The 51,272-nt window shown below is 49.3% G+C and overlaps 1 protein-coding gene across 1 annotated transcript; it reads left to right on the top strand.

Moving 5' to 3' along the window:
- Positions 1-5,992: 5,992 nt before the first annotated feature.
- TMEM255B (transmembrane protein 255B) lies at positions 5,993-47,379 on the top strand (the record flags this gene model as incomplete). The annotated part of the gene is made up of 9 exons (XM_081084650.1): positions 5,993-6,047; positions 13,928-14,070; positions 15,848-15,910; positions 30,813-30,902; positions 35,033-35,113; positions 38,269-38,354; positions 39,851-40,010; positions 42,508-42,651; positions 46,641-47,379. 9 exons carry the CDS (start codon positions 5,993-5,995, stop codon positions 46,806-46,808), a joined length of 990 nt encoding a protein of 329 aa, XP_080940776.1. The 3' UTR covers positions 46,809-47,379.
- Positions 47,380-51,272: the final 3,893 nt, after the last annotated feature.

The raw sequence follows: 51,272 nt of genomic DNA, 5'->3' as shown, positions 1-51,272 counted from the left end.
AAACATGGGTTACACACCCCAAACTTCTCATTTACTCCTTTATTGGGTTATTTACTATATTCTCATAGCTAGTTTATTTTTTCTTATTTACTGTCTTTGTAGATTTGCTTACCTGAGTTTTGTAGATATAATTACCTACCATGAGCTGAGCCTTAGAAAGGCTGAGCACTGGGGAGAATCTGTAATAGTGTCAACAATAAAAAAAAAAAGAAAAAGAAAAGAAAGGCTGGGCACACCTCCTTTTATCTCACAGCAGGGTCCATCCCCTCGGTGAGGGTTCGGACACACAGTGGGCCTCAGTGGAAAACAGAACACAGATCACAGGCGTTATGCCAGCTGACAGGACAGGTTTGAAGGAAAAAACCCTCAATTTGAAGACATCAAATTAACAAATGAAAAAGATAGACACTGAGCAATGCCCAGGCAATTTAAAATGAAGGTAAGAAGGCTTGATTTGATTGTATAAAAATCAAACCTCAGTTCCCCAGTTACAGTAGAAAAATGTTCTTCCACGTTCAACCTTCTTACTTGTGAGATCAGTGGGCTGAGGGATACAGGTTATTAAGGGCCAATGCATGGTGTGGGGTTTGCTGGAAACACGTGTGGAGCACTGCAGCCTGGCTTCAGACCCTAACCCTAACTCCTCCGCCTCTTCACCCCCCTCCCTGCCAGGCCTGGGTGGGAGTGCTCATGGTCCCGGTTCCTGTCCTGTCCCCGAGGTTCTGGGGAAGCACCTGTCCTTGGGGCACCTGTCCTTCCTGCGCACAGTATTCAATCTGCGCTGTAGGTAAGGGGGATGGGTCTGCACGGGCATGGTTCTCTCCTTCCCACAGGGCAACCACCAGGCTGCTGAGACGTGCCCTTGGCAGGTTGTTTGGCTACAACAGGAGACACTGGTCAAGCCTGTGGCTGCAAATCCAAGACCAGGAAGGCGCTCCTGCTCCGAGGAGTCATGGGAGGTAGGGGAGCAAAAGAAGCTTGCAACGTGAGACGTCTGGGACAGTGGAACCTTCCTGCTTGGGCTCATTAGAGCGATCCGGATCCGGGAGATCATGGTTACAAGGCCTTCTAGCAAAGCCCGAGAGTGTTTTTAATTTAAAAAATTTATGTCTCTGAGAACATCTCCTGTCTCGTCTTTGCTGCCTCACCCTCCTCATCTGCGTGGACGGACCGGCAGGGGCCACCTGTCATTTCCCTCGTTGCTTGTCTGCATTATTCATCCCCTGAGCGTCATCTCAGGGTTATTCGGTTACAGGAAGGAGTCATGTTCTGTTCTCTGCCCTCCACTAACCCTTGAGAGCCCAGGGTCGGGCTGTGTACACACATGCTTCTGTGATGATTCGCACCTGCACAGGGCCAAGTGGCCCGTGGCTCTGGAACAAACCGGACGAACCAAACTACGCCTATGGCTGACAAAGGTGGCTTTGTGGTTAATTCCTCTCTCGGGAGAGCCCATGTCCTTGTTGTGAGAGCCAGTTGACCCCCATCTGCTCAAATAAACGGCTTTTCTCATCAGTCAGACTGAAGTGACGGCTCTTCCAACGAGTTCTCCCGCTGGTGGGGCCGAGGAGGTGAGGTTGCAGGTGGGAGAGGGCTGATGTGCCCAGCATGTGGCCCGACCTGGCAGGGAGCAGGTGCTAAGTGGTGTTTGGGAATCAAGTGTATTCAGTCTTCCTTCGATGTATTTTTACTGAGTGCCTGCCATGAGCGGGACATGGTTTTAAGCAGGGGACAAAAGGGCGCAAGTCCTGTTCTTGGTGAATTTATTTTCATAATAGAACTGAGTGTTGTGGCCATCCCTGCCCACTCCCACCCCTCACACCTGCTTTATCCAAAGGAGGCAAAGCTTTTAGTTCTTAACGCCCCTGGAAAGGCCCTTCCCTGGCTCTCTGTCCTGGCCAGTTTCGGCCTTGGCAGTGGCAGGGGCAACCAGAGAGGGTCTGTGTGCACCCCCTTCTTGGGTAGCTCGATCCTACTTTTTTAAATCACCCTGAGTTCTAAATTCTCTTGTCCTTCCTCCCCCACTTCAAGCTGGAGCCTGTGACATTCATGGCTGCAGGGAGGGAGGCCTGTAGCAGGGTGGACAGGCAAAGTCTCTGCAGGGCTTTCCATCTGTGGCTTCTCAAAAGCCTAAACCCAGACACGCGAGGGCCGTGACAGAGGGATAGGGGAGAGGTCAGTCAGTGCCCAGAGCGGTCAGTGCCCTGCTTCCCAGGCCAGCCTTTCTGCAGTAGGACTGGGCATGGGCACAGGGTCACCCAGACCCCACCCTCTCACCTGGCAGGGAGGACGCAGAGGCATGCTGGCCACCGCCACCTGAGCTCAGTGGCAGACAGGGGGCAATTGGTGACATAACCCTGCCTAGGCTAGAACTTGGGGCCAACCTGGTATGTGTGTGTGCATGTGCGTGTGCATGTGTGTGTGTGTGTGTGTGTGTGTGCGCGTGCGCTGACATGATTGTGTGGGGCCCACAAAGACAATGGGCTGACCCAGGATCCAGGAAGATTAGTCTGGGGTGGAGCTAGCCTCTCCCATCAGCTCTTCCATGCTGGACGGGTCTCCAGGGACATGAGCAGGTCACGCTGGCCTTCATGTGGGGAAAAGTATGCCACCAGGTATGAGCAGGATGCAAGGAGACCTATGGCCCAGAATTGTGAGACTTAATGGCGATTTTCCACCTCTCTGACTTAGCTCTGCTCTGGAGTTTCTGAAACTCTGCCCCCCACCCTTCCCCAGCTCCATCCTCCAGGCCTGAAACAAACACCGCCTCTTCCTGGAACTGCTTATCCTCCACTTCTCTCTCTTAGCACCCTATCTGTCCTGAACGTGGTGGTTCCCAGTCCTGGCTGATCACGGACCCGCTCAGGAACCTCAAGTGTTCCTCACCTCCAGAGCTCTGGCTGAAGTGTCCTGAGCACCCGGCCAGTGGGAGGCAAGGTTGAGGGTCATTGTGTGGTCACCAGAAAGGCCTTGACCTCTACACGTGCAGGGCCATCCCCAGCGGGATTCTGGTAGTGCTCTCATAAGGTAATTGCACTCACAGATACTATCATCACCGTCTGCATTATAGTATAACTAGTGGCCCGGTGCACAAATTTGTGCACATTGAAAGGAAATTAATTAGAAGAAATATTTTAATATCGTTATTTGCCCTTTATAATAGAAGTGTCAACTAAATTCATGATCAACAATAACAGATGGAAAAACACGCGTGCGATTGGCGCCAGTGAGAGCTTTATATGTATGGAGCATGCATGACTCAACTTAGCCTTTTATAGATACAGAATAAACTTGCTTAATTAGACCTGCTTTCTGATTTAGCTAAACTTTTTCCAGCCCGGTGAAGCACCCCAACTCCTCTTTCAGGTAATTGTCAGCAACATAGCAGTAAATATCAACACAAAGCAGATTATTATTGTAGATCACGCAGGGAGAACAAAGGGTAAAATATTTAACTGCAGCAGTGTTTGACTATATTCTGCACAGTGACAAAACCTGAAGTCATTTTCAAGGTCCACCACTTCTTACTTCTTTTCAGTTGGGTCAAGTTTCTAAGCTTTCTAAATTTCTGTTTTCTGGCTAATGAAAAGAAAATAGGATTCCACCAAGTCTCCTCTCTACCTGCTCCAGGACTTCTGTGAGGATCAAATGAGATGAGGCGTGAGAAAACACTTCACAGACTTTTGGTTAAAGTGTGAAATGTTTGCACCTGGCTATAAAGCAAGTCGTGTTCCTGGGCTGAAGAAACTGCAAGGAGGCTAGTCGCCAGGGAGAGGAAGCCGGGCGTTGCTATGTGAAATCATTACCTGGATGGACACTTAGCATATTAGCCTTTTATATACACTGAGTGGCCAGATTATTATGACCAGCCAGATTATTATGATCACCCCATCAGTACTTCATTGACACTTCCAAAAATACTGAATATTGAAAACTTCCTAAGCAAATACTCTCAAGGTTTTATTATTATTATTATTTGCATAACTAATTCACTTCATTGTACTGATGGGCTGGTCATAATAATCTGGCCACTCAGTGTATATAGATTATATATATATATAGATAGTACATTGTTTCCCCCCATTTCTCACTTTTATTTGTGAATTTCTTAAAGGGCATGTCTATATGATTCATCTTTGCAGCTCTTTTAGTATCTTACACATAGAGGAAGTGCAGTAAATATATGTTGATTGCATAAATAAAAAATTAAACTAAATGTCTGTAGTCAGGTAAATAAATACATGCTTTCCCATTCGTAAGATATAATTATGCTTTGAAATTGTAGTGGCCTGTTTTGTGTCTTGTTTCTGCCATTGACCAGCTACTTGACTTTGGAAAAATTATTTAAATTCTCGTTGCCTCAGTTTCTTCATCTGTGAAATGGGTATAATACTGTATGGACAAAAGAAGGCAGCATCTGAACAGTGGCGATCACAGTGCGAGGCATATAGTAGGTGCTCAAGGGTAGGCACAGGGTAGTCCCGCCCTCATTCCTATTGGACTAGCACCTCCGGGTGGGAGCCTCTGAGGAGACTGTTGTTTCTGGGGCCGGCTGGGGCCTGTGTTCATGTAAGGGCAGTCAAGGTGGGACACTGTAGGATATTTTAAACGTTTACTCTAAGCAGGAGGAATTTGGTATTAGGGAGGACAGCATACATCTATCATAACTGTCTTAATAGGTTATTTCATGTCAATAATAATTTGTTCAGTCCCTCTGATTATCCTCAGACTAGTATAAGACAGATTTCCTCATCTTCTCATAATTGCCTTTGTAAGAGCTAAATTACATTACATTTTAAAAATAACCTGATCCCAGACTCTTGCTTTTTGCAGAGTTCAGTTTACTACAGGCCTCCTGTGTCGGCCCAAGGCAGTATGCTATACCAGCTGTCAACTGGCATAACTGGCATCAGCGCACCTCACACACTTGGGGCAGGGAGGGGTTCTCAGGAGAAAATTCTAACTAACGTCCCTCCCGATAATTAAACATGCAGGCTTTGTAGGAATTCTGGATCTGCGCTTGGTCTCACCGGTTAACCTCCTGGACCCTCAGTTTCCTCATGGGTGAAAGGGGAGTGATACTGAGATTGTTGGAGGATGACGGATGTAGGTGAGGCGGGCCACTGGACTTCTGGGCGTGCTGACACCTGCCACGACCGACCCCTTAGAACTGCCCTTTTTGAGATTCTTGGCTCGTTAGCCCAACATGCATTTTCAAAATCTTGCTCCTTCACGTTTGCATCTAAAATTTGCTGTGACAAATGTATTAGTTGGAAAAGGAGATCATTCCTGGCGATACTCACACACATGCTAAAAACGTATTTTCAGTAAGCCTTTGGAACTTGGGATGAGCCCCTCCAGCCTCTGGAACAGGCTGTGCGCAGGCTGGCGGGTGTGAGCTGGGTCGGACTGACTGCCTGAGGCGCGCTGACCGGCTGCGTGGCCTTGGGCTACTGACCTTACTTACCTTGAGACTCAGTTTCTTCATCTTAAAATGTTACCAGTTATTCAGTTCAGACAAGTGGGCGTCTCCATGACAACCACTCACTTCTGAGTTTACTTCTGGCCCCGGTGGTGGGCACACAGGCCGGAGATCCAGAGTGTCCTCCACCCTGGGCCTGTCTCCCGCTCCTGGCGTCCTAGCTGGAGGGTCTGATTTCTGAGAAAGCTGGAGGAGGCTGGAGGCTGGGGGCGGGGAGGAGGAGGGAGAGAGGGGGAGAGGAGGGAGACGGGGGTGGGGGAGGTGGAGGGGGTGAGTGGGGAAAGGGGGAAGGATGGGGGTGGGGGGAGGGGGAGTGATGGGCAGCGGAGGAGGGCAGAGAGGAGGGGACCGAGAAGGGGGCGGAGAGCAGGTGGGAAGGGAGCCCGCAGACGCGGACAGAGAGAAGGGCGGCGCTCAGGGCGGCAGAGCCTTCAGCCGCCGCGCAGCACCTGGCCTGTCGCTGTTGCACCGGGAGAGCCACCCTCGCGCCGCGCCCAGGAGCAGCCGGGGATGCAGCCGCCCGCGCTGCCGCTGCCCGGGCCCCTGGCCCTGCTGGACACGACAGGTGAGCGCGGCCCGCGCATCCTCGCAGGCTCCCCGCGGGTCCCCGCCCGCCCTCCGCCTCCTGGAGCCTGGGACCCCGGCCCTGGCACAGGCCCTTCTTCATTCATAGTTCTTCTCCCCCGCCTTTCTGTACGTCTCTCCCTGTCTCTTTCCTACTGTCTGTCATTAGGAACAATGGACCACGGTATGTATGAATGGGGCAACCCACACTCCCCCCTTTCCGTCTCTCCCTATTTCAGTCTCTAAAATTTCTTCACGTTCCTTTCAAGGAGCCAGTTAGCTTCTTCTTGCTTGAAAGCCACCGAGGCACAGTTTTTTTTCTCTCCATTCCCATGCGCCCCTCCACAGACTTCAGCCCCACAAATTCTCGGAATCTCTAATCCTTTGATTTCTGGAATCAAGACCCATGCAGCCTGGAAGCCAGGCGTGAGCGGGAAAACAGGACACCTGTTGCACGTTACAAGTTGGGGAACTGGCCTAGGTTCTCTCCTGGGAAGTGGCCAATATGGGGTCATGTTGGGTGTGTTTTCCTGAAGGGGAGAGGGCAGAGAAGATTTTGAAAATAAGGGAAGAAGTTGCACAGTAAGGGATGTGCTGACAGCTGCAGTGAGGGGCCACAGGCGCTCTCCCCGGGCCCTGCCCCGGCTTCAGAAACGATCCCGTTGAAAACTATGGGTTTTAAACCTCAGAACCCTGTTTGGAGTATCGTTGGAAAGTCTCTTTTTAAAAACCAGATTAGAAATGCTGTTTGATTTTTAAATAATAATCAAGGACTCTGGCTTCTTCTTCAAAGAAACAGTTCTATCTCCCCCCACTCTCTAAAGCAAAATGCTCTATTGCAAAACTTATTTACAAGCGTTTCCATCCTCCAGGAAATGAGTTAGTTACTAATAACTTTGTGTTATTAACTAGTTATTACTGTATTATTATACTAGAATGACTTGGTGGTTTAAAATAGCATTTGCCTTTTTTTTTTTCTTGTGAGGAGGGATTACAAATTTAAAAAAACACTAGGAGTTGGTCTTTTATGTCAAAACACAAAACCTTAGTGTAGTTGGATGGGATTATGGGTATTTTCTTTCTTACATTTTTGTGTTCACCACCTTGGGCACATGTTACATTAAAATCAGAAAAAAAGGGAGACTGATGGCTGGGGCTATGTCATTCTGCCTTGGTCTACTTTCCCAGGGACTGTCACTTTACCTCCACAACTGGGACTCCCCCCATGATTAAAAGAACCCATTGTTCTTTCGGGGAGGCCTGGGCCCTGCCAGCAGGTAGGCCATGACTTTGACCCCCTCCCCAAGTCTTTATGAAATCCCCCTTCCCTTCCTGGCTTTACTAAGTGGAGAAAATGCTGAGTGATGGAGACAGAATCTGCCCCCCCCCCCCGCCCGCCCTGCCCCCCATCCTTTCACTTCTTCAAGACAAGACCGGGTTGTCACAGGAGCTGTGGTTTAGCAACTCTGGCCAAGGCTGGGCATAGGGACAGGTAGGGGCAAGAGAACTGGAGGGACTCACGGGGAGTGACAAAGTGATATTCTGAGATATTCTAGATAGGACGCACAGGGGGACAGACTGGAGTTTGGAAAAACAGTGAGCAAGACAGGTGAGATGTAGCTGTTGGCCCATTGAGCTTCACACGTCAGACTCCCCCCCTCAACTCCCCCCTGGAGAAACACTGGTTCAGAACAAGTGTTATGCCATCTTAACATTAACACTACCATGGTTAATATATTTATGAGTGCCATGATTAATATATTCATTGCATTCATAGAAACATCGATAGACCTTTCACATATATTCTCTCACTGGATCCTTATAACAGTCTTAAGAGGTGGGCAAAGTAGGTAGTTATTATTACTTCAATGTCACAGATCAGGAAACTGAAGTTCATTCATTCATCCAACACGAGGAAACGCGCTATCTCCCAGTGTGAGCTCGCTCTGGAGTCCAGCGCGCAACAAGACAGACACAGGCCCTGCTCTCACGGAGTTCTCTTTCGGCTGGGTGCAGAGAGGATGGCTGGCTGCCTAAGATCACACAGCTGGTCTGAGCAGATCCTGAACAGGTTAGACACAGTCCATGGAAGCTGTCACCACAGGCACACACCTAATAGTAGGTATTTTAGTTCACAGGCACTGTCTTAAGAGCGCTTTAATGGTAGCAATGCACATAATAATAGTCTTGCTAATGGGGTAGGGGAATCTAGGGAACAATTCAGGTAATTCTAGTTGTCTTTCTCCAATTCAGAATCTCCTTTCTCTCCAAAACCTGCATATGTCTCATGGTAATTATAAGGCAATATTAACCTATTAATATTTTGATTCTTATTTTTTTTTTGCGCTATCCTATATTTATAAAGAATAAGGTCAAGATTCTTCTTTTTGTTATCTCTGTTGTACCTGGAGTCACATGTGACAGCAGGTGTGAATAGAAGAAGATCGTTCAGAACCATTTGTCCCTGGCTTCCCACGTGAATTATGCTGGCTCTCTTTCCCGGCCTTCTATGAACCTGGGAACCTATGATAGAAATGCTGGCAAAAAGGGGTGGCTTACACCTTCTGCTTTTTATCGTGCAGCCGTTTCAGAGGAAGAGCCCAGCTTGGGAAAAAGGGGTGAAATGGTAAAGTTATATTGAAAATGATTCATCGGAAGATTTTCACGAGCTCAGAGATGTGTTTAACGTTTTACTCCGTGATCAGAAGTCAGAATGTCACTAACAAATTTGACAAGGGCTGACCACATGCTGCTAGCTTAGTGGATCTGATCCTTGTTCATCATGCCAGCATCCCCGAGGGGATGAATAAGAAACAGAATCACAAGCTTGAAGAACCAGGATATCGTCCAGGGGCTTCTGCAGGCAGACTCCTAAGGGAGCTAAGAGATGAGGCACAGAGAAGGTTATAACTGTGGTTTGAAGTAAGTGCTGAGGCACCTCGCTAATTATGTTGGGCATAACAGACATGCAATGCACTTAATTAAGAAAACTAGCAAAACAAAATCCTTTGAGGAGGAGGGCATTTGTCTGATAATTTCCTCAAATACTTAGCCCCATAAAATTCAGTTTACAAGTCCTATGGATCTTAAATCCCATTTTAACAATCAAAACATTGAAATGGGAAACTAAGGGGAAAAAATAGTCAAGGAAGAGTAGCTGAAGAGAAAATTGCACCGATTAAAAGCAATCAGCTTTGGCTCTGTTCACAGATATGTGGAGGCTGGGAAGGGTAACACAGGAATCAGGAGAGATTAATCCTCTGATCTTCATTGAATGAGACGAAGAGAGTTAGAGAAAAGCCGAAGTTGCTACCCAGTTACTAGGTAGTATTGTTATCATTAATATGATTATTTTATGAACATCCACAAGAACAATTACATTAACTTCCAAAATGTAGAAGATATATTTCTAACTTTTAAAAAAATATGTTTTTATTGATTTTTAGAGAGAGAGAGGAAGGGAGAGGGATAGAGAGATAGAAACATCAATGAGGGAGAAATACCATCGATTGGCTGCCTCTTGCACCCCCCATCCCTGCCACCACTATTGGGGACGGAGCCTGCAACCTGGGCATGTGCTCTGACCAGGAATCAAATCGGCGACCTCTTGGTTCCTGGGTCAACACTCAACTGCTGAGCCACACCAGTGGGCATATATATTTTTAACTTTTGTGTTCTTTTTTTTTAAAAATGTTCCCATCTTTGTAAAATTAATAAACCAAAGCAGAATTTCACCCCTGGGGAGGTCTCTTTCTTTTGTTTTACTCTATTGGCCACTTGTTCTCAAAGTGGCGTTGCCATTTCAGGCCACAGACACCCTCATCTGCTGCCATCATTCCCGGAACTGCCCATCTGACTCTCAGGCACACTGCCTTGTACAGGTAGCCTTGGTTTCAGGCTTTAAACAAATGCAAGAAAAAAAGGTCATTCTGTCTGCATGCACCCTTCTTTGCAAGTAAGATGCTATATGTGTTAGTCAAGGGGAAGTCCACTATAGGGAACTCCCAGAGCAGATGCAAATGCAGTGTCCCAAAGACATCGAGTGTCTGCTTGCACTTGTGACTGTGTTTTCCCCTGGAACACTCCCACACATGCGTCGCCCTCAATAATTCTATGTTTGTAATGAAAACTACTAGAAAACAACAATGAAAACAACAATTTAACAACAATCAGATAAAGCTATATATACTTCTCTTGCTTGTAAAAGAAAGATTCTGTGGAGTTACAGAGAATTCTTTCCAAAGCTTGTACAAGGACTACAGGTTTATCTTCTGCTTTGTAAAGTCAAATTTTCTTCAAAACTTTTACTTTGTCCTTAAAAATATTTTGCTTCCTTGCCCTAAAATCCCCCTTGTAGAAATTCATCCTAAAAAGGTGTTTATCATATTGTGTTTTTCTTTTTTAAAACTATATTTCATTTTTTGGAGCAGTTTTAGATTTACAGCAAAATTGAGGGAAAGATACAGAGAATTCCCATACACCCCCTGTTCCCTCATATGCACAGCCTCCCCCGTTATCAACATTTGTTACAATCAATGAGCCAGCATCGACATATCATTATCACCCAGAATCCATAGTGTCCATTAGGGTTCACTCTTGGTGTTGTACATTCTACAGGTTTGGACAAATTTATAACGACACGTATAATATCCTTCAGAACAGTTTCACTGCCCTCAAATCCCCTGTGCTCCGCATTGTGTTTTAATAATTACAAGTTAGAAACAACCCAAATAATTAACCTAACCTAACCTAGGGATAATTGACATATCCATTTAGTGGAATACACATTATAAATAAACATTATGTTTAGAAAAGTGTTTTAAAAGCTGGACAAATTCTTACAGTTTATTAGGTTAAAAAACACAACTTTTTATTTTATTTTTTAAATTAAATTTATTGGGGTGACATTGGTTAATACGTTCACATAGGTTTCAGGTGTGGGTTTCTATGTTATAAGATCTGTGTATTGCACCGTGTGCCCACCACCCAAAGTCAGATCTTCTCCCGTCATCATATACTAGGACTTCCTTCCCCCGCATCCCCTTCCCTCTGGCAACCACCGCACTGCTGTCTGTGTTCACGAGTTTCAGTTTTATATCCCACATATGCGTTAAATCATATGCTTCTTAGCTGTTTCTGACTGACTTATTTCACTTAGCATAGTGTTCTCAAGGTCCATCCATGTTGTTGCAAATGGCAGTAATTTTGAAAACATTTTGATCCCAAATTAAGAAAGACCATAAGGCTATATGCCTACTTGTCAATTTTGGGTGATAAGATTACTGTGAATTTTTTTTTTTTTGGGGGGGGGTATTTTCCTGTACTTTATAACTGTTCTACAATAAATAACTATTGCTTTTATGAACAGGATAAAAACCATGCTTTTTAAATAGAAAACTTACATTATTTCTTTCTCTTGTAAAAATGTCATTATCACTTTGGTTATAATTTCCAGCCCCAATTAGGGTTGGTTTTTAATTCACAAATATAATGAGAGGTGTTGGAAAGAGAAATTCCTGAAGTCACTGAAAAAGTTACATGTGAGAAAAAAAAGAAGAAGTGTGAAATCGAGGAAGACAAGTGGGGAGAAAAATCCAAGAATGCTGGATCTGGAGGGGCCTTGGATTTCCTATTCAGGGCTGGCAAATGTGCCCCAGCTCCTTCCTCCCATGCTCAGGGCAGACATAATTAATCAATCAAGACACCTCTCAGATACCCCGGCAAACCTCAATTTGAGTTGGAACTTCCTCGCCATCCACAAAACTGCAGCAGGTACAGGAAGTGACTTGCTTCTGCTGACACAGCAAGCAGGGCCCATCCTCTTGATAAGAGTACAGCTGTGGGCATCAGGCCACATGGGTTGTCGTTTGGCCAGTGCCCTCAGGACAGAGTGCCTTGGGAGGGATGGTGGGCCTCGAGGTGGCTGGTATGACTGGACAGAAAGTAGGGAATGTCACTCTAGAATATGTGCGGAGTTTAGAAACATTGGGAGATGTTGCAGAACCCGTGTTGGAGTGATGTGCCTGGTGGCGTGGCCGTGGGCAGTCAGCATCATCTCCCACATCATCTCTGTGCTCCTGTGTGTCTACTCATGCATCCACTCATAGGTCCACTCATACAACCACTTATGCATTCGCTCTTGGGTCCATACTCATCCCTCAATGCTCATTCAGCAAAAACTCTGCAGAGGCTACTGTGGTGGGCCCGGGAGCCCACTGCCAGGGCATGTCCGAGAGGCCTAAATGAGAGGTGTGGCATGTGGCTGGCCCCGGGGGGCTGTGATCACGACAACTTCGTTGCTTTATCTGTGCTCTTGTTGAGAGCTGCACAGCGCCTTCGTCAGCCGGCCACCGCTCTTAAGGAAGGCTCTGCCCTTTACGGCGTGGCCGGGCTGCCCAGCTGGTCCATCCTCAAGGCGGAGCCTTTGGAAAAGGTTTTATAGAGTCCATCCTTGTTCCTCTGTAGTTTACTCTCAACGCAGCAAGCACAGGGCTGCTCAAAATTCTGCAACAGTTGGCTCCCCCAGGTACAGCTGGCTCTAGCAAGTAAAGCCAGGGAGCAGGTACAAGAGTCCTCCCTGTGGATGTAGATAAACCTGCATCTTTAGGGAGCCAGAGAGAGGAGCGCATAACAGAAGGAACTGTGGAGCCTGAAGGCTGGGATTTAAATCCTAAATATCTACGTCTGAGTCTAAAGAGTCTGGGCCAGGGCTTGCAGAGCAGAGCCTTGCAGGCAACATTAGGGCAGGGCCACTGTGCAGAGGGGAGCCCCCTCATGACTCCACCCCGCCATGCATGCCCAGGTCCTGGGTGCTGCGCCTGGGCCCAGACCGTCAGCTCTCTGGTGGTTTATTTTCTTAGTGAATGAATTGATCTCATCCCCTCCAGGCTGAAGGTAATAGGTGGTTTAGGATGAGATTCTTGGGAGAAGTGTCTTCCCAAGGGTCTGGAGGGAGTGGGCTGTGCTGAGGGCTGTGTGGAGTCTGAGAGGGGTGCTGGTGAAGGGATGGGGGGTCTTGCATGAGGTTCCCTTTAGCCCCTGGACTGAAGTGTCCTTCCTAAGATATATACCCTTGCTAGGTCAGTGTACTCAGTTGAGCCAAGTTTTTCTGAGTTTTCACATCGATTTATAGTTTTGTGCAATCTATTTCTGAGTATGTAACAATCCTGTTCTGGGGTGTTCCAACCTTGACTTGACATTAAGCTTTACTGTTAGGAGTGCAGAAGTGCAAATCTCTGGAGGCAAACCTAGAGCCAGGGCTGGGGACCATCCGGCCCGCGGGCTGTATAAGGCCCGAGAAATCATTTGGCCTGGCCCTGCCAAGGCATTAGGGGTGAGTTAATTAAATGTTTGACCAAATAGAGCAGGCTCATTTTTAAGTTGATAATTTTGTATGGGCTGCAAATGATGTTATAAGTATCCAAATGGCCCTTGGCAGAGAAAAGTTTTCCCAGCTCTGCTTTAGAGTATGAACAATGTCTGCATGTCTGCCATTCAGGGGGTCATCTGAGCTAGTAGTTGCAGTGAGATACTGAGTGGTTTTCCCCATTAAACACATGTGTGTGTGCGCGCGCGCACACACACACACACACACACACACGATTTACATTTGGCGTCAGAAGAAACACCATGTGTTTCTTTCATTCCCTGTTTTGTGGGGTCATAGGGATTGAGATGGTTAAGCTTCAGTGAACCTGAGGTGGGCACTGACGAAGGAGAGAGCAGTTAGCATGGGCCCCTGGCTCCGGGACAGAGAGATCTCCCAGAGCCTGTGGGGCTCAGAGACAAGGGCCACGCAGACACCAAATGCGCTCATGTTTGCTAGGACCCCCATCAGAGCCTGCCCCGTACTAACAGCTTCCTCATTTGTCCTCCTCCCAGAAGGGTTTGGGAGAAGAAAGAAGACTTCCCTTTGGTTTGTGGGGTCTCTGCTTGTGGTGTCTGTCTTCATCCTGACCATCGGCCTCGCTGCCACCACCAGGACGGAGAATGTGACCGTGGGGGGCTACTACCCAGGGATCATTGTGAGTGACGGGGCCCAGGGGTCTGAGGGAGGGGCACTGGGCACCACAGATGTCTGTGTGGTGGGGACACACTTTGCTCCAGCTCCCCAGAGCTGGAGGTTTAGGGCATGGAAACTTGTTTTGGTGGTTATTGTTGGCAGAATGATGACCTCCGAGGTATCTGGGTCCTACTGCTTGGGACCTGTGACTGTGGTGGGCTCCCCAGCAACGGGGGGTCCAGGGTGTGGACGATGATCCTGCATCTGGCCAGTGTTAGCACAGGGTCCTTAGAAGTGGGGGAGGGTGCAGGAGGGGCCTCAGCCGTGTGATGGGAGAAGTTGATGATGGACAAAGGGCCACGAGCCACGGAGTGAACAGCTCTGGACACAGGAAAGGCCTGGCCCAGATTCTCCCCCAGAGCCTCCAGAGGCAACCAGCTCCGTGACACCTAGATTTTAGCCCCATGAGACCAAGTTGACTGAACTAGTTCTCAGAAAATGGGCATGTAGCTTTAAAAGATACCTGCCAAGAAGCCTTGATTGATGATTACAACTGGTTCTCAGGAGCTTCTAGGACCCTCCCCCCATCTCCCTCTCTTCTTCCCCAAGGTTACCTGTTTGTCTGCTCACCTGAGTCTAAAGCTTATCTCTGAGTGGTGTCAGCCACGTCCACAGGTGACAGGTAACCCTTCTTCTGAAATACCCATGGTTCTAGTTTCCTAATATCTTACCAGAGGAGTCCCTCTCTGACTATGGGACTTGAGACAGGCCCTGGAGAAACATCAGGTGGGCCTCTCACCTGATGCCCAGATGCAGAAGATGAGTCATGAGTGGTCTGGGCTACCATAAAGAGGTTGTCCTCCATGAGGGGGAAAGGGGACACACAATGCTATCTTTTCCTGTAATCTCTTCCTGACCTAAGAGTTAAAATGTTTGAATATAGAAGATGAGATGGATCCAGTGATCCCACTTCTAGGAATATATCCCAAGAAATCAGAAACACCAATCAGAAAGAATATATGCACCCCCATGTTCATTGCAGCGCAATGAACTAAGATTTGGATAAAGCCAAAGTGCCCACCAACAGATGAGTGGATAAAAAAACCTGTGGTACATCTACACAATGGTATGCTACACAGCTGTAAAAAAAGGAAGAACTCTTACCATTTGCAACATCATGGATGGACCTGGAGAGCATTATGCTAAGTGAAATAAGCCAGTCAGAGAAAGACAAGTATCACATGATCTCACTCATATGTGGAATCTAATGAATAAAATAAACTGATGAACAAAATAGAACCAGAGACATAGGAGCATGGAACAGACTGTCGAACCTCAGAAGGAAGGCAGGGGAGGGTGGGTGGGTGGGTGGGAAGAGATCAACCAAAGAACTTGTATGCATATATGCATAACCCATGGACACTGACAATATGGTGGTGAAGGCCTGGGGTGTGGAACGGGGGCGGGCTAGAAGAGGTCCATGGGGGGCAAAGGGGGGAACATATGTAATACTTTCAACAATAAAGATTTAAAAAAGAAGAAGAAGGGATGGGTCATGACTCAGAAGTTTCTATTCCAATCACCGGCTTCCATTGAGCCTGAGGAGTCCACCCAAAGGTACATGGACCATCTGCCACTTGGTGGTCAGAACTTGGAGAGGCGGGAGTGGCCTGCCTTGGGCCTTTGGTGAGATGCTTTAAGGGCGGCAGTCTCCTATGCATTCTTTACTGTTAGAAGTCAGCATCAAGCCACCAGCGTGCTAACTGGGTGCTTTTTCCTTGTTTTTTCTTTGCTTTCAGCTGGGCTTCGGGTCTTTCTTAGGAATTATTGGCATCAACCTGGTGGAGAATCGAAGGCAAATGGTAAGAGAGTACATTGTTACTTTCAAATGGCAATACTTCATCTTTTTTTTTTTTTTTTTAAAGCCAAATAGTATGGAACTGTTTTCTTAACTTCCTTTTTGAGGTTGTTTATTGCAAGTATATAAAAATACAATTGGTTTTTCTATTTAGTCTTGTATCTGTGAGACCTAATACATGTTGAACTCATTTATTAGGTCTCATAGTTTTTATTTTTAGTGGATTCCTTGGAATTTTCCATCTATAAGATTAGATCACCTGCACATTAGATAGTTTTGCTTCTTTTTTTCCACAGTCTGGATACTGGAAGTTCATTTCTATGGTTTAGTAAAAGAAATGTGGGCCTTGGAATGGAAGGATGAAAACCTGGAATTGACAGCAGCTGCCAAAGCAGTGTGGGGTCCAGCTCCCCAATTAGCTTCCCTGAACACGCGGCAAGTTAGGGCCCCCGGCTCCGCAGAGCACAGCCTTCTGATTGGCGCTGTCTGCGATGCCTCCACAGACTCATTTCTGTCTTTTCAAGGAACGCTTCTTCCAAGGCTAACTTTGAATGATAAACACATATTTCACTGTCTAACACTTAATTTAATGGTTGTGAAAGCCGAAACCTGTGTCCATCACCATTAGTGGCGTGCTCTCGGGAAACTTACTTGGCAGACTTGAACCTCAGTGCCCGCATTCTCAGGGGTGCCTGGAGCATCTGAGCTAATGCACGGGAGGATATCTAGCACACGCTGGCCCATGGCAGGGTTCAGAGACTAGTAACCATTGTTGAATGCTGTGTTTAAGCACATAGGTTAGTCAGAGCAAGTTGTTTCAAAGAGAGACAATAGCAGGCTGAGAAAATGTCAGCCCGAGAGAAAATGCTTGTATTTCATTTGCTCCTAAATATGAAGAATGCTTTATTTTTCTTGATTAATTTTAATTTTTACTACAGAAAAATTTAAACAGATCCCAAACTAGACAGACTGGTAGAAGGAACTCCTCTGTACTCATCTCCCAACTTCATCAACTGTTGACTCAGGGCCAGTCTTGCATCGGCTCCCACCCATTTCTTCCCTTCTCATGTTATTTTGAAACTAATCCCAGACATGGTCTCATTTCATCTATAATGATATCATTACGTGGTATCATTTCACTCTGTTCAATCTAATCATTAGAAGTGGCTTCACCATTATCTCTGCCCATTATTATGTTAGTCTCCAGTGATATCTAAAGAATGCTCCAAACTGAGTCAGCTTTTGATACTTTTCCATTGATGAATGAGTTATTACTTTGGAGTCACCGAAACAGACACATGAATCATTGGTTTCACTAATAGCCCTGTAGCTTAGCATGGTCCCAAAGGCAGAGATGGAGAAGTTAAAGGCCTAAAAGTTTGTTAGCTGCTGATCTCCTCCCCACCATATGTGCATGCATACACATACATGCACACGCACATGCACATGCACACATGCACATGCACATGCACACACACAGGAATCTTCCTGGATTATAGTTTAAAAGCCACTGAACTAGAAGAACCAATAAGGACTAATAAGTAACTTATAGATGAAAAACATTTCCTGCGAAGGGTGAGGGCATCAGCCTTTGTCTGTCTGGTCTGGAGATACCATTTTTTCTCTTCTGCTGGGTGTTGTGTGAGAGAGCCTCCTGTTGTCTCCCTCTCCACTCCTCTGCTTTTGGTCTGTTGGGAGGGGCTGAAGGACAAGGGACCCTGAGGGATACCTTCCCCCTGAAGATGCTGCCACCTACACCTTCCAGAAGTTTGGTTAACTTTGGGAGAGAGGGGGTAGGGGGATTTGGGGTGAGGAGGGTGAATGGAGAAGCCACCGGAGTTGCCCACCTTTCCTGCCATCTGGCCACCTGGGGTGTGTGTGTGACAGAAACTAGATCTGGTTATAAGAAAACAGGTCAAGTTCCAGTATGTAAGCACCCGGGTGTTGGGGCTTTTGAGTGTGTGTACCTGCTACTGAGGAGGCTCAGCACCCTGATTACATAAGAACTGTTCCTTTGGTGGCACCTGCCTTCTCCACGGACCACCAGGAGAAGCAAAGTTGGACCTCTGCCCTGCCACTTGCTGGGGTGACAGCCAGCCTCCATTCCACCCACACGGTCTTGGCCTCTGGACCCTGGTCCTTCTGTTCCTTCTAGTTTGAAGGATCCAGCCACTGGGGCTGTGGGCCATCCTGTCCCAGCATGTGGGGCTGGCTGCGCAACTCAGAACATGTTTCGCTGCACTAACCTGGAGCTGTCCACGCTGCGCTGCGAGTGTGTGCCGGGATGCGGCTCTCTGGCCAGTGGCTCCCTGGCAGCCTGTTCTTTTCTTTTTTTTTCTGTTCCTGCAAAAAGCTTTATTATTTCATTTGGTTCAAGGCATGGGAGAGGGCTCCAGGGTGGTTAAAAGAATGACTAATAGTTTCGGGAAGAGGCTCAGGTAAAAGCCAGGGATACCAGGGCGATGCAGAGGGGCCTCTGAAAGGCCCCTGGGCTCCAAAGGCTCCTGGTGGGGCTCAAGGGCGAGCCTTTCGAAGAGACACTCGCCCAGCCCAGCCCGGGGGCCGGCAGCCTGCGGAGGTGAGTCAGGTGTCGCCCATCTTCTTGATCGGTTTCACCTCCGCATCCAGGAAGTGGCTCTCCAGGAAGTCACAGACCCGAAGGTCTGCACAGGTAGAACCCAGGGCCTGCAGCTCCACCAGGGCCTGGTTCCCGTTCCTCTCCAAGGCCAGGGCGGCCTCCATGGCGTCCTGAGTTTTGGCCCACTCATCTTGGGAAGGTTTCAGCACGTCCTGGAAGAGAATGCGGCCGCCACGCTTGTTTTGCAACTTTAAGAGATGCTCAGCGCCCTCGTGCTTCTTCTCTGCCAACTCGCAGAAGAAGTGGCCCCCGCCCTCGAGAGCCACATCGTCAGGGTTGTAGTAGTAGCCCAGAGAGAGGTAGGTGCAGGTGCAGGTTGGCCAGGCCGTTGACCGGAGCCTCCATCTTGGTGGAATAATTCTGACGAATTTGGAAGCTCATGGCTGTTAAGCGTAAGGAGTTAAGGTAGGAAAAACCCGGTGTGTTGGCTGGTCCTGGAGGTGGTTTTGAAGGTGGTGACTGGATGAGATGCAGGAGAGTGGTCGGAGGCTAGAAGAAGGGGCGTCCCTGGGTCTGTTCCGTCTAAACACTGTTGAAGCAAGAGACAGATCTGGGACCGCCGAGGGCACTGCCAGCCTGTTCTTTTCTTGGTCTCCCCTTAACCGCGAGCTCCTCTGAAGCAATGTTGTCCTGAAGTCCCACTCAGAAGCAGCGAAGGTGGATGGTGGGTGTGAGAGAGCGCCTCGCTCTGTACTCCTCTGGTCCTGGGGGCAAACATCTCAGGACGCAGTGATTAGGTCTGTCGTGGCCACATGGGGAGAATTTACGTAGGGCCAGGCACTCTGGATCTCTGTCTGTGCAGCCATGAGCTCACAAAAATGCTCTGTTTGAAAGAAATGCCAGAACTTTTATATTTACTGCTCTGTAAGCCATGTCCGTGGGAGGCCTGTTGGGAAAAATTAATCAATTTCCGGGTGGATCCAAATATCTGCCTGTTAAGAAAGGGCCCTGGGAATTTGCTGATGGAAAGCCACAACCAGGTCTGTTTTTGCTGCCACTCCACCAGGAATACCATGCAACTACAGCCTTGGTGTGTGCATGGGCATCTCTGGAGGGAAAATGAAATTATTGATTCCACCTCAAAGCTACTTTAACTGTCACCCCAGCAATAACCATCAATAACTGTCAATAACCATCAATATTGTGTAGCGGGCACTTGTTACTTCACAAGCGTTCCCCGAACATGGATGGTTGTCATCCATCCATTTCTTTCTTCAACCCACACTTACCAAGCGCACTCCATGTGCAAGGTGTCATGTTAGGTACCAAGCGGGGAATCATCTCACAGACCTTAGGCTTATGCCCAGAGCACCAGAGGGCACCATGGGAGGGCTGTGAGGGAGAGCAGAGAAGAGGTGGTTGAGTTTGAGAAGGGCCCAGAAGGTTCCATTCCAAAGCTGGGAGGAGAAGGCGGAGCTGCTGGTGGATAAAGGCTGAAATGAGACCAGGAGAATCAATGGCACCATGGCCCTGTCGGAAAGTCAATGTGGAGTTAACTCTGTCTGAACTCATCTCTCAAGCTCTTTGATCGCGTGATGTGCCGTGAGTGTTCTTTCACCATATACGATGGAGGGGCTCCCTCCCCAATCCCAGGAGGGTTTCATGACCCCACTGGCATCTTTTCCTGTATATCATCTCCTCCTCTGCGATCTTGACCCCGTTATTTCTTCAAATGTCAGCTGAAATCCTCCTTTGCTCCATTCTCTATCTCCCTTCACCTGTTTTTCTCTGTGATTATAGACAAGATCCTGCTGCAGGCAACTGATCATCGAAAAGATGTCACCTCTATGTCCTATAAGAATAATACTTAGTAGATTTGATAAGAACAAATTATCCCAAGGAACATATAGGAGTGTTTGGTCTCCTCTCAGGTAATGAAAACCCTCCATCTTATTCTACAAGACAGGTTCTATCTTTGACATGTGTGTCTGTTCAGAAGAGGGGGAGGGAGGGTGGGGAAGACAAGAGGAGGGCCACTTTCAGCCTCCTTTCACCTTAAGCAGAGCAGAGCCGAGCCTTTGCTTTATTCCTGTTAGGATTTTTACCTACAGGCTCAGGTCACCAAAGCCACCTCCTGGGAGAGCCTGGAGAGGTCAGGGGGCATTCCAGACTGTCCTCCTCCTCGTCTCTGGGTGCTGAGGGAAGGAATAAACTCTTAATGAGTGCCACTCCTTGCCAAGCTCCTGCTAGCGGAGCTGTCTTCCTCTCTTGTCTCTCCCTCTCTGTGTCTGTCTGTCTCTGTCTCTTTCTACCTGTCTGGAATGCTCTATCCTCCACCCCCACCTTCTTCTACTTAATTAACTCCAGTTCCTCCTTCATATCTCAGCAAAGCTCCCCTAACCTCCGGGATTCATACCTTTATGACATTTATCCGTCCTAGCACTTACCTGTTTATAATGACATGTTCCCTGAGAGGCCAATCTAGTGTTCTCACCGCCACACACCTTTGCTTAGTGAATGAATGACTCTTTGGAAGACATGAACTTTAGGTGGAAGTGGTTGCAGAGCTTTTGTCTGCAAAGAACATAAACTCCAGCCTTAACTGGCAGAGACTGTGAGGATTTGTATCCCTCCAGGACGTCCAGAGTGGGTGGTTTTATGGTCGGCTGACTCGATGGCTCAGTGTGTCCTGAGGCCCCACTCCCACGGGGTTGTCACCCTCCTGATAGAGCAGCATCCAGAGGAAGGAAGCAGATGGTGTCTTCCTTTGAAAACTTTCTCCGAGTCCTTGACAGACTTTTCCTTTTATCTCATTGGCCAGGTTCACGCTCATTTCTAAACCAACCCCTGTCATGGGATTATCTCACTAATAACAGGTTCACTGAGGAGCTGGGTGGGGTCATTCCCCAGAGGGAGGTGACTTATGTGGACATGAGGGGCCTGAATAAAATCAATGTTAGTTAGCAGGAAAGAAAGGAGGGGTGGATGCTGGACTGATAGCCAGCAGGATTCCCTACAGAGATCTGTCTTCTTTGAACTGGAAAGTCCAATTTCAGGCAATGCATTATGTCACCTGTGTGTCTGAAAAGATACATCTCATTTCAACATGTAGTCATTGAGAGCTTACTAGGTACCACAAGGGACACGGTTTCTGCCCCAAAGTTTTAAGTTGTGATGCAGTCCATTTTATCTATTTTTTCTTTTACTGCTCAGGCTTTTGTGAAATCTAAGAATTCATCACCACATTGAGGTCATGAAGATTTACCCTTATGCCTTCTTTGAATAGTTTTATAGTTTTAGCTCATTGATCAATTTTTAGTTAATTTTTGCATATGGTATAAGGTAAGAGTCTAGCTTCATTCTTTTGCATGTGGGTATCTAGTTATTCCAGTACTATGGGGAGCTGATACAGTGTTTTGGACAGGTTCAAGCCTTGGACTAATGAGAGGGCACAGTCCTCTCATTGCCACTTGCGAATCCCAGCTTGGAGGGCAGAGCCCTTCCAGCACAGTTATAGCCAACAGCTGTAGTTGTAAACTTGAACCTATGATCCGAACATGTGGCCCCACATGCCTGAGTGACGTGGGCTTGATAGAGTTCAGGTGCGTGTAGTTGAGTAGGATGGAAACCCGAGAGAATATTGTAAACATCTTGATCACACCCTTACTTTGCCTCGTGGCATCTGCTATAAAATAAAGATACGGCTTGTGGGCATCGGTGCTGTCTCTCAGAGAAGCAGCGTCCCACGGAGACCCAGCTTTCATTCTCTTGTCTGGCTTTTGTAAGCCTTTCAGCCGCCCCCACTTAGGTTCACCCTTGGCCGTGCTGGTGTGGCACCCAGTACCATTTTCTCAAGAGACTGTTCTTTTACCCCATTCAATGAACTTGGCACCCTTGTTGAAGATCAATTGGACATAGGTGTTTGGGTTTCTTTCTGAATTTCAATCTCAGTGACATATAGACCACAGTCTATATGTGGCCTATATGTCACAGTCTAGCCTTAGGCCAACATCACACTGTTTCCATTCCTGTAAATTTCTAGTAATTTTTGTAATCAGAAAGCATGAGTCCTCTCATGATGTTTTTTCTTTTTCAGGATTCTGTTGTCTATTTAGAGCCCCTTGCATATCCATATGGCCTCTCCATTTCTGCAAAAGGCCATTGATGTTCTGCTAAGGGTTGCATTGAATCTCTAGATCGCTTTGGAGAGAATATTTCCGTATTCACAATATTAAGTCGTGGGATTCTTTCTACTTAATTAGGTCTTTTAAAATTTCTCTCAACAATGTTTTGTATTTTTTTTTTAGTGTACAAGTCCTTTACCTCCTCAATTAAATTTATTTTTAAGTATTTTATTTTTGGGGGTGATATTATAAATGGATTTTTTTCTTAATTTCCTTTTTAAGTTGTTCATTGATGGTGTATTGAAACACCACTCATTTTTTGTATATTGATCTTGAACCTTGCAACTTTGCTGAATTCATTCATTATTTGTAGTAGTTTTTTGTGGATTATTTGGTAGTTTATATACTTGGAATCATGTAAATAGAGATAGTTTTACTTCTTCCTTTCCAATGTAGGTGCCTTGTTTTTCTTTTTTTCTGCCTAATTTTCCCTGGCAAGGACTTGCAGGAAAATATTGAACAGCAGTGGTGAAAGTGGGCATCCTAGTCCTGTTGCTTATATCAGGGAGAAAGCTTTTAGTCTTTTACCATTGAGTATGATGTTTGCTGGAGATTTTGGTTAACACCCTTTATTATGTTAAGGAAATTCTCTTCTATTTCTAATTTGTTGAGTGTTTATATCATAAAAGAGTTTGGATTTTGTTAAGTGCTTTTTCTGCATTAATTGAGATGACAATTTTGGTTGTTTTTTTCCTTCATTCTTTTAATGTGCTATATTACATTGATTGATTTTCTTGTGTTGAACCACTCTTGCATTCCTGGACATGGGATGTGATCCTTTTAATGTGCTGTTGGGTTCAGTTTGCTAGTATTTTATTGAGGATTTTCACCTTTATATTCATAAGGGATGTGGTCTGCTGTTGATCCTGTCTTTTCATATTTTTTGTCTGGCTTAGGTGTCAGGCCAATGCTGCCCTCATTGAGTGTCAGGAAGTGCTCCCTCCTTTTCTACTTTTGGAACAGTTGGAGTAGGGTTGATGTAATTCTTCTTTAACTATTTGGTATAACTTACCAGTGAAGCCATCTGGCCCTAGGCTTTTCTTTGTTGGGAGGTTTTTGGTTACTGATTCAATCTCTTTACTTTTTATAGGTTTATTGAGACTTTCTTTTTTTTTTCTTAAGTTAATTTTGGTAATTTGTGTGCCTGTCAGTAATTTGTCCATCTCATTTGGATCATCAAATTGATTGGTGTATAATAATTCATAGTATTTCCTTATAATTCTTTTAATTTCTCTAAAGTTGGTATAATGCTCCCACTTTCATTTCTGATTTTAGTCATTTGCTTTTTTTCTCAAGTTTTTGTAGTCAGTTTAGCTAAAGACTTGTCAATATTGTTAATCTTTTCAAAGAACCAACTTTTAGTTACATTTTTTGTTTTTCTATTCACTATTTTCTGTATACCTGCTGTAACCCTTATTATTTCCTTTCTTTTGCTGGCTTTGGGTTTAGTTTGCTGTTATTTTTCAAGTTCTTAAAGTGTTAGGTTATTAATTTGAAATCTTTCTTCTTTTTTAATGAGTGTTGTGTTTGCCCTGTCCCTTGAGTTTGGCTGTTTTTGTTTTCATTTTTGTTCATCTCAAAGTGTTTTTAAATTTCCCTTGTGATTTCTAATTTGACCCATTGGTTTAAGAGGATGTGTTTAATTTTCACATATTTGTGGATTTTCCATTTGTTATTGATTTTTAGCTTTATCGACTGTGGTCGAGAGGAGGAAAGGTAGTGGCAAAGGTGAAGAGACAAAGCGTAGGGGTACAGACGGAGGAGACAGAGTGCAGGGGTGCAGGTGGAGGAGACACGTGCAGGTGATGGCTAACCTTGGCAAGGTAGGGACAGTCGCTAGTGTGCAGACAGCAACATCAGCAGCCTTCGGAAGGTTAGGGAAAGCTGAAAGGAGGAGGAGGAGCTACAGGGGAGTGGACATCAAGGAAGTGGTTTGTGGTTTGAGAAAGGAGGAATTCTGGCGTGTCTGTGCTGACGGAAGGTCTAGTGGAGGAGAAGACAGGGGGCTGCGGGGAGGAGGCAGGGCTGGTGGTGCGGTGTTTGTGGCGCACAAAGGCGTGGAGCTGCTGGTCCGGGTAGGCGCGCAGCCCTGAGTGTGGGGCCGGCGCAGGGCTGGCAGGTGCGGTCATGGTACAGGTTCTCTTCTGATGGCTTTTGCTTTCCCAGGGAACTGAGCAAAGGTTCACCTGCTGCTGGGAGGAGGGATGTGTGGGGCTGGTCGGAGGAGCAGGCATGGTCCTCAGATGAGTGAGCGCAGGTCCCCATGCGCACCTGCTCAGGTGTGAAGTTGGAGAGCTGTATTTAACTAAGTTTGGGTTTTGGCAAATGAACACAAGACTGTGAGGGAGGAGCAAGGGGTTGTGGGTATTCACAGGGTCTGTAAGCTGGGAAATGTGCACACAGTTCAGATGGTGACCAGTGCGGGACCAGGATGAAGGGCCGGGTGGTTGGACGGTTGGCGCCTGTGTGGCAGTGCTGAGTGGGCAGTCAGACGGTGCAGGGCATGGGGCCAGCACTGAGAGGGGCTGTGCGCTGAGGAAGGTGGTGAGCATGGGCCAGGCGCTGAGAGCCAGGGCACTGGAAGGGTCACCCTGGACCTCAGAGTCACCAAGGAGCGCGGCTGTGGTCACACTGGTGAGGGTGACCGTGAGCCAGGAAAGAGGGAATGACCTGGAGGTCCCTGAATGACAGCCGCCAGGAGTGAGTCAGGGACCTGGACTTACGTCTGGGGTTGTGGGAGGTGAAGAGAGAATGGTCTCCGTGGTGATAGGTGCCAAGGCAGAGCCTGGCCTGTCCGGAGTCCCAGGGACCAAGAGTGGGGCAGAGGGACCCAATCAGAGCCAGGAGGGGAGAAGTTACAAAGGGGCTGCGGACTTACTGGATTTTACCAAGGACACCAGAGGGCACAGGGGCAAGTTTTAGGAGGCTGGTTTAGAAAAGAAGATGGAGGGCCACATGGGGATGAGGGGCACACAGAGTCCTGACCGCCCAAGTGACAGCCTTCCCAGCGACAGGCTCTCACCTTCCCCTGTTTTCTGTCTCCTCTTATCACCACAGCCTTATCGTCTATTTGGTATTTGTTTTTTTAATCTACTTTCCCTGTTGAAATGCAGATCGGTGAGCCCAGCAGGGATTTGAAGGTGACCTTTCCCCCACAATAACCTGGTTGCCCTTCTCCCAAGAGAAGAGACCCCCAAATGGTGCGATGAAATATTAATAAGTAATTATCAAAATGTTAATAGTGAAATTAAAATATCAATCTAGAGCAGCGGTTCTCAACCTGTGGGTAGCCACCCCTTTGGGGGTCGAGCGACCCTTTCACAAGGGTCACCTAAGACCATCGGAAAACACATATATAATTACATATTGTTTTTGTGACTAGTCACTATGCTTTAATTATGTTCCATTTGTAACAATGAAACTACATCCTGCATATCAGATATTTATATTATGACTCATAACAGTAGCACAATTACAGTTTTGAAGTAGCAATGAAAATAATTTTATGGTTGGGGGCCACCACAACATGAGGAACTGTATTAAAGGGTCACGGCATTAGGAAGGTTGAGAACCACTGATCTAGAGCCTTTCAAAGTTGCTAGAGTAACAGACAGTTTCTGTTTGCAAAATCCACAGGTTCTGGCAGGCCTCACACATGGAAAGTGATTTGGTTTGTACCTTTAGGGAACTGATCAGGCTTCTGCTTTGCATTGTCATACTCACCACTAGCGTGAAGGAGAGTTAGTGAAAGGAGTGAAGTAGCTGTGACAGAAAACCCATCTCGGTTTTTCCCAAGAGGCTCTCTGCCGTTGCTGATTCTGGCAAGTTTTCCATTTCCAGCCAGAAGAGTTGGAGGAGAGAATTTCCAGCGTCCTTCCCAACACTCTCACCCAGACTCTGGGGCTTACCCACCAAAGAAGTTCTTGGGCAGTGTCATGCGTGTGACCATCCCAGCACTGCATTGATGATGCATGGGATCTTGCTAGCACTGAATTTACCACACGCATGGTCATGAGTTTAACATGGGAACAGTCTGCTAGCAGTAAACTTGACTTTTCTCGGGGGTGGGAAGAGGAAGGGCCACCAGGCAGGACCCATGAGAGTTGATGAGGACATTCAAATGGTGGGGACAGTTTGTGCAAGACCAAATCAGAGCATGGTTGTAAATCTGGACAGTTGAGGGCAGTCCTGCTTTGTTGAAGGGTACTTCAGAAATTTTGTGCTTTCTGTGAATTTCTGGATGAAATCAGGTGGAGGTAAAGATGAGGGTCTCTCGACGATCCCAGCTGTGACCAGGCACATAGGGCCAGAGCTGGCCGCCTGGCCAGGACACGTGGGGTTCTCTGAGGAGTCATCGAGTTGGTTCATCATAACCTCACGGGGCAGCAGGCCCTGACATGGCTCAGAAAAATGACAGGGCATTAGGGGGGTCATGCACAGTGTTGTGTCTGGAAGTTTCTCAGGTAATGACATCACAGTTGTCAGAATTAGATGGGACGCCCTGTGCTAAAGGACTTTGGGAACTCCAAAGTGATTTTTGTTCATCTTTGAGTCTCTTCTCCTTCACCCTCTTTGGCTGCAAATTCTGCCCAATAAGATTTAGGGGTTGGGAATGCAGACTGGTGCAGTCACTGTGGAAAACAGTATGGAGTTTCCTCAAAAATGGAACTTCCATTTGACCCAGTAATCCCACTTCTAGGAATATATCCCATGTTCATAGCAGCACAATTTACAATAGCTAAGATTTGGAAACAGCCTAAGTGCCCATCAGCAGATGAGTGGATTAAAAAACTGTGGTACATCTACACAATGGAATACTACGCTGCTATAAAAAAGAAAGAACCCCTACCATTCGCAACAGCATGGGTGGAAATGGAGAGCATTATGCTAAGGGAAATAAGCCAGTCAGAGAAAGATAAATATCACATGATCTCACTCATTTGTGGAATATAATGAGCAACATAAACTGATGAACAAAAATAGATCCAGAGACAGAGAAACATCAAACAGACCATCAAACTTCAGGGGGAAGGCTGGGGAGGGTGGTGGTGGGGGTAAGAGATCAACCGAAGGACTTGTATGCATGCATAAAAGCATAACCAATGGACACAGACACTGGGGTGGGGCGGGGGGGGGGGGGGGGGGAGGCGGGTGAGGGCCTGTGCTGGGAGATGGAGGTGGCCGGGGAGAGGTCAATGCGGGGAAAAGGAGACATATTTAATACTATAAACAATAAAGAATATAAAACAAAACAAAACAAACCACATAAAAGAGTTTAAGTTCAAGCTTCCAAGTAAAAAAAAAAAAAGAATTAGGGGTGCCCTTATGGGACAGAGTGTGAGCTGCGTCTGTCCCCTCCAGCTGCTGGGTTGAGGGCCCTTGTGTTAATCACAGAAGCACCCTTGGCAGGAATAATGGTGACATACCACCCTTCTCTCCCAGCTGATTAAAACGAGCTGGTTTGACCTTGGGATTCAAGGCGAGTATGAAAGAAAAGCATGAACCACGGGGCTTCGTCTTTCATCTTCGAAGGGTGTGCACCGAGTGAGGACAAAGAGCATCCATCTGGGAGCGGCAAGAAGGTCAAAGGAAGAGGCTGGGAAGACAAGCCGCCAAATTAGAGGCAGGCTTTTTTTCCCCTTCAGAAAAGCAAAGGCCCCTGGCCTCCCTACTGGGAAATCTGAAAGTTGCTTCTGAATCTTTTATAACAACAATGTTTTGTTGTTATTTTTTGTATAACAACAATACAAATGTAGGGAAGTCCGGCTAGATCAGCGGTGCTCAACCTGTGGGTCACGACCCCTTTGGGGGTCGAACGACCCTTTCACAGGGGTCGCCTAAGACCATCGGAAAACACACATATAATTACATGTTGTTTTTGTGATTAATCACTATGCTTTAATTATGTTCAATTTGTAACAATGAAATTGGGGGTCACCACAACATGAGGAACTGTATTAAAGGGTCGCGGCACTAGGAAGGTTGAGAACCACTGGGCTAGATATAATTCCTCAAAAGATTTTTCCATAACTCTGTGCATCATAATGATTTTATTTGTATGCAGTAATTTCATAGGGGAAGAAGCCACATGGCTGTCCCCTCCCCACTGAGATAAAGGAAGCAGTTTTGCCTTAGGCCATATTTCGTTAGTGCTGATGAACAGCAAATGTTCCGTGGTAGGTAGTGGAGCTCCTGGCTGGCACGGCTTCTGGAGGAAATTCGGTGTATTTTTCCAGGGCCTCCACCATCCTCAGGCTAAGGTGGGTCCTCCTTTGTGCCCACATCCGGAGCTCTTGATTTACACCTGTTATAGCGTTATCACCCTGGGGCGTCCGCTCTTCAGGGTGGGGACCCATCCCATTCTGCTTCTCTCCAGCACTCAGAGCAGCTACTGACTCATTATTGCTTCCATTGACCCAGAGCAGCTGTGCAGAGGACCCGGTGTTAAAACTTCCTTGGCACCGTAGAAAGTCCAATAGGAAATCATTTTGTTGTTGTTGTACAGATCAAGGCTTATGCAGGCACAGCTGCCACAGGCGGCCCCAAGTCCTTCTTTAATAAACGCATCATAAAATGCCATCTATTGTGGGAAAGGCCAAGGACATCTGTTGGCTTTGTCACATCTGCACCCATAGCACCTAGAGCAGCTCAGGTGTCCGGAGGCATTTATTCAACCCACTGATAAGTCATAGCCCCGCACCTCCTTTCCAGATGGGGAAACTGAGGACCAAAAAGGTGACCAGTTCAGAGATCCCCCAAAAGGACTCAGGAGACAGCTCTGATTTGCAATGTCGGGGGGCTGTTTTCATTTCGAAGCAACACAGAATGGGGCTGGAGTGGGGGTGTGAGGGAAGGGGCTGTGTTCAAGGCAAGCCCGGGAACCGGCCGGCCTCCTTTCACCTTGGACAGCAGCATGGACGGCGCCTCCCATCTCGGCATCTGTCCCCTTGTTCACATCAAATCTGAACTCAAAGTTCTGGGGTGTCCGGGCAGGCAACGTTTCTTACCAACTCCCTATACTTAGATGGATATATAAATAATGCAGACTCACAAGGATGGAGCGGGAGAGGGCCATATGGAATACAGTCACCTGTGAGCCTGACTGCATTATTAATGAGTAACTCAGCCACAGGGAGGGAACCAACCTAAGTCACGTGGGGAAACAGGTTTTGACCATATTCTCTAAGGCTAGAGACAAAAAGAACTGCACACAAATATTGACCTCTAGATAGTAGCTTGTTTTTCACAAGGTTTGGGTTAGTAATTCCCAAACTACTTTAATGCACATTCTAGGGCCGAGGAAATACGTATGTTGTGGCTCATGAGAGTGGAGTTCTCATTGCTGGAGAGAGGAGTTATGATAAGGAAAGTCATGAACGTGGTTTTGAAAGGGTTGGAATTTGAGGAAAGGAGACAGGATTCTTTGTATGATTTTTGCTATTTGTTTTGGTAAACTTGAAATTATTTCACCAGCAAAAATTTAAAGAAATGGCCAGCAACTGTAAGAAAAGATCACCAACCGCAGGTTGGTAAAGCATAAAAGGTTAATACTATGAAGTGTTGTTTGGGATCTAAGGAGATGGGTGTTAGACTATCAGGGAGAGGGAGTCCAATTGGCCAAGCTCCTTTATGGGGCAACGTAGCCTTCTCGCTCAGAGTCTAAGAGCAGCAATCCTAAGTGGGTCCTATCTAAAAGTATGGGTTCTTGAATGTTCCAGGAATCTATCCTACTCATACATTAACACAGATTTTATATGGAGAACAAATTTAAGGTCTTTGTAGCAGAGTAAGTAATAGCAAGAAATTGTAAACCATTTAAATATCCATTGTAGGAGCTGGTTAAATAATCTCTGATTATTCGTGAGGATTGTGCAGAGGGGCAGGAACTGAAGATCCCCACCCACACAGCAGCCTATTTATTGTGTGAAATAAAATCAACAAGAATGTGCCTTGTATGGGGTGAACTCTGGCCCAGGGTCTGTTCGAGGCTGTGAGTCACTGAGGACAGGGGTGGTAGGGAAGAAATGAGAATTCTGCAAAAGGCACGGCTAACATCAGGCGGGACTTGGAACTGGTCTGCATTTGAAAACAGGTTTTTGTTAAGCACTGGACACCCACACCCTCCTCTCATCTTCTGCTTCCAGCTGGTGGCAGCCATTGTGTTTATCAGCTTCGGCGTGGTGGCCGCCTTCTGCTGTGCCATCGTGGACGGCGTGTTTGCCGCTCGGCACATAGTGAGTTCCATCTTTTTAATTTTGCTCTCAATCGCTTTCCTGGGTGTGAAAGACCTGCATACAGAAATAACTTCCCGGAGCTCAGAGACCTTCCCTGCTTCTCTCTCCGTTTCTGTTTGTCAATTGATGTCCTTCCTTCTGTCACTTTTCTTTATTGCCTGCAACACACACACACACACACACACACACACACACACACACACACACGTGTGTGTGCACACACCATCCCATCAGTCAGAATCAAAGTCTTCAACTTCCCAAGTAACTTTCCTCAGGTCATTCTTTAAATTTAATAAGACGAAATACATCCCGAAATCTGCTGACTCATGCCTTCCCAGGTTTTATAGTTCAAATGTGTTTCTCTTAAAAGGTTATGACAGGCCCTGACCAGTTTGGCTCAGTGGATAGAGCATCGGCCTGTGGACTGCAGGGTCCCGGGTTCGATTCTGGTTGGGGGCATGTGCCTTGGTTGTGGGCACGTCCCCAGTGGGGGGTGTGCAGGAGGCAGCTGATCGATGTTTCTGACTCTCTGTCCCTCTCCCTTCCTCTCTGTAAGGGATCAGTGAAATATATTTTTAAAAAAAGAGGTTATGACACCCCTAGCTGGTTTGGCTCAGTGGATAGAGCGATAGCCTGCGGACTGAAGGGTTCTGGGTTTGATTCTGGTCAAGAGCACATGCCTGGGTTGCAGGCTTAATTCCCAGTAGGGGGCGAGCAGGAGGCAGCCGATCAATGATTCTCTCTCATCATTGATGTTTCTATCTCTCTCTCCCTTTCTTCCTCTCTGAAATCAATTTTTTAAAAAAAGGTTATGACAGAATTTTCCAGCTTGACACTGTAAACTGTGAAATCCTTATAGGTTTACCTAATGGTGTGGAAGCCCGAGATGGAAGATTCTGTCAGTGGTTACAGTCATGTGCCACATAATGATGTTTCGGACAGTGACCGAGTGCATGTATGAGGTGGTCTCATAAGATTACAATGGAGCTGAAACATTCCTATCGCCTAGTGACTTCATAGCCATCGTCATGTCATAGTGCAACGAAGTACTCACATGTTTGTGGTGATGCCAGTGTAAACAAGCCTACTGTGGTGCCAGTGGTAAGACTGAGACAGAGGAAAACACAGCAGAACCTCCCAGGTCCTGTGGGCTAGAGAGCCACCTGGAAGAGGTGAGGGACTAACACCCCCAGCCAAGGCCAGAACTGCACCACAATTATCCTTCTAGGGCAGTGGTTCTCAACCTTCCTAATGCCGCGACCCATTAATACAGTTCCTTGTGTTGTGGTGACCCCCAACCATAAAATTATTTTCGTTGCTACTTCATAGCTGTAATTTTGCTACTGTTATGAATCGTAATGTAAATATCTGATATGCAGGATGTATTTTCATTGTTACAAATTGAACATAATTAGAGCATAGTGATTAATCACAAAACAATATGTAATTATATATGTGTTTTCGGATGGTCTTAGGTGACCCCTGTGAAAGGGTCCTTCGACCCCCAAAGGGGTCACGACCCACAGGTTGAGAACCGCTGTTCTAGGTTCTTCACTGTTTGTGAAATAAATATTTACATTTATAGCACTTTTTAGGAAATGGTGTATACTTTGTCCCAGACTTTCCCCCCCTTGTTTCTTATTTTTGGAAAGTTAATTGATCTAGGAGTCCCTGGCCCATATTTGTTGTCATGGTTTCAGCACACTGTTTGGTTGGAACAGAAAGCATATCCTTTGATCCGAACCTGATTTCCCATCCAGTGCTAAGTTACTGAGGTCAGCAGGTTGCTGTGGTGTTGGACTGTCATACCTGCATTATCTCAAGTGTCAGTCAATCAGCAAATATTGAACAAGGGCCTCACTTGAGCTGGGAGTGCAAAGATGGACATGCCTTGGCCCTTTCCTCAAGGAGCAAGCGTCCTATTGCTCAAGCCATGCCAGCTGGGGGTTGACAATGCCAAGGTCTTCTACGGAGACAATCCATGTCTGCCCTCAGGGAGCTGGTGTGGGAGGAGTGCCCGTAGACAGATGTGCACTTGGGGGCAGTGTTAGCGCATGGACCTGGACATCTGCTTACAGGGGCATTTGAGTGATGATACCTGACCTCGAGCCAACTGGTTTCCTCTCACCACGAGGCAGCCCATGTGAAGCCCGGGTGGGGCATGAGAACCCTCAGTACCAGGACCAACTCGGACCGCATGTCTGCAGCTGCTCACAAACCCATCCTTCTCTCTCAATGGAGATGGAGAACAACTGGTCGATATAATTTCTTAAGACCATTTTCAAAATGAGATCATTTTAAGGTTTTTACCTTCCCCACCAAATTAAACGCTTGGGTCTGGAAGGTGGTTTTGGGAATCCTGGTTGTGAAGGAAAAACCAGCCTTGCCTTCCTGAGAAAGTGGGTCCCTCCTGACAGAGGGGCTCCCAGCAGCCGGAGGTGGGTCCCGCCCTGTTGCTGTGTCACCGGCTTTCCCCAGGCCTCCTCTCCCGCTCAGCGCACACCTGGAGAAATTCTCTTAAGAGCCAGCGGTTTCCCAGGTGGAAGGATCTCCTCCGTCCAGCACGGCAGGAGTGAGGACGGAGGTGTGCGCCCCTCAGCCCCACCTTGTTTCATGGAGGAATAGGATATTTTGAAGCCCTTCATCATTGCAGGCGAGGTCTAAATACCGCTAGATAAAAATCCAGGCTCCCGTGTACCAAACTGGCCGGGCAGCTGGTGAAGTGGAACGTGAGCCCTGGCAGATCTGTCAGGAATGAGCCCACCTGTCTGTTTCCACCCAGTCAGGCCTGCTGGGCTGTGGACTCCTGGGGTTCGCAGGTCATTGCAGGAGAAACGGGAAACAGTGGAGTTTGTGGCCACCACTGGGCCTCCTGTGCCAGTTCAGGGAGGACCTGCCTTTCGCAGAGCAACGTTGTGGTCGCCCCAGAGTGTGTTAGTGGCTACTTTGGGGCATCGTCAGTGACTGATGGCACCCAACCGCACTGGCACTCTGATCTCGGACTTCCAGCCTTCAGAAGTGTGAGGAATACGTGTGTGCTGTTAGGCCATCCCACCTGTGTATTTGTTCTAGCAGCCCGAGCTGACTGAGACAGAGCTAATGGGAAGAGCTCTCTGAGACCTGGCAGTCAGCTCTTGAGCTGGACTGGACTTTTAGACCAGGAAGGCGTGAGGGTGACTTTTGGTGATTCATGAACAAGGACCCTTTCAGCCAGGCATCACCGTCCAGTCCGGAGGGGCATTTCCCCGTGATTACAGGCACGAAGGAGAACGCCTGTCCACAGGGTCATCCACCAGAACCCGAAGCTTGTCGCCTGCACATGATGCAGCCACATGGACTGTGCAGGCACCGGCCTGACTCCCTAGGACAGACACTGAGCTGGAGCTGCAGATGAAAGAGCCTGGCTGGGACGATACCAGGAAGTGAAGGGAGGAGTGGAATCAGGCAGGGGGCCCCTGGCAGAGGGTACTTCTGAGGTATAACCGACCTGGTATGGCAGCCGCACCAGGTTTCTCTCCAAAGCCCTTTCCACCACCTTCTACATTCCACACATGGATGAATACTTACGTAGGGTGACAGGTGGATGTATGCTTGGATTGCTAAAGAATAGGTAGATGGAGGATAGATGGATGGATGCATAGATAATTGAATGATTAAATGATTAGGCGGATGGTTGGGTGGGTGGGTGGGTGATTGGCTGGATGAATAAATTAGTCTGAAATTCATCTTGCTCCCTTCCTAGTGGAAAAATATGTTTTGCTTTCCAAGAAAGAGATAGGAGCCAAGGGGTCAACCTGCTGAGAGTTGTAGGAGGGCACCTCAGAAAGTCCTGCAACCCCTCCCGTCAGCTGCCCTGTGCTGACTGATGAGACATGTGTCAGCCGAGCCTGCAGGGACAGGGTGCCTGCTCCCCTGGGGCCTTCTACTCACCTGCCTCCGGGATGCAGGAGCCGGCTGCTCTGGAACAAGGTGTGGCATTTCCTGCTAGGTGTTCTGCATGGCAGGCTGTTAGTCGGCGTTGGCGTCTCTCCTTTAGAGGGGCCTGGAAACGGCAGACAGGTCTGAAACTGCCTCCAGCCACTCCCGGTTTAGAGAGGAAACTCTGAATCCCGTTGTGTGTTTGTCTCTAGGAGACAAGACCCCTCACCACGGGAAGATGCCAGTTCTACTCCAGTGGGGTGGGATACTTGCCCGACGTCTACCAGACGGAGGTAAGCAGGAGCACTGGCTGATGTGCCTGGCTTCACTCTGCTCATCCGCGGATCCCACCGTGCCTGCGTCCCTAGTTAAAATCCGAATGTCTGGGTTCTTACAGTTCTCCCTGTCACGTCTGCCCTCTGTGCCAGGGTGAGACTTTGTTTTGCGCTAGCTTTGACATCTTAATGTATTGTATTTATTCTGGAATCACAGCTGCCGACTTGTTGTCTTTGACACACAACAGTCCTACAATTCACTAGTCCAGTTCGCTGTGGCCTATCTGATGAGCCTTTCATTGACTTAATCGCTGCAATAAAAAGCTAGTGCACTACATTTGCGTTGGCCAAGAAACTCCTCCACGATCCCCGGGCCAAGGACATCTGCAGGGTGATTTCATTTCTATTTCTAGCCGCATGAAATGCCAGGTGTAGCAAAGTGCCCCATGGCATGCCGTCCTCTCTCAGACCCAGGAGGGCACTCAGCTCCCTTCATCTGGCTGTGTCACTCCAGCTCTGCGCAGATTTGCTGGTTTAACTCAACACGGGCTCTCAAACTGCATACAAATGTCAAAGAAGACTCAGAGTAGCCAGGAGAAGCAGGAGAAGCAGGAGAACACCGGAGGCAAACAGCACGGTTAACATCCTGCAGGGTGGTTGAGGTGCTCCGAGAACCATGGGAGGAGAAGGTGCATCCTGGATGCTGTAGCATGAGGCCCTGAGTAGCCAGTGGCCAGGTCCCTGCTGCTGGCCTGAGGCTCCCTGTTGCCCTCTCCAAGCAGGTGGCACAGTTCTCCTCCAAAGGCTGGTCCTGGCATGTGTGGCCTTTCTCCTGGCCGGAGGGAGCCTTGGGGACCTGTCCTGTTCAGAGTGGTCATGGGCTCCCCAGGCCCTCCATGTGTGCCCCTGCCCTCCAAAGGCCCTGGCGCTGCTCTTCCCTTCCTTCTACTCAGGTGTTCAGTCCAGTTCAAGGTCAACTGTTACCCTCTGCTCCTGGGATCATGGAGGAGCATGGCCCCCTCCTGACCAGGGTGTCAGACCTTTTGACGACCAGCCCATGTGTGGGGCTGCCGCAGCTCCACCCCTCCACCAGGGCTTCTAGAACCCCTGCCCATAGGACTCGGCCCAGGGTCTCATCCTAGGGGGGAGGTTTAGTGGACCTGGGGATTTAAAAGCTTCCCGAGGCCCAGATGGTGTTGCTCAGTGGTTGAACATCAACCAGTGAGCCAGGAGGTTATGGTTCCATTCCCGGTCGGGGCACATGCCCGTTTTATGGGCTTGATCCCCAGTGGGGGCGTGCAGGAGGCAGCCAATCAATGATTCTCTCTCATCATTGATGTTTCTATCACTCTCTCCCTCTCCCTTCTTCTCTGCAATCAATAAAAATATATATATTAAAAAAAAAAATAAAAGCTCCCTGAAGATAATGGGGAAGAAGCTGCCCTACATAGTTCAAACAAGGGGCCAGCAACATTCTCCATAAAAGGTCAGTAGTATTTTAGGATTTAAAAGTCAGCTACTCTGTCACAGCTACTCAGCTCTGTCTCTCCGCTGCCCTGTGGGAGCAGCCACGGCGATGCAGCCACGATCTAGTGAGGTGGTTCTTGACCTTCTGTCCCTTTAAATACAGTTTCTCATGTTGTGACCCGACCATAAAATTATTTTCGTTGCTACTTCATAATTGTAATGTTGCTACTGTTATGAATCGTCATGTAAATATCTGATATGCAGGACGGTCTTAGGCGACCCCTGTGAAAGGGTTGTTCGACCGCCAAAGGGGTCTCAACCCACAGGCTGAGAACCGCTGATCTAGTGGGTGGACTGGGCTTGGCTCCAGGCCCGTAGTGGCTGACCCTGGTCTAAGCCACTGTCCCCTGCTATTGCTCTCCACACTTCCTAGGAGGTCACACCTCCCAAGAGGGGGCACCTAAGGTTAGGCTCAGGCCTTTTGACCTCCAACTCCCCATGCCGGGGCTCTGACCTTCCCACGAGCTGTTTGCTGGGCTCAGAGCCGCACCTTGCCCTTGCCCCCTCCTTCCCCGTGCCCTGTGCCTGCTCGGGACTGTTGTCTTTCCAGTCCTCCAGTGTGACCTGTCACGCCTCCCGGCCCCAGTCTCCTTCCGGGTCTGAGTCACGCTGGTGCTACTTCCATGGCTCCCTGGCCGGTGTCTGGTCTCCTCCCCATCGGGACTGTTTCCCAAGCCATTTCCAGATTAATCTTTCTGCAACGCTTCTCAAGAGCTCTGGAGCGCCCCATTGCCAGCTTGGGTGGTTTCCAGAAGTTAACCACAGAACTCGGAAAGGAAGGCCATGTGCCCAAAAGGTTGCTTGAGCTTGCCGACCCACTGGGGCCCCGGAGAGGCTCTGAGGACCTCTAGGGCATGGTGTGCCCAGGTCTCTGCCCCTCAGAGCCACGTCAACTCCTGCAGAAAGAGCTGGGAGAGTTTGCTCAAACCTCCTTCCGTCACTCGGTGTACGATCCTCCTCCCTTCGAAGCTCTTTCCCCCCAAATGTCACTGTCTTCTTTCTGAAGTCAGTGGTCTCTGCCCTGCTTACCTCCGAACTGTGGGTGGCATGTCTCAGGCCCCCACATTGAATAGCACTGGGGGAAGGAGGAAGGCATGTGTTTTTCCCTAATCTTGCTTTTTTTTTAAAAAAAATCAAATGTCCTCCAAACATTTGTAGCCTGAGGGGGAGGCCTCTGTGTGGGTTAGGCAGCCGGTGGCTTGGTGAGAACAGGCTGCTGGGAGTTGTTCTCTGTGTTGTCAGGAAGGGTCCTCCCTGGAGGGGTCTCACCTGGAGGAGGTTCACCCTACCTGGAGGTTCCCCCACCTGCAGGAACCCCTGCCTGGAGGGATCTTTACCTGCAGGAATCTGCCTGGAGGCATGGTGCTCAGAACCCTCTTCCTTTCCTTGTCTATCAATCCTTGTCCGCCTGGACACCCTGTGTGACTGAGCCTGGTCCTCTAACTCCTCCTGCAGGGCAGAGTCCTGTCACGCCCCAACCCCGAAGCACCTGGAATAGGGCGATGAAGGGGGAGGCCAAGAAATGTGGGCTCAGGAGGGAGAACTGCCTGATTGACCAGGGTGCAGCCCTGCTCACCCTGGGGAGAGAATGAGCGGGCACACAGGGGTCAGGTCTCTGAGACCCGGCAAGGCCTTTCTGCTTGCAGGTCACCTGTCACTCCCTCAATGGCAAGTGCCAGCTGAAGGTGAAGAGCAACACCTGCTATTGCTGTGACCTCTACAACTGCCAAAGGTGAGTCCAGCAGGGAGTGGGGGCGGGGGGTGCCTCATGGGAGGAGGGGAGGCAGCCCCTCTTCTCATGCTTCCCTCCTCCCCTCTTCCCTGTCCTTGGACACTGCACCTACACCATCACCTGTAGTCTTTATGTGAGGGAAGGGAGTTAGCTCCATTTCACAGATGAGGAAACCGAGGCTCAGTGATGTGGTGAGGTGTGGGGAGGGGAAGTGTTCTATAAGCCCATGATCATGTCTCTGTAGTGAGCCTGTGCCTCTGGCCTGTGGAATTCACCAGCCTTTCTTAGTACGCCCCCCCCCCCCCCCACACACACACAGCTGGGACAGATGGCTAAACAGGGCTGGAGCTGGGTATTCCCCTTGATAACACTCCAGCAGGTTAGGCCCTGGGTACCAGTGTCCCCGAGGCCAGGCCTTGTTGAGGCGAAAGCAGCTCTGGCTGTTTCAGAGCTGTCCCTTTCCCTCCCCCTGCTGGAAGCCCAAGAGCATTTTTCTGAGTGTTTAGTGTGGGACCAGGTTGAGCTCCTGAAGGTGAATCTCACAGCATGTGTGGTCCCCATGACTGGTTCCCCACAGGTTTTAATGCTGACTTAAGTCATAGCAGCTCACCATTACAGGTCCACTTTCTACCCCGGCCCCTGGGGCCCAGGCGTTTCCGCTCCTGCGTGTGTCTCCGCGGAGCGGGGTTCCTGTATCCACCTGTCTGCATCTCCAATCTGGGAGCAGCCGTGTGTCCTGCATCCTCCCCTCTTAGGACCCAATACGAGTTGTTGATTTTCCCGGCTATTCGGCTTTTTCCTTGTTGATGGGACTCAGTGCGAGTTCCAAGCTGGAACTGAAATCCTCCCCTGATTGTCTTCTACATTTGTATTAACAGCTTGAACACTTACCTTAAAGCCAGTGGGAATTTTAATGCTTGCTCCTGGGGTAGTCCCCCCTGAATTGTTGGAAATCCCAGGGGTTTAAGCTGCACCCCCTTCCCTGAGAAAAGGGTCCACGCTATTTCCAAGATGAAATGGAGGAGCAGCATGTGTGTGGGTCACGGTGACTGCCCCCAGCAGCCTCCTGTGGCCAGGATGCAGGCTCCTCTCAGCCATGCTGTGGGGGTCAGGATGAAACCTCCACCAACTCGGCTGCTTGCTGAAGGCTGACTCAGTTGGGGCCCCATTGGTGGGGCGCTGGGGCCTGCATTCTCCCTGTGCAGGGCCTGTGTTTGGGGAGTGGGCAAGGTGATGGTGCCATCCTCTCTGCTCAGAGCCTGGGGCTCCTTCCCTGGGTGGGGACAGCCTTGCTGCCTTGGCCTCAGGGTGCCATTGGGCTGGTGCCTCTCTCTGGCATGACCAGTGTGGCCCTCGGGGCCTTTGAGAGCAAAGACCACAGCCGGTCTGGATTCAGTTCACCTGGCCCAGCCCTGCATCCTCCCAGCCCGGCTGTCACCTGGCAGGTCCTCTCCTCGCAGGCACAGGTGACACTGTTGTCTCCTCCCCGTGTGCAGCACCGAGTACTCTCCCACCTACTACGAGTTCGTGGGCGTGAGCGGCTGTCAGGATGTGCTCCACCTCTACCGGCTGCTCTGGGCCTCGACAGTGCTCAACGTCCTGGGCCTGTTCCTGGGCATCGTCACAGCCGCGGTCCTGGGGGCCTTCAAGGACATGGTGAGTGGTGCCGCCCGGGCTGGGCAGCGACAGCACTCGGGACGGACCAGGGCTTCGGGGCCCACGTTCTCTCAGGCACACAAGGCAGGCCTCGTGATCCCCCCTCACAAATGGGGAAACTGAGGCTCATGAACACCACCCGCCATACATTTTAATGACAGCCAGCCTTTGCCGGTCGTTTCTGGAAGCAGAGTCTGTCCCAGCACTCGCCTCCACCCTCTGAGGAAGAACCTGAGCTTGACGCTTAGATGTGTCTGTCTCCACCACCTCTCACCCGACTGCGTGTGCAATCACCAGAGCCTCCGATTTGGTAGATCTGGAGGGGCGGGTGGTCCTGGGGTCTGCACTCTCCCGAACTCATAGGTGATTCTGATGCAAGAACTAGGGAGAGTGGGTGCTTAGCGGGTGCCGGAGCGCCAGGAAGGGGCCGTGACTGCAGGGCCTCACTGTGAAGGCTGCTCTGGCTGAGCCTCCCCTCAGCATGGTTCCCTTTTCACAGGCAAATAGCCCTGCCAGGGGCTGGGCTGCAGGACCCCCCTTCTCCAGCCCTCTCCCCCTGGCACCTCTTTGTTCCAAACTAGAAATTCTCACCTGCAACAACCCTCCCTTCATCCTAGAGGTGCCGCAGGTGAAGGGCAGCCCCTCAGAGTCCCCAGTTGCAAACCCCGAGGCAGGCACATAACATCTCAGAGAGAGGAGCCATCCACCATGACCCAGTGTTAACTCTAAGGCCAGTGTGAAAGCGCCTGCAGGCAAGGCACCTGTCCCGCAGCTAAAGCTCTTCCCGAGTCTCTTGCTACCCAGCTATTCTGGAGACTTTGGTCATTGACCATTTTTAGTAACTGAGCCTGGAGCCCTCCCAAGATCTGTGATTTTCTAAAAGGTTTTGTTTCTCTAGATAAAATCTGAGCTAACACGGGACATCCTGGTGTCCCCTAGGACCCAAACCCTCCTCCTGGCTGCCACCCTGGAGCGGGGCAGACGGCCTCTCCAAGCTCTGGCTGTGGTCATAAGATTCTTTACACTCATGAAAAAGACAAGCAGCCTCAAGGATGAAAGTCGCTGGTCACCATGCCTTCAGCAAAGTCTCCAGTGGGTGCCACAGCTCTCCCAGGGTGCCTGGGGTCTGCGGAGGGTCCCACAGGGCGCCCTCTGAGAAAACCCTCAGTATAGCTCTATTGGGAATGTACCGATGCTCCACTCTTTCCCACCAGACCTCAGCATTGTGTCTAAACTCTGCTCTGGACAATTTTCTTTCTCCAACTCAAAGCTCTGGTGTGCTGTGAGAAGCAAAAAGCATGATTCCTTAACATTCTACATCCACTGAGTAATACTCTTATAAGTTTAATGGATCTTACAATTTAAAATTATTTTAAGGCACGAAGGCCCTTCATGAACCAGCCCAAAGCTGTGTGTGCCCTCTCAGCGTACGAGGGCTTCATATGCAGGTCACACATGCGCGTCACACTGGTGCAGAGTAAGTCCCTTTGCCCAGCAGGCGGGGCAGGGGGAGTCTGGGGTCTGCAGCGGGGCTCCTGAGGCGGTGCCTGGGCGGTGACAACACTTACAGTCATTTAAACCCTGTCTGGTGGGGAAGGGTCTGCACTGAGCCTCAGGTGTATGTACTGAGAAATGAGGTGGGCAGTCCTGTTGGCCCAGCTGGGGCTCCTTGAGGTCACCCACACAGAAAGGTAGACAGGAGGCCAGGGCAAGACCAGACAGATGCAGGCAGTCAGGGCCAAAGGTGGGCCGGGCCTCCCAGTGCCTCCTGCAGACAGAGTGAAGCTGCCCATGCCAAAATGTTTAGCTCCCTCATGGGAGAACCCCCGGCCCTGCCCTGTCCTTCCTAAACTCCAAATGGCAAAAATTGCTGAGCAAGGCCAGGAGGGTTCCTTTTCAGCCCATGAGATCATCTGTGAACCTTGACCTTCAACCTCCATCACCCCTGCTCAGCCCAAGCTCCCAGGGCTCTGGCTGCAGCTGTTTCCTCTGACCAGGATGCTCCCCTCGCCCCCTGCCCTCTGTGGGGCCCAGCTCCTGCTGTGCCAGCCCAGAAACCCCTGGGCTGTGTCCCCGGGGCTGGCACATGAGGGAAGCAAGCCCAGTAGGACCACGTCTGAGCATGGAAGCCAGTCCCCCCGCTATGGCCGAAGCTGCATGGGAGGTAGTGTAACACTGCGTCACCTGCAGGGGAGGGACCAGGGGTTTTTGTGCTTTATCAAAACAGCACCAGAGGGCCTGGGCCTAACCTGGAATCTTAGTGGGTCTCTGGGACAATTTAAAAAAATAAAAAGCAAAAGTAAGTCCCGCTTTTCAGGTGTTTAGTTCCGATCTGAGAGATTTTGATCTGAGGACTCGAGACATCTCCCCCTGGCAGATCTGATAGGACCTCACCTTCCTGGATGACTTGAACATGGGGCTCCCTGGAGAGACTGCTCAAGGCTGAAGGTGCCAGGCTTTGGGGGGCTGGCTGATGCATCTCCATTCTCTGTGGCAGGTCCCTCTGTCCCAGCTGGCCTACAGACCCTCTGCTCCACCTCAGATCCTCTACAACCCTGCCCAGCAGATCCTGGCCTACTCCGGTTTCTGCCTGGCACCGGCGACCCTCCCCACCTGCTCGTCCTACCCTCTGCCTCTCCAGGTAGGCTGAGCATCACCTGCCTGAAGCCGCGGTGCTCAATCATGGGCAGCAGTCATGCAGGACAGCGCTGGTCAGATGGGGCATGCAGGGGGGCTTGGGTTGAAGGAAGACCCAGGGCTTCCCCTCTCCTCATGTAGATGATGTTGTGGCGGAGCAGGCATGGACTGGGAAAGGGGTGGGGATTATCCGAGGGGTGATGTGGCGGTCACTCCACACACAGCCTCTCACAGGGACGTTTGTTTCACAGCCAAACTTGGCAGTTTGGACATCCTTTGCTCCACATGGTCATCATGGTGACCAATTGTTGGTGTCCTTCAGGACTCTAACCTTTTCTTTCTTTCTTTTTTTAAAAATATGTTTTTATTGGTTTTAGACAGAGAGAAAGAGAGAAACATAGATCAGCTGCCTCTTGTACGCCTTTTACTGGGAATCGAGCCTGCAACCTGGGCATCTGCCCTGACTGGGAATGGAACTGGTGACCTTTTGGTGGAATGGGACAACACCCAACTGAGCCACACTGGCCAGGGCTAACCTTTCTCAATCGACAAAAGGTCACTGCGATTTCAGGGCCAGAGCGGCTGGGGACATACCACCACATGCCTGGGCCCCGTCAGCAGAGCACAGTTATTTAGATGGAGCCATCTGAATTTGCCAATGTCCAACCACACTGCCCACAGCAACGGCGATGTCATAGATTCACCCTAAAATACTGCTCTTGGCCTTGGAGTTGTTGTGGGGCACTTGGTGCGGGTGAGACCTTGTTTGTAGAGCGGCATCTGCTTTGTCCTTCTCTTTCCATTTGTGGTTTCGGCTTTTCCTTCTTTATAAGCTAGGAAGCTTCTGGTTGAAATAGACCCTAATAATCTGTTGCCTTATGTACTCCAGACCTCAACCGTGGCACTACTGACGTTGGGGCCAGAGAGCTCTGAGGGGTGACGCTGCCCTGTGCACGATAGGATGTTGAGCAGCATCCCTGGCCTCCACCCACCAGCTGTCAGTACACCCCTGTTGTGACAACCAAAAATGTATCCAGAAGTTGCCCAGTGTCCTCAGGGGGTCAAAGATGAGAACCACTGGTCCACACAACTTACCTAGGCTTCCATTTCGGGGTGGGGCAACCAGATGGGCTTTTTATTCTTTTGCCTGTACTACTAACAACGCCAGCAGCAAGTGCTAGGAAGTTTACAATATTAACATGCACGTGGAGTTGTGTTTCTGTGCTTGGGCGGGAGGGGTGCTGTGGGGGGCTCAGATCTGATCCTTTGCAACGAAGTCATATATCTTCATGTGTCAGCTGCCGGATGCTTCAGTGGTCCTTGGGGTTGGGCAGCAGCCAGGGCTCTTGGTAAGCCTGGAGCCTGACTTCGGGGTGCTGGGTGGTGTCCTGCTCTTGCTGTGTTCCCTCAGGAGACGTGCTCCTTGCAGGAGTGCAGGATGTGGCGGATGGTCTTCCATCCCTAAATCCCGGTGCTGGTGAGTGGGTCTGCTTGACTTCAGTGTCATATTCCCTCCTTCGGGGGCCTCTGGCTCTTCACAAGCAGCAGATGCCCCCTCTTCACCCTCCCGGGGGAGGCCTGGGCTCTCATCCCGTTGGCCTAATCAGCTATTATCGCCAGCACATGTAGGAGTATAATTACATATAGGTCAATAATTGGATTTTGAGGAGAGGACAAATCAATGAGGTTCCTGTGTTTCCATAGCAGAAAAACAACAGAACTGAAGCTCCTGTTTCTGCTGACAGCCGAGAGGGAGGGGACCCTGGGCGTCCTCAGCAGCAAAATGCTCCTGCACAGCAGCAGGGGCGAGACAGCTGCCGGCGGCTGATTTGAGCAGTTGGCCAAAAAATTTATTTTGAAGAGAACCCACCTTCCTTGCTCCTAGGAGTTGATTGGTCAGGAAAGTCAGGGAAGGGGTTGGTGTTGATGAGTCTTGTGAACAAGGACACAGGGAGAGATTTCGCTCACACCCCGTGATCAAAGGATTTCTTGTCCACTCCCCTGATCCAGCCCTGTCTGTCGGTGTAGTTTACTCTATAGTTACTGGTGGTTTACTCCACAGTTCATGGTGGTTCATTCCATGGTTTATGGTGTTTTAGTCTGTGGTTTGTGGTGGTTTACTCTGTGGTTCATGGTGGTTTACTCTGTGGTTCATGGTGGTTTACTCTGTGGCTTGTGGTGTTTTACTCCGTGGTTCATGGTGGTTCATTCCATGGTTTATGGTTTTTTACTCCGTGGTTTGTGGTGGTTTACTCTGTGGTTTGTGGTGGTTTACTCTGTGGTTTGTGGTGGTTTACCCTGTGGTTTGTGGTGGTTTACTCTGTGGTTTGTGGTGGTTCATTCCATGGCTTATGGTGTTTTACTCCGTGGTTTGTGGTGATTAATTAAGTCTGTGGTTTGTGGTGGTTTACTCCTTGGTTTGTGGTGTTTTAGTCTGTGGTTTGTGGTGGTTTACTCTGTGGTTCATGGTGTTTTACTCTGTGGTTCATGGTGGTTAAGTCTGTGGTTTGTGGTAGTTTACTCTGTGGTTCAGGGTGTTTACTCCATGGTTCCTGGTGATTTGCTCTATGGCCTGGGTGGTTTATGCTGTGGTTCTCCCAGGTGCTCATTTCCAGTGAAGAGCTGGACACATACATGGTGGGATCTGGGAGCTCCCAGCAGACCCCAGAGAACGTTCTCTAGAGGTTTTCTTTGTCCCTGTGGTCAGAGTGAGTTTGAGAGAAATAAAGAAACAAAGGTGGGCAGGGGCCCTGGGCTGTCAGATCCTGAGCAAGGTGACATTCTTGGCTTCAGGGACAGCTTGTGAGGAAATCCTCCTTTCAGATCCTGAGGTCTGGGGCTCCTGGACTTCCTTCGTGGAGAAGTATCCAGGGAAGGGCAAGGCAAACAGGTCGGCCTCTCGTGGGTCCCGAGGCACTTGGCGGGCAGAGAGCAAAGGAATTACAGCACCGCCAGGAGACCAGGGCCCTACACTCACCCTGTGGCATTGCACAGCAGGGCCTGTGTGCTTTATTTGTTTAAAGATTGGTTTTAAGTAGGCATTTTCAACTCTTAGAACTTGAAAAAGAATAAAGTGTAACAGGTTTGTTGGCAGATGGAGAAAAACTGAAAAAACATTTTTCTTCTCAATCACTTCTACTTGAGTCTACGTCAGGGTTCTCCAGAGAACCAATAGGATGGATGGATGCACATATATGTAGACATAGATGTAGATTAGACATTGAGACAGAGAAATAGAGAGACAGGGACAGAGCAAGGTGTCCTGGGCAGGGCAGGACGGCAGGCTGGAGACCCAGGAAAGAATGAATGTTGCAGTTTCGAGCCCAAGGTCAGTCTCCTGGGAGAATTCCCTCTTCCCCAGAAACCTCAGTCTTGTTCTCTTAAGGCCTTCAACTGATTGGATGAGGCTCACCGACATCATGGAGAGTGACCTGCTTTACTCAGTCTACTGATTTCAATGTCAACCTCAAAATGCCGTCACAGCCACTTCCAGACAGGTGTTCGACCAAACATCTGGGCACTGAGGCCTGGCCAAGTTGTCACATAAAATTAATCATCACACTCGGTGACAAATGCTGAGCTCTTGGGTTTTTTCCGTAAAGTGTGACATGTTGGTGAACCCAGGGGTCCCCAAAAGAGCTGGGCAGCCTTCTCCTTGGACATGTTTGCCCTTGAAAAATGAGACTCCCGCACAGCAGGCGTGAGGGCTGGGAAGTCTGAGGAATTCCACAGCTGGGTGTTTCCACAGGCGATGGCAGGAGCGGACTTTGTGGAAAGGAGGCCCCTGCTGGGCAGGGCCGGGCCTCCCCCTGGCCTCCCTGAAAACTCACTCTGGTCAGAGAGTGTTCCCACCCCAAGGGCCTCGGTTAGGCGGGCAACCCTGGGTCTGGGGGAGCCCGAGCCCCAGGTGGGCTCTTTGAGGGGTGCTCCACGCGAACTGCATGCGGCTGGCCCTCTCCATGGACTGAGGAAGCCTTTTCTGTTCCATTGCAGCCGTCCAGCAGCTTCCCAGCCTCGTCCTCCACTGACCTCTCTCTGTCTGAGGACACGCAGCCTCCGTCCCAGTCCAGCTCCAGCTTCGGGCTCCCGCCCAACGCCCCGCCTCTCTATGCTCCAGCCCCTTTCCTCCCCGGGGAGAAGCCTCCCCCCTACGCACCATGACAGGGGGGAGATTGAAAAAGAACTTCTTTTTGGTTTGTTTTTTTAAAAAGCAGCCTCCACCATGCCTGCTTCTGTGGCCAACCTCCTAGAGACATCAGGAGAACGTTTCCGAAGTCTCTGTCCTCCTTCCCTCCCCGGGTCAAGGAGAGGCCAGGACCAGTGGTGAGGACAGAGCCCCAGGTGACCCAGGTGACCCAGGCCCGGGTGGCACCTCTGCCTGGTCGCCTCGCCCAGCGTGTAAACCAGATGCCAAATAGCACTAAAAGTTCTACCTGGAGCCTCCGTGCTCTGGTATCTGTCACCGCTTACATAAAGCTGAGTCCCATTTCCCTACACATTTCCATCTCCTCTTAACTAGGTAGTTATTACTACTATTATCTTACAAAGAGTACATGATCCTGGGGCATCCATGTGTGAGGATCATTTCAAAGGAAACGTGTTGAGTGTTTATTTATTTATGTGGGTCCCCCAGAGGGGGCACAGTCTCCACTCCAGGACTGCGTTCTCCTGCATTTATTTGCTCAAACGACAAGATTCTCTGGCTCAAATATAAAGCGCTGTTTCCAGGGCCTGCGGTGACTCTGGTCTCTGTGTGTGCCTCTGTCTTTTACAAATTTGCCATCACACCTGGAGGGTTTTGCTACCTGAGGCTGCGTGCTTCTTACTTAACTTCTGGGCTTCCAACTGGGGTGCTCTGGAGGCGCCTGGTCTGCTTGGTAGGGCACCCGGTGTGGTTACCCCACTAGAGTGGGTGGTTTCTGAGGCCCCACAGCCAGAGCCTAGGGTGCAGCCCTGCCTATCACAGACCAACAGCTATTGACTCAGGGCCCAATGTGTATCCACCTGCTGCCAAACACACCTGAGGCAGTAGGTGAGCACAGCCCTTGGATATGATCCAATCCTGGTTGAGTGACAGGCCAGAGTCCCCATATGCCAGTCCTGGATCACTGGGGGAAAGAGATAAGGGAGGGGGAGAGGAGAGGGGAGGAGAGAGAGGGGGTGAGGGGAGGAGCGTTTTAAGAGGACAAAGTCTCCTGCTCCCAGCTGCTGGCTGTGAATGCAAATCTGGCTAACAGATAAGATATTCTCAGCCCCGTACAGAAGTATCTCATTTAATTTCCTGCGCATACAGGGAACATTACCTGGGGCATCCATGTAACGCTTCCTGTAAAGAAGGTAAACACACATGTCACATAAGGAAGTGACACACGTGGAATATAGCAAACTCGGGGAGTCAGGCCCCAGGAGCCTGGCTAATTGATCTGGGAGAGGCTATTGATTACAGACCGGGAAGCGAAAGGCAGGCCCCTGGTCTGGTGAGCCGTCTTTAGTAAGAGTATCATTTTGTTAAATTTAGACTCATGTGCCTAGTGTTTTCCAGGAGACCCTGATCTGATGGTGGCCCAGCATAGCCCTGTTCTCCGCAGGACAGGTTTGGGGTCCCCCACTTCCTGTTTGCAAAGACAGGAGGGGCCCACCCTCGGGGTTCCTAAACAGGAAAGAAGGCACTGTGTTGTTAAGAGGAAAATTCCTTTTATTAGTGAGACCGTGGAGAGTGGGAAGTGTGGCCCATGAAGACAGACTAACGCAGTGTGAGAGCCCAGGAGCCAGCATCCGGCCAGGGGTCCGGGGAGCAGAAACCAGAGTGGGGCCGCGAGGCACGAAGGGCTGACCCTCGCCTCTGCCTGATACTGGATGTTGGCAGTAATAGACCCTGGCAGAGCCACCAGGCCGCCCTGGGGCTGGCACGTCTGGGGTCACACAACAAGTGCCTCAAAGAACAATACTCCTCTGCCTGGAGTCTAAGAACCAAACTGCTCACGGAGTCAGGAGGCCTTTGCAATCTAAACGCTGAACCCATGGGGTGCGTTTCCTATTGCATGAGGCCCTGGACAGGGGAATCCTGTCCGCAGGAATCCTTAATGTGCACTGAGCACCCGCTGGGCCTTGGGGGACAGCATCAGGCCCATGCTGCCCCGCTGCTAACAGCAGAGAAGCTGAATTGCAGACCTGGCAGCGAGCCTGTGCTGACTGGACCGGGCCACCAACCCCAGAAGACAACCGGGTGCCAGAGATCACAGGGACAACCTCGTCCTCCACACATGCCCCCGGTCAGAGACACTCAGTGGCGTCAGTGTCCCCAGACTGTTCACCCCAACCCGCCCAGTCTGTCTTGCAGTCTTTTTATCTAACCTAGAGCCAAGACTGATAAAAAATATTAAGCTCCAAGGCCAATAATTTTGCTCTTGCCCACAAAAATGTCTTTCTCCCTTGCTCCAGCCACAAAAATATGTGAACAATTCAACTTCCAGTCTGGGGGTGGCTCCCACACAACCAAGCCCCGCCCCCCAGCCCCCAGAACACCTCCCCCACGCCCTGCACACTGCAGGCACCCACACCTGGTCGCCCAGTCTGCAGGGAAAGCATCTCCACCCCTGGCACACAGTGTCTGGCCACACCCGGCCCGCCGTGTGCTCTGGTGCCACGCCCCAGTGCGTGTGGGGCACCACCTCTGCCAAAGCCTTTGCCTCGCTGCAGGGGATCCAGACCTGAGTCTTGATGCCCCACAGGAGCTGGACCACAGCTCTGATGGGCACCGCCTTGGGGCGGGTGTCCTGTTGAATTTACCCCCCCTCGTTCCTGATCACAGATGGCAGTGGGTGCTGGAGGCTGGTGGGCTGGGGGTGTCAAGGAGACTGCTAATGGGCGCAGGGCTCCCTTGTGGGGCGATGGAAATATTCCGGAACTGAGTAGTGGTGGGTGATGGTGGCACAACCTTTAGTGGCCGAACTAGAACTCACCGAATTGTATGCTCTTACAGGGTGGATATTATGGTATGTGAATTGTATCTCAATGAAAAAGGGTGGGACAGGAATGCATGTGAAGCACTTAGAGCAGCTGGGACCAGCACGTGCTCCGTTCACAGGCCACTTGCCATCACTGTCACCGTACGAACCACCTCTGGTTGGGTCTTGAGCAGCCTGTCCTCACCCAGCACTGCTCTGCCTCCCCACTCCCGCCCCGTCCCAAACTTCTGCAGCCCGATTGCCACACCTCTGGGCGTGGGGATGAAAACACAGGTGACAGGAGCAGAGATACCCTCTGAATTCTGGGGGAAGAGTTTGGCTGAGCTGATCTGATCACAGAAGCAGAAGGAAGTCCAGGAGGCATGGCCCTCACTCAATCAGCAGCTTCTTAAGTGGCAATAGTTATCTATGCCAATATTTCCCTTTTCCATTTTCTGAAACCTTTAAATCAATGAACATTGACACATCATGATCACCCAAAGCCTGCAGTTTACGTTAAGGTTCACTTTTGGTCTGTACACTCTGTGGGTTTGGGCAAATATATAATGACACACATCCACCTTGTGGTGTGATGGGAATGTTACAGTGTCATGCAGAACATTTTCACTTCCCTAATAATCCTTTGTGTTTCACCAATTCATCCCTCCCTCCCTCTCCCTTAACCACTGGCAACCACTGCTCTTTTTACTGTCTCTGTAGTTTTGCCTTTTTCAGAATGTCATGTAGTTGGAATCACAGAGTACACAGCCTTTCAGATTACCTAAGATTCTTTCACCTAGTGATATGCATTTAAGGTTCCTCCATGTCAGTGGTCGGCAAACTCACTAGTCAACAGAGCCAAATATCAACAGTACTTCTTCAAAACAGACTCGCCCAGGCCGAAAACCGACTTCTGCGCATGGGCCACAAAGTTTCAATTGCACTGTACGTGCGCGCCCGCACGTGGTATTTTGTGGAAGAGCCACACTCAAGGGGCCAAAGAGCCGCATGTGGCTCAGGAGCCACAGTTTGCCGACCACGGCTCCATGTTGTTACATAGCTTGATAGCTCCTTTCTTTTTAGTACTAATGATATTCCATTGTCCAGATGTGCCACAGTTTATCACTCACCCACTGAAGGGCATCTCAGTTGCTTCCAAGTTTGGGCAATTAAGAATAAAGCTGCTCTAGGCATCCATGTGCAGGTTTTTCTCTGGACATACTTTTCACCTCCTTTGGGTAAATATTAAGGAGCGTGATTGCTGGATCACATGATGGTGAGAGGATGTTTAGTTTTGTGAGAAACCACCAGCTGTCTCCTGAAGTGGCTGTAGCATTTTGCATTCCCACCAGCAGCGAACGAGAGTGCTTGAGGGCTCCACATTCGGTGTTGCCAGTGTTCTGGATTTCCGTTATTCTGGTAGGTGTTCAGTGGTCGCCTGTTGTTTTCATTTGCATCCCCGATGACATAGGAGGTGGAGCATTTTTTCACGTGTTGATTTCTCATCTGCATATTTTGTTTGGTGAGGTATCTGTTAGGTTCTTTGGCCCATTTCTTTAGCTGTGTGGCTTGTTTTCTTATTGTTGAGTTTTAAGAGTTCTTTGTGTATTTGGGGTAACAGTCCTTTATCAGATACCAGTATGTCCTTTGCACATATTTTCTCCTCGTCTGTGGCTTG

The sequence above is a fragment of the Myotis nattereri genome, assembly GCF_964212035.1.
Source record: "Myotis nattereri genome assembly, chromosome: 2".
NCBI classification, from domain to species: Eukaryota; Metazoa; Chordata; class Mammalia; order Chiroptera; family Vespertilionidae; genus Myotis; species Myotis nattereri.
The sequence above is the reverse complement of the archived record's forward strand: the minus strand, read 5'-3'. Positions and strand labels throughout refer to the sequence as shown.